Consider the following 72,089-nt stretch of genomic DNA (forward strand, 5'->3'; position numbering starts at 1 on the left):
TTTTTTTAAATCAGCATTTTTCTTATTTTTTGTAAATAAACGCAAACTTAATAGCCAACATTTTCTACTAAAATTAAGTACAGCATGTGGGGAAAAAACAGTCTCAGAATCGCTTTGATAAGTAACAGTGTTCAAAAGTTATAACCATATACAGCGATGCAAGTCAGAATCCAAAAAATGGGGCTGAGCCTTAAGCTATAAAACTTTGAGGGGTTAAACTGCACATATAGTGCAATGCAACTGGGAGAGTGCGTAATGGGTTTGTTATTGATAATGACTATTGAAACCATACTAAATACAGTCAATACAAATGCTCTATCTTCTTTTCCCATTCTTTGAAACATTTGACCACTCCTACCTGTTACATTTGCCTCATCCCTGGGCACTCTCCTAAGTACCAAATCAAATAATGTCTCCATTCACACCCCACCTCCTTATCTTAACCTTTATGTATGCTAGTAGTAGCAGGAGTATAAAAATGCATTTATATTCCAGGGTAGTAGCTGGACTATTGTGAGATCGCTATACTGAACACATCACAAACCCTCTTCTCTGCTCAGCCCCCAGAAGGGTAGGCGTGGCCGGCGAGTCCAGCGCTGCTCCGGCGGCCATGTTTGTTTACATGGCGCCCGGAACGGAGTGACAGCAGCGCGGGACACCAGAGGGCGCCAGAAGGTAAGTAGATCTATATTTTTTTAAGCATCTCCCTCTGGCCAACTTTAGTTTTTTTTTTCCATAACTTTCGGACAACCCGTTTAATATTACATGGAGAGAAGCAAGACACATGGCACACCAACTGACCAACCACTGGAAGCATTTGTGATGCTGCTTCTCTCACACAAGCCAGAGACAATCACATGAATTTGTCCCATGACCTGTATGGGACTCATTCCTTTTCATATGAATATCATGCGGAACCATTGGACTGTGTATAGTTCGAAGACTGCAATGAACTCAGAATATTGCTTTTAGCTCTGATTCAGCTCCTAGGAAATATGGATAGAAACCCCAAAACATACAATGCATCATGTATGGAGTCCACTGTTTTAATTATTGAAATAATAATAAATAATTTAATCATAAATAAATTATATTTTGCAATACTTTACAAGCAAAATAATACATTAGAATTAAAATTGTCAAATGAAACTATAATAAAATGGTAGTTTCAATCTTTTTAATTGATATTTAGATTTTGGGGGTTTCTGGCTGATTGATAGTTTGATTCGCTAGGACATTTGGTATTTTTTGGGTTTAAGATTTGATGTGTTTTTTAGTAACTGACCTTACAAAATATTGTTTAGAGGCAGTGGTCACATTCAGTTACTCCAGAGCCTTGGAGTAACAAAGTAAATTTTACTTGCCTGCAGTGGCTTATTGATGTCAAAATAATAATTAAAAAACCCTCATTAACTATTTCCATATCTAATTGCCCATAGGGCCACATCTGACCTTTCTATTTCTGGTCAGGTTCCCCTGATGATGCCATCTGTATAGTAAAACTTAGCAAATTGTCTCTGGAGTGTAATTTAAAAGTATCTCCTTGTATAAGTGATGGTTGTTGGATGTGCACACAGTGTACACCATTGTAAAGTATAGTTTTATTACTGCTTCTATCTTTTCCTATTAACGCTAAAGTACATAGTGCTGCTTATCAGACTCAGTACAGCTATTGTTTTCTAACCAAAGCTCTTATAGTAATTGGAACTTATTTAAAAAATACAAAAAAATAAGTGGAAATATTTCTGATATAATTATTTCTAGCAGATTCCTCATAAGCTCTTTGTCTACCACTGCCTGGTACTTTCTTCAAAGTTGCAATATCCAAAATGTGCTGAAAAAGACTCTTTGGGGGTCATTTATCTTTATCTTCTAAGAAAAATCTCCCTATTATTACTGACTTTTCCAGGCATTTTTGGTGCTTTGCACTTTTTGTGCCTTTTTGGGGACAGTTTGAAATGTCCACCAGACATTTGTTTATTGTCAGTAAGATACCTAGATATCTTCTATTCCAGATGTGCTTAATGTCGCAAATTACATTTATCATTTCAAATTGTCTTAAATTTGTGAAATTGTTGGCCACAAAAACTCCTGAATAAACCATAAAATGGAAAGTGACTTGAGACATTTGTACAACATTTTTGAGACAAAAGAGATCTGAAAAAAAAAACATTTAACAAAAGGAAAAAGTGAGATAAATTACCAAAGAGATGTAAAACAGGCAAAAAAAATAATGATAGAATCCCAGTATAAAAATAATGGCATACAGTACAATTAGATATACAGGAATACAGTATAAATGTAAACAAAAACCATATGTATGAAACCTACAACAAAATATTGAAAAGAACATACTGTCTCCTTGTATGTAATATTGGTTGTGCTTCAACGTATATTTATTGTTGTTGAGTTTGTTTACAAGATATATATACTATATTCATGGCTCCTTATTAAAAAAATGTCTTCCCCCTCCTAAGTTCACATTACAAAATTTGGGCACATTTTTCTTCCTAGATATTTAAAAGACAACAGATTAAAATAGTTAAATCCAACATATTTTTAAAATGTCAAGCACATCAAATACAATATTTGTAACTGTAGTCTTATGTGTCTGGGATACCACAGGATGAAGAAACAAAGATTGGCTTCAATGAAAGAATCCATGTTCTTTCAGATGGGAACCTTGGGTTAAGCACTCCCAGGAACAGATGTTGCAGAGGATCCTAAATGAACTCTTCTGCAGTACATCATGATAATGAGCTTTGTCAGTCTGAAATAGATGCAGAAAAGATGAAATAATGCTCTCTAAATAGGCTGTTTTAACGTTATAGGCTAGCTATTCAAACAAGGGTTTTTTAAACCTTTGTAATCTCCTAAGAATTAACTTTGTATATGTGTATAATAAAAGCATTGTACACAAAATAACTAATATAATAATATATTTTAATTATTAAAATAAATATCATACATAGGCTACATATACGTTGAATATAACATTATCTGGTTTGAAATTATTTAATATTTTTAAAAAAATATTCAATCTCTCCCATTATATATATATATATATATATATATATATATATATATATACACATATATGATATACATGACTGATGTATATATTTGTTATGCTGCCACTGAAAACATATATATTGGACATATCTATACAATAATCTTTGTTCATTCAAGGACTGAAGTCTTTATTTGCAGACATACAGTAACAAAAATAAAAATATGCAATGCATTAATGTTTTTACTTCTGATTATATTTTGTGTATGTTGGGTGGTCTTTTTGCTTAGAAGAAAGGATTTTCTTCATATGGATTAAGGCAACACAGAAAGAATTGTCAGCATGAAAACAATAGAATTTATCTCCACTGATGTCGTCTGACACATAAAGAAAACTCTGAATAGTTACCATGGCAACAAATGTGTAGGACTTATGCATGCATTTTCTGCTATAGGATTTTGATTAATGGCATTGACTAAACAGTCTGAAGTAGCACAGAATAACCCTAGTACGAAAATGTAGCTTAATATGTCATCTTAATGCATCGTGCCTCCAGCTTTTCTATTACTCAGTGCAAAATGTATGTTTTATAAACATTGTTGTTAAGGAAATTTTCATTTTCTCTTGCTTAAATATTTATACAGATATGGATTGAATGTGTAATAATGCATCAACTTTAATGATTGCGGTACGAATCTAAATAAAAGGAAATTGGCTACAACAATTGGGTAAGAAAGAGAGTGAGTTGTCTAAGGGCAGGTTTAGGCATTTAACTGGCACTAGCAGTACAATGTATTTCAGACCTTTTCTGAAAGCAAGAGAGTTAAAAAGGCATCTTGCTATTGTGTTAAATGCCTAAAGGCTTTGTAAAGAACATGACTTGAATGCTTAACATCACCCTCCCCCAATCTCAGAAAACCATTTGACTGGTTTGAATTTCAAAACCAGCTATTTTTAAGTGACTGTTGCAGATTAACACACAGCAAATATGTTTTCTTTCCCTGGTTTGCTAGATGTGTTTCATAAAAGATCAATTTCAAATGTGTTCTGCATTGTGAGAGAACAGCCCCAGTCAATAATCTTGTTATAGTAACCTAAGCAATTTTTAGAAGGCAGATTTTTGGTTGACTGAGCAATTTATTCTTCTGAAATCACATTACATTTTTCAAATGTAAAATGAAATGCCCCTCCCCCATGATTTCTTGTTAAGTAGGACAATGTTTTGATGGCGAGAAAATGTATATTTCATTTGGTGAGATATTTATGGGGAGATATTTTATATGTATTTTATATGTCGCATAGGAATTCTTTAATTCCACAAATAAATATTTAATGCGTAATAGTTTCAACTTAAGAACGATTCTAATGGTTGAAAATTACATTTATAACAAACATTTTCCTGACAGCAATTTTATTAGTAGGTGCAAATTTCATAAATTAAAATAAATTGCACTTTCTGTATATTTCTGTACAGGAAATGAAAAATAATGAAAAAATATAAATAGACTGCAACAAGAACACAAGCACCAATTGAATTCCACATTTGGTAATTACATTTTGGGGAGCAGTTTGAACATGGATTTGCTGGGCTGGAATCTTTCAAGGCCCTGTCAACAGTTCTAGCTGGAAGACACCTAAGGTTCCCCCTACTGCTTCTCTTGCCTCAGTCTGTTCCACCACCTCCCAACTCATGATGCCACAACTACCACCACCAGCAGCATCGCCATCACCATTACCAAGCCTGTCTACACCATCCGGTAAGCTCTCCATTCCCCAAATCATAGAGAGAAGGTGAAAGTTTAGCCTATCGCACTCACAAGTTCTGGTCCTGAATAGAGATGAGCGAACACACTCGTCCGAGCTTGATGCTCGAGCATTAGCGTACTCATAACTGCTCGTTGCTCAGACGAATACTTCGCCCGCTCGAGAAAATGGCATCTCCCGCCGTTTTGATTTTTGGCGGCCAGAAACAGAGCCAATCACAAGCCAGGAGACTCTGCACTCCACCCAGCATGACTTGGTACCCTTACACGTCGATAGCAGGGGTTGACTGGCCTGATCAGGTGACCCTGGAATAGACTAGCCCCTGCCCGCGCTGCTCGCATCATTCTCTGTCTGGATGCCGTTAGGGAGAGAGCTGCTGCAGGGATAGCGTTAAGCTGTTATATTAGCTTACTGTTAGGCAGGAGTGAGTCTACAAGAACCCAACAGCCCTTGTTAGGGCTAGAATAGCATTATATTTTTTTTTTGTTTGCTTGTGGCTGGGCTTGCTGGCATTAGTAGTGCAGCTAGTACCATATTGTGACGAATTTGCAGGGAGACTTGTGAACGTTATATTTTGCTCTCAGTGACACACATATCCATCTCAAACACCTAAGTGGGACAATTTATTAGGAGTTTGATTGAACAAGGCACGTCCTGACGATTTTTTTTTTTTTTTTCAAAACTTAAAGTGACTTCAAATCCAGTTGTGTGCTGTCAGTGTAGGTTAGAAACTAGGCATACAAGAACCCAACCGGCTTTCTTAGGGCTACAATAGCGTTATATATATATTTTGTTGATTTGCTTGTGGCTGGCCTTGCTGGCACTAGTAGTGCAGCTAGTACCATATTGTGAGGAATTTGCTGGGAGACTTGCGAATGTTCTGTTTAGCTCTTAGTGACACACATATCCATCTCAAACACCTAAGTGGGACATTTTATTAGGGGTTTGATTGAATTAGGCACAGTCAGCTTTTTCTTTTTCTTTTTTTACTTTTATTTTTTTTTATAACTCAAAGTCATCAGGCACAGCACAAAATCCAGTTGTGTGCTGTCAGCGTAGGCTAGAAACTAGCCATAGCAATAGGATAGCATCGTTTTGTTAAAAAAAAACCAAAAACACAAAGAAACACAAAAAAAACACAAAAAAAAACACAAAAAAATGTACAGTTTACACTTTAATTTTGAAAATGTTGAACCCGAAGGCTAGGGATAGAGGACGAGGGCGTGAACATGGGCGTCCAACTACTGCAGGGGTCAGAGACCGTGGTCCTGGGTGGGGTGAGCCACCACACTCCCTAGGTTCATGTCTCAAGTTACTGGAACTCATGGTAGAGCACTGTTGAGGCCAGAACAGTGCGAACAGGTGATGTCGTGGATTCAGGACAATGCTTCTAGCCATTTGTCCACCAGTCAGTCTTCCACTCAGTCCACCCATGTCACCGAAATCAGAACTCCTCCAGCTCCTCCACCTCAGCCTCCTTCCCCCCAGTCTGCCACCTCCCAGGAAAATTTGGCATTTGAACCGGCATATTCTGAGGAACTGTTTTCTGAACCCTTCCCAGAGTCACAAACCACTTGTCCGGTTGCTGCTGAGTTCTTTTCCGATGCCCAGGTTTTCCACAGGTCGCAGTCTGTGGCTGATGATGACATTGTTGACGTAGCTGAAGAAGTGTGTAAAGAGGTGTCGGACGATGAGGAGACACGGTTGTCAGACAGTGGTGAAGTTGTTGTCAGGGCAGGAAGTCCAAGGGGGGAGAAGACTGAGGGATCGGAGGATGATGAGGTGACAGACCCAAGCTGAGTTGATAGGCCGGGTGAACACAGTGCTTCTGAGACGGAGGCGAGTCCTCGACGAGAACAGGTTGGAAGATGCAGTGGTGGGGCCAGACGGAGAGGCAGGGCCAGAGCTGGTGCATCAGCGCCAAATGTTTCACGTAGTGAAGCTCCCGTGGCGAGGGGTAGATTTTCGGAAGTCTGGAGGTTCTTTAAAGAAACACCGGATGACCGACGGACTGTGGTGTGCAACCTGTTCCACACCAGGATCAGCAGGGGATCCACCACTACCAGCTTAACCACCACCAGTATGTGCAGGCATATGAATGCTAAACACCCCACTGAATGGAAAAAAGGCGGTTCACCTCCGGCCGGGCACACCACTGCTCCTTCCCCTGTGTCACCTGCTGCCTCTGCTAGTCAGCCCCCTGCCCAGGACCCCGGCCCAAACACCTCCCATGCGAAAACCACACCTTCGCCTCCACGATCCTCCACAGCATCCACCAATGTCTCCATGCGCAGCGTTCAGCTCTCCATACCCCAGACGCTGGAGCGCAAGAGGAAGTACAGTGTAACCCACCCACACGCCCAAGCCCCCAACGTCCACATCTCCAAAATGCTTAGCCTGGAGATGCTGCCCTATAGGCTGGTAAAGACCGAGGCCTTTCGCAACCTCATGGCGGCGGCCGCCCCTCGGTATTCGGTTCCCAGCCACCACTATTTTTCCCGATTTGCCGTCTCAGCCCTGCAACAGCACGTGTCAGACAACATCATCTGTGCCTTGACCAACGCCGTTTCTGACAAGGTCCACCTGACCACGGAAACGTGGACGAGTGTTGAGGGGCAGGGCCACTATATATATCGCGGACGGCACATTGGGTTAATTTGGTGGAGGCTGGGACCTAGTCTGACCCTGGGGCTGGTCATATACTGCCGAAGCCGAGGATTGCGGGGCCTACCTTGGTCCAGGTCTCTCAGGCCTACTATGCCTCCTCCCACCCCTCCTCCACCTCCTCCTCCGAACTACCATCCGTGGGCATGGCGCCATCAGTCAGTAGCTCTAGGCACAGCAGCAGTGCCATCGCTAAGCGACAGCAGGCGGTGCACAAACTGCTGAGCCTAGGCGATAAAAGGCACACCGCCCAAGAGCTGTTACAGGGCATCACTTGCACAGACTGATCTGTGGCTGGCACCGCTGAACCTGAAGCCAGGCATGGTTGTGTGTGACAACGGCCGTAACCTGGTGGCGGGTCTGCAACTCGGCAGACTGACACATGTGCCATGCCTGGCCCATGTGTTAAATCTCAAAGTTCAGCGGTTCCTCAAGACATACCCCAATCTGTCTGATTTGCTCACGAAGGTGCGCCGCATCTGTGCGCATTTCAGGAAGTCCAGCACAGATGCTACCACTCACCGATAAGCGTACACGCCCGTCGACGTCGACTGACAGCGCTAACAGGCTGACGCTTATCAAGATGAATAAAGCCTGAATTTCTCAGGATTTCCATTCTCCACCAGGTGAAAGAAGCTCAACCTGAATAATGTATGCACTCCTCCTCCTCATTGTCCTCCTTCTCCTCCTCTTTGTACACTAAAGCAGAGGAAACTGGCTATTTTTTGCCAGGGCCAACTGGCTCTAGGTATAGTACTCTATGTATTTAATTTTTCTCGAGGGCCACCTACCTGGTCCTCTGTTTTAAACAATTTTTGGGAGTGCCACATACAGGTACTCTATGTATTTAATTTTTCTGGAGGGCCACCCACCCGGTCCTCTGGTTTGAAAACTTTTTTGGACTGCCACATACAGGCACTATCCAAATTTAATTGTCTCCATAGCAGCCTCCACACGTCGTCTTTATAACTGCCTCCACACTTTGTCTCCATTGCTACCTCCACACATCATCTCCAAAGCTGCCTCCCAAAGTCGTCCATATAGCTGCCTCCATACATCGTCCCCTTATCAAACGAGCTGTGTCAGGCAGAATTTTGGGTTGTTTTCATGGCTTCCACATCAACGTTGTTAACTTTGTCGCCACCCTGCTGTGTAATCCACAAAATATACTGGCAAACTTTTATCATTTACCGATATGATTTCAGCGCTTCTTGCGCATCTGTTTACATTCCCCTCACGCGCCATAACCAAAACTTATAAGAACAGTACTTCACTTGATCTTATCCAAAAGGTTCTTAGAAGTGCTGTTTGTAGCCCCCGCCTGCTTCGAAAATTATACTTTTTTCAAAGGAAACGCTTCTGGCCCCCAGGCCCATTTTGGGTGGGGGGGAGCTAAGAGACAGGGGCTTGGACAGGCGAAAGCTCGCCTGGCAGCGGACCGCCGCTCCATCCCAAGATTAGGCAGACTGTTTCCTGTCCATTTCGCCTCCACGATCCTCCACAGCGTCCACTAATGTCTCTATGCGCAACTTTCAACTGCCAGACGCTGGAGCGCGAGAGGATATACAGCACATCATCCCCTTTGCAAACGAGCTGTGTCAGGCAGAATTTTCAGGTGTTTCTCCAGATACATAATGGAACTCGGCACATCTGTCGCCGCCATGCTGGAGACCTGAAGTTTCAATCATAGCAGCGCAATATGGATGGCGCATACTGTGACTCTTAATCATGGAAGTCGTCTCCATGGCTGCCTCCACATGTCGTCCCCTTATCAAACGAGCTGTGTCAGGCTCATTTTTTGGGTGTTTTACCAGATACGTTATGGAACTTGGTCACTATATCGCCACCATGCTGTGTTATCGACTAAATATACCGTCAACCTTTTGTTCACATAGGAAATCATTTCAACGCTTCTTGCTCACCTCCTTTGGTTCTTCTCTGTTGCCTTAACCAGGCAAAATACTGATACATACAGTGCTACACGTTATCCTCGCCAAAAGGAATTTTTTAAATTGCTTTGAAGCCTGAGTCCATTTGGCGTATGTCGCCATGCCACTCTCTAGCCTGCTGCTGCTGCCGCTGCATGCCATCTTCTATAGTGTCAGGGTCAATTATTGGATGTTTTAGATGCTATCTAGCCTAATTCGGTCACTCTGTCATCGCCATGCTGTTGTTCATAATTTTGGCATAATGGTGCGATTAAGCAGCCTCAGAGGCATCCATGCATGCTGCCCCTGCTGTTTCCTGTCCATTTCCGTGGTGTTTCCATCATTTTCTGAGGTTTCAAGGTGTTTGGCCAAGCTTCCCTGTGCAGACCCTTGGTCCCCTTGAAAAATGCACTAGTCTCCCATTGACTTCAATGGGGTTCGTTATTTGAGACGAGCACTCGAGCATCAGGAAAAGTTTGTCTCGAATAACGAGCACTTGAGCATTTTAATGCTCGCTCATCTCTAGTCCTGAATATTAGCATTTTTAAAACTGGTCTTATTCAGACTGTGGACAGCTTTAAAGATCTGATGGTGGTGGCTGGCCTACAGTATAAAGTTCCCAGCTGACAGTACTTTTACTGTCACATAGTCCCATGCACCAACAGGTTTTGGACAAAATCAGATTTGCACTGCTCATTGCTATTAGTCTTGAGGTGCACCTAACCTAACCAAGTGGACCATTAATTACAGACAGGGACATTATATCTCTTTAATTGCTCCCTGGGTTAATATAGTGGTAAATGGTCCCATGACAGGCACTCTGGCCTCTACCTACCCCACTTCCGCCTCTCCTGCTTCCTCATGCAGTAAGCACAGAGCCTACACTATAACTTTTAGCAAAGTTTTGGGGAAACGGCAGCAAGTTGTGCTAAAACTCATCTGTCTGGGCAATAGACTACACACTGCTTGGTAGCTGTGCATTTGGATCCAGAAGCAGACATATGAGTGGCTGCTGCCGCTGAACCTCAACGTGGTGGCAACGTGGTGTGTGACAATGGCCAAAACCTTGTATTGTGCATGTGCTTAGCTTAACTGGTGCAAAGGATTCTGGCCAACTCCACAGATTTGCTGGAGCTTCTACTTGAGATGTGTGCCATGTTTTCAATAGGTATTGGTACGCATCAGGTGTAGGGATCCAACTCCAAGCTATCTATATACAATGTAAACCAAGCACTCCAATATGAAGAAATTGGAGGGGAATGGGATTGTTTTACCTGGGTTGCTTTATTTTTATCTGAAATAGAAGGTATGCAAAGTCTGAAATAAATCAAGTTAAGACAAGTACAATAGACAACGACATAGTAAGTAGCGATTGTAAGACATATGAGATTAAAGAAAACTCGCCGTATCTTATTCAAGATTAAGTCCATATTATTCCATGCTCTGTAGGGCATGGATCCAGAAAAATTTTCTATCTTCTTAAGAAGTTTTACACGATCACTGCCTCTTCTTGGTCGTGGGATGTGCTTGATCACTTGATATCGCAGTTGGGATAAATTGTGGTTATGTTTATGAAAATGGTAGGGAAATGATAATAGCAGATTTTTAGTGCGAATGGTAGACTTGTGTTGTCCTATCCTGGAGCCCACTGGCTGAGTGGTCTCTCCTACATAAACAAGTCCACGTGGGCAATTGATTTAGTAAACCACAAAAGACGATTGGCGTGTGAATATGTCCTTGATCGGGAAGGCTTTTCCTGTGTGGGGGTGATAAAATGTATCTCCCTTAATTACATTAGTGCATTGGGGGATAATGAAGGCACAGAAGGTGCCCTTTCATGGGGTTTGTAAGAATTGTTGGTGGGGGACATGAATGTTGGAGCCGATGTCTGCTCTGATTAATGAGTCTCTTAAGTTTTTAGGATGACGGGCGCATGCCAGAGGGGGATTTTGGAAAGCTGCCACAGAGGGATGAGCCTTGGAAAATGTATTCCAATGTCCATGTGTAATGTTCTTAATCTTATTGCTAACAGGATGGAATGTATATACAAACGGTACGCGGGGTTGTTTCTCTCGTGGAGTGTGTCGGATCATAGTTGGTAGTAGATTTTTTGGGATGACTTGTTTGGGGTACAAGGAAGCGATCTGTCATTTTGTAGTTTGTGTGTCGGGTTCCTGAAGAGTCGTTTAACCCGAGAAAATTTGTAAGGGCGGATCGAGCTCTTGGTTGAGGGTGGGTGGCAACTGGTATAGTGGAGTAGGCTGTTCCAGTCAGTGTTTTTTCTGTAAATGTCAGGGGATAGTGGATAGATGTGTTGGTCTTTGATAATATGTGTGTCAATCCTTCCTCCTCGATATATCCGCCTTCCTAGCAATCATCAACCAGATCAACAGCTTACCCCCAACAGCATTTTAGTCACCTGGGATGTAACCTCTTTGTACACCTCTATCCAACACACTAAAGGCATAGCAGCAGTGACGGATTTACTAAACACCACCGGCCACCCATTACACATCTCTTTCTACAGCGACCTCCTGCACCCCTGCAAGAGAACTACTTTCTCTTCCAGGACCAATTCTACATTCAAAAACAAGGCACAACCATGGGCTCCAACGTTGCCCCGCTCTACGCCAATTGCTACATGGACTCAGTCGAAAGACACTTCATTTACCTTCACCCACTATTTCAACAATCACACTGGTCTGGAAAAGATACATAGATGACATTTTCTGTATCTGGACAGGTGACATAACTACACTCAATCAATTCCACAACGTCATGAATAACATCTACCCGAAATTAGAATACACATTACATCACGACTCACACCAAATCAGTTTCCTTGACGCACTTATTATCAAAGACCAACAAAACAAACTATCCACCGACATTTACAGAAAAAACACTGACCGGAACAGCCTACTTTACTATACCAGTTGCCACCCACCCTCAACCAAGAATTCGATCCCCTGTTCCCAATTTTCTTGGGTTAAACGACTTGTCTGCAAACCCGACCCACAAACTACTAGAGTCAACGAAATGACAGATCACTTCCTTGTACGCGGGTACCCCAAACAAGTCATCCAAAAAAATTCTACAACTGACACGATCCGACACACTCCACAAGATATATAACCCTGCGTACCATTTGTACAAACGTTCCATCCTGTTAGCAATAAGATTATAAACATAATATATATGGACATTGGAATATCCTTTCCAAGGCTCATCCCTCTGTGGCAGCTTTCCAAAATCCCCCTCTGGCATGCGCCCGTGATCCTAAAAAGAGACTCACTAATCAGAGCAGACATCGGCTCCAACATTTCTGTCCCCCGCCAACAATTTTTACAAACCCCACGAAAGGGCACCTCCCGTGCCTTCAGTGCCTCCAATTCACTAACGTAATTAAGGGATATAGATTTGATCACCCCCACACAGGAAAAGCCTTCCCAATCAAGGACCGGTTCACATGTAAAACGTCTTTTGTGGTTTACTTAATCCAATGCCCATGTGGACTTGTATATGTAGGAGAGGCCACTCAGCAAGTGGGCTCCAGGATAGGACAACACAAGTCCACCATTCGCACAAAAAATCTGCTATTACTGGTTCCCTACCATTTTTATAAATATAACCATAATTTATCCCAACTGCAATATCAAGTAATGGAACACATCCCACGACCAAGGAGAGGCGGTGATCGTGAGAAACTTCTTAAGAAGAGAGAATCCTTCTGGATCCATACCCTACAATGCATGGAACCACATGGACTTAATCGTGACTACCATACGGCAAGTTCTCTTTAATCTCATATGTCTAACAATCACTGCTTACTATGTCGTTGTCCATTGTACTTGTCTTAACTTGATTCAATTTGTTTAAGACTTTGCATACCTTCTCTATTTCAAGTACGCTAAAAATAAGCAACCCTATCTTCACTCCAGAGGCCTTCACACCCACCTCCTCATATTTGATGTACCAACTAGGTGAAATTCTACTTTATATATGCTGAAAAGAGTATGTGAGCAGCAGAAGGCAATTTTGAAAGTCCAGCTCCAAAATGCCCAGGTAAGTCAAAATATTCACTAGCAGCACATTTGTTCTGCATGGCTTTCAATATGCCACCCAGATATTACAGCAATATGGTCAGTGGTGATGATGCTATTGTCAGCTTCACAATCCCCATCTTAAACCTGCTTGAAAATGCTCTTCAGGCTATGATGAAAGATGTAATGGTAGCAGACAAAGAGAGACAAGAAGAGAAAGACGTATGCCAGACCATTCCAGACCATGTTGACTTTTGCTCAACCTCTAACACCATTATATGGGAAGGTAGTACCAGGAGGCTGAATGTGACTCACATGGTGGAGGATTATCTGTCTACATGTCTCCAAATACCAAAGGATTGTTCCCCACCATTCAATTACTGGTTGGAAAAATTGGACACATGGCAAGAGTTTGCCCTCAATTCCTTGCAGTTGCTGTGCAGCACTGAATAAATCTGCCAATATCGTCCCCCAAAAAGGAGACCTGCAAAAAACAAACTTGTAGCTGGTCCTGAATTGGCAAATAACCTGCAACATTTAACCCCTTACTGACCTGAACCTTTTTTTGTTTTTTCATTTACATGTAAAGAGCTCTGTGGGGCTTGTTTTCTGAAAAACAAATTGCACTTCATAGTGACGGTATTTAATATTCCATTCCATGCACTGGGAAGCAGGAAAAAATTCAAAATGCAGTGAAAATGGTGTTGGCTTGGATTTTGCGGCTTTCACTGTGCACCCCAAATGACATGTCTACTTTATTATTTGGGTCGGTGCAATCATGGAGATACCAAATTTGTATAGTTTTTATAATGTTTTTATTTACGAAAATTAAAACTGCCTGTACAAAATTTTTTGGGGGGATTTTGCCATCTTCTGGCGCTAATAACTTTTTTATACTTTGGTGTATGGAGCTGGGGGTGGTGTCCTTTTTATGAATTTTGATTAAGTTTTCAATGCTACCATATTTTGGACTGTACGGCCTTTTGATTTTTATAGATTTTTTTATATTTTTTAAAATGGCAAAAAAGTGCCATTTTCAAATTTGAATGCTATTTTCCGATTCAGGATTAAACACAGTAAAAAAAATGTTATTATATTTTGACAGATCAGGCATTTTTGTATGTGGCAATATGCAATGTGTTTATGATTTTCACTGTTTATTTATATCAGTTTTAGGGAAAAGGGGGTGATTAGAATTTTTAGTTTTTTTATTATAATTTCTTTTAAACTTTTTTTTATTTTTACTATTTTTTAGATCCCCTATGGTACTTTAACCCCAGGTTGGCTAATTGATCCTACTATACTACAGTATGGGGATTTTTCTTCTCATTCATTACAATGTGGAAATTTCACATTGTAATGAAATGGTTAAAACGAGACAGCCTTGGGTCTTCAGAAGGCTGCCAAGGCTGCCATGGCGACCGATCATCACCAGGATGGCAGCGCCCATGCGCCACCATCTTTTTGAAGCTGCCGGCGATCTAAGGGATAACACTGAGATTGGTGCAGCCAAGACTTACCAGCTATGGAGAGGGCTCAGCCCGTGAGCCCTCTTTATGCTACCGCACCAGAGGCCCATCAATTGATGAGATAACACCCGAGATCAGTGCTAGCACCGATCGTGGGTGTTACCGGTAAGTCTTTGCTGCAATTTGCAGCAAACACTTCCCGGCTATGGGGAGCGCTCAGCCCGTGAGCCCTCTCTACGTTCCCGCACCCAAGGCATGTCATACTATTACGGTGTGCGTCGTTAAGGGGGAAACATTTTGACTTTGAGCAACACTAATATTTTTGTATATTGTGTTGAAAAACCATGCTCTGTATCTTCATATTACATTTCTTGGACAGTAGTGTTGACACAGTACACAGAGATTTTCAGCCTTTGTTTTATGAAAAGGTTAATTCTACAATATAATCTATTGGAGTTGTGACAGATAGTGACACTTTAACCCTTAACATAGACCAATGAATCACAGGAACAGAGGTTTAAATAATGTACACATTTTTCTACACTCATAGAAGAGACCCCAGTGGCACTAAAAGCTCACTATGTTATAATGTATGTGTCAGGAAGTCCCATGTTGATTCGTTAAAAAGGCATTACAAGAAATCTCTCCTACAAGAACCTACTATAAATGAAACTTAATCTTCTTTTAATATTGATGAGTCATTGTATAAACAACAAATTATCTTTAAGGAGTGTTAATATTTAAACTTTATTAATTTTTTTATATTGTGTTTCCTATTTTAACTTTGCATTTGAAAAACTAAAATTCTCTGGTGACATTTGCATTAAAAAAAAGCAATCACGTTTTAGGCTTTTTTTACACTATCCCAACTATTCCGACTAAGAGGAATGTCACCCAGAAAGAATCATGGTCTCTGGAAAAGGCTAATGGCCACAAAAAAATAGAGTTCTTGTGCCCCAAAAAAACCAAAGCCTTGAATCCCACAGTTTAGACCAACTAAAAGTAGGTCTAACTAAGTACAACTTGACAACCTTACACCAGAATAAATCTGGTGCAGCAAATGTCTAGTCCAGTCCTGCACTGATGTACCGTACGCTGAAATATAATTAAAAAATCTCTAAAAAGTGATTAAAATATGTTAAGCACTCAGAAATAAGACCACTAAAAAGACCACCTTTTTTAGCAAAAAATAAGCCCTTAGACAGATTTGTCAGCCAAAAATTTAGAAAGATATGCATCTAAAAAGATGGTAATGCTAAAATGAACAAGATTTTCAGAAAATTAGTTTTTGTTCAGTAAAATTTTATAAAATGCACAAAACCCCCACATATATGGTATCACTGCGTCCTTAAAAATATGTTCAATAAAACAGAATCATTACTGGGCTTGCATGGTGAACACTGTAAAAAAAAACCCTCAAAAAACGCTCCAAAGTAATAATTTTTTATTACTTTAAAACATGTTCTAAAAAGTGATAACAAAATGTTACGTGTTCCAAAATAAGACCACTTTAAAGAACAATGCTTCTTGCAAAAAATAAGCTCTGAACCAAATTTGTTAGCCGAAAAAGAAAAAAGTTATGCTTTTGAAAAGACTGATTCAAAAATTAATACATTTTTTTCCAAATTAATTTTTATTCAGTATAATTGGGGAAAAAAAAATAAAAAATCTGTATAAATTAGGTATCTCCATAATCGTGGTGACCCAGGGAATAAAAACAATATATTATTTTTTATGGTGAGCGATCACAAAAAAAAAAAATTCTTCCAAAAAATTGATTTTCATTTCCTCCAATAATAAAGAGTAAATGAAATCTCATCAATTACCTATGGATGCCCCAAAATTATGTACCAGAAAAGTGCATCTTGTTTCTATCTTACCACCACATATGCGATATTGGTACACTCGGGTGAAATTAGGTATCAAACTTTCTGGAGCCTTTTTTCAGTCAATCCATTGCAAATGTTTCATTTTCCACCCAAAATAAATACATTGTCCAAAAATATTACAATTTGTAGACGGCACGTCCATTTTGTTTTAACCCCTATAAAAGGGGTTAACAAACATACTAAAAGTGCTTCTTCATATGATGAGGGGTATATTTTCCATAATGGGGTAATTTAAGAGTCTATTATTTAGGCCTCTCATATTCAATTGAAAGCTGAGCAGGCACCTATAAATAGGTTTTGGTGATTTTCTAAACAATGGCACCCAAATTCTGAGCCTCATAACATTCTAGTAAAATATGTGGAATCTTAAAAAATCATGCCAACATAAAGCAGTCATTTAGGGAAATGTAAGTTATGAATTCATTTGGGTGCTACTACTCTGCTTCAAGTAAATAATTTAGAACTTTGAAAATAAAGAATTTTTTTAAATCTTTATTCTTTTTAAATCTTAAATCTAACTAAACACAAAAGATATCATCCAAATTTTTAAACTAATTTGAAGTTCAATGTGCCACGAGAAAATAATCTCAAAATTCCCTGGATATGTTAAAGCATTCCAAAGCTATAACCACTTACAGGCAGTCCCCGGGTTATGTACAGGATAAGTTCCATAGGTTTGTTCTTAAGTTGAATTTGTATGTAAGTCGAAACTGTATATTTTATACTTATAGTTCCAGACAAATTTTTTGTTTGCCCCAATGATAATTGGAGTTTAAAAATTTTCTGCTGTAATGGGACCAAGGATTATCAAAAAAGCTTCATTACAAACACAGCTAATCGTTGCAGTCTGCAGCATCCAGAGAGCTTCACCAAAGGTCACAGTGGGCAGAGGGGTCCGTCTTTAACTATGGGTTATCTGTAAGTCGGATATCCTTAAGTAGGGGACCGCCTGTATAGTGACAAAGAGCAGATTTGAAAAATGGGGCCGTGTCCTAAAGGCCAAATTGGACTGTGTCCTGAAGGGGTTTACTGCTTCCAGTTATTTCCAGATAGAAAGCTTTATTAATTCCTTTGCAATTGTCCTTAGTAGTGGTTGCAGGCAGACCATTTTAACTTGTAAAGGGAAGAAGGAGATTAAAATATATATCTGCTTGGTTTTGTGTGAAAAGTGCATTATTCAGCCCAGGACCCAGTCCTAAGTCTTATACTTACCTGTCACTGGACCCAACATTGAGATTGCAGGGTTAAGTCTTCTATAAAGGCCTTCATTACATCCTGTGGATTGTCCTTAGCATCAGACTGCTCGATCCTGCAAGATGCTACATGGGTATAGCAGTGTATAAGTGTAAACAAATGGTCATAATGATATGTTGTTTAAGATAAAAAGAAGTAAAAAATTAAATAACAAAATCTGTAATGTGTAAATCCCCCTTTACATATGAAAAGGCATGTAATATGGAAACGTAAAAATCTATTTAAAAACACACAACCGGTATTGCTACCTCCCTAACAACGCATTCAATAAACCACTATTGAATCCGTACAGAAAAACATTGTAAAAATAATAAAAGTCTTCTAGGGAATAATCTGTCACCAGAGACCCTTTTTTGACTTCCCCATGCTCCCACAGACAATTAATAGCATATTGCCAAACTGTTTTTATAACAATTCTATCATTTGTAGATAAAATGATCATTTTTATTAACCCCTTACCGACGTGTGACGTATTAGTAAGTCACATGCCGGGTCCCGGTGCAAGGAGAGGGCTCGCGGCCCGAGCCCTCTCCATAGCCGGTAAGACTTTGCTGCATATTGCAGCAAAGGCTTACCGGTAACACCTGCGATTGGTGCCGGCACCTATCGTGGGTGCCTTCATGCTGATCGCCGCCAGCGGCTTCAAAAAGATGGCGGCGCATGGGCCGTCGCTCCCCGTGACGTCATCGTGGACCGGCGATCTGTCGCCATGGTAGCATCAGGTCTCACGAAGACCCGAAGCTACTTCGGCTTAACCCATGCATTACAATGTGCTATCAGCACTGTAGTATGGCAGTATATGAAAGGATCATACAGACACCCTAGGGTTAAAGTACCCTAGGGAGTCAGAAAAATAGTAAAATAAAAATAAAAAAAAGTTTAAAAAAAAATTATAATAAAAAACCTAAAAATTCTAATCACCCCCCTTTCCCTAGAACTGATATTAATATAAATAAACAGTAAAAATCATAAACACATTAGGTATCGCCGCATCTGAAAATGCCCGATCTATCAAAATATGATAACGGTTTTTCACTGCGTTTAACCCCTTAACGGAAAATCGCGCCAAAAGTCATTTTGAAAAAAATTTAAAATTCTATAAAAAGTTATCAAAAGGTCGCACTGTCCTAAAAATGTTAACATTGTAAACATGATCAAAATATGCAAAAAAGAACACCACCCACAGCTCTGTACACCAAAGTATAAAAAAGTTATTAGCCCCAGAATATGGCAAAATCCCCCAAAAAATTTTTGTACAGGAGGTTTTAATTTTTTTAAATGTATGAAAACATTATAAAACCTGTATAAATTTGTTATCCCTGTAATTTTACTGACCCAAAGAATAAAGCAGACATGTCATTTGGGGCGTACAGTGAAATCTGTAAAATCCAAGCCCACAAGAATACGGCACAAATGCCAATTTCACTGCATTTGGAATTTTTTTCCTGCTTCCCAGTACACGGCAAGGAATATTAAATACCACCATTTTGAAGTGTAATTTGTTATGCAGAAAATAAGCCATCACACAGCTCTGTAGATGGAAAAATAAAAAAGTTACAGATTTTTGAATGTGGGGAGTGAAAAATGAAAACGCAAAAACGAAAAAGAACTGCGGCGGGAAGGGGTTAAGTTTTACCTGGTTCCCTGCCAGCTGTGTACCTTTGTCCCCTGGGCATGTTCACCAAAGTGAAGTGGAATATTTTATATAGGTTGGGTGGGAGCCTCGGCTCCCCTACACACCCAGTGGACACAGGGGGCACAGCTGCCAGGGAGCCAGGTAACATTTGAAAAGTTTTCAAATGACAGAATTTTGATGAAAACTGTTTGGGCATATGCTATTGATTGTCTGTGGGGCCATGGTAGAGGCTAAAAAGGGTATCTAGGGCGTGGGCAGATGATGGAGGAGTAGGATGCATCCTAGAACATCACCAATGGGTGTCCGCAGTCGTCCCATCCTGGCATGGATCACACGAGGAAAGCCCTTGCGACCTCCGAGAAGCCTCCTGGCGGCATTCACCGCTTCCTCCGCTCCACAGACTGTCCAGACTCCCCGGACCACATGGCGACCAAGATGACACCGGCCGCCTCACAACCTCCCGCGTCAGCTGCTCCCACAGACCAGGACCAGGCACCACCAGTGAGTGCATCTCTAATGCACATCAGAGGGGCCCCCGCAAGTTCACTCGCGCTCCCTTGCATCACAAGCCACTAGAGATGCTTCATCTCCTACCTGTGCTGCCCCTGATTATGACTAGGACTGGAAGGCTCACATTAGAGCTATTCCCACCAAGCTTGTAATGAATGGGCTTTTGCTAAGGCTGGAGGAATCACATAAGAGGGACATTGCTTGATTAAAGCAAGAAATTCTTCATATTGGCCACAGGTTGGCAGAGTCTGAAGCAGTCCAGGAGAAAATGCTGGATCAACTAGATTCTCATTCCCAAGTACTGCAAGAACACGTAGCTCATATTACTGACATCCTATCTCATCTGGAAGACATCGAGAATCGGCACCGCCGAAACAATATGAGAATCAGAGGGATGAGCGAGTCGGTGAAACCATCTGAACTGGAGGAGTGGGCCCAGGCATTCTTGACAGAACTGACAGGCAATACGTCCTCTTCTCCGTTTGAAATCGACCACATACACCGCACTTTCGGGCCCAAGCGATCTGACCCAAACCGCTCTCAAGATGTTATTTGTCAAATACATTTCTACAAGGAGAAAGAAACTATCCTCCATCGAGCGGGGGACCACAGGGAAATATCCTTCCGGGACTCCAAACTTGTGGTGATCCCTGACTTGGTGAGAAGAACCCTCCAAATGCGGAAGGCACTGAGACCCCTGCTGGCGGCATTGAAAGCGAAGGACATTCTTTATAGTTGGGGCTACCCCTTCGAGTTTATAGCCAAGAAAAACTGCAAATTGTCCGTCCTCAGATCTCTAGGTGACCTGCCCAAATTCTTATTCAGTCAGAAAACATGGCACACACTTTCTGTATTCTTATTTCTCTTTTTTTATTTTTAACAAAATTTTTCACATGATATAGCCTTCACCATAAACAACAAATCAGTGAGAATTCTTTCAAAATCACATCAATTTACGACGTTTCGGTCCTCACGACCTTTGTCAAGTTAGATCTGACCTAGGAAGTATAGAAATAACGTGAGACCTGCATGGTATATTGTATAAGATAAATCATATAAGATAAATCATATAGTATTAAAAGCACTAGAGAAGTATAAAAAGGTTATTCTTACAATATTGGCTTTATTTTACAGATGGGAGTAGGTCCTATGTAGAAGGTACAGCACTGCATCGTCCACACTCATTTTGTTGTTGTATGAGAATTGTAATGGATCAAATCTGCCCTTCACCGCAGTGGTCTGACACAGAACAGTTTCCAGATTTTAGGTACTGTTTCCTGGTGTAGGCTATAGTTGAATATAACAGTCAGTGCCAGGCTTAGCTCCTTAGCACAGGATTTTAATAGCCGTGAACAGATTCCCTCAGCCTTGTTGGGTTTGAGGCTGGATAGGGCCCTATAAACCTCCTCCACAGTTACCCTCAGCCCCTTAATTCCATAGGTGTTAGCTCCATCGGTTGGTGTAGGCAGGAGTGTTGTGGATGTGTGGCCAGACATAGCGGCACATGAACCATATGAGCACCAGCGTATGCTGAATGTCCCCTGCGGTTTGTAATCATAATTTACCATTGTCATTTATTTAATTATGAGAAGGAACTCGAACTAACTTTCACATAAACAACAGAAAAACATCAAAGTGGTGAATCATTCTCTTTACCTGATTTCAACCTAGCAGGGCTATTTTCGTGTTTAAGCTATAGCTGTTGTAGAGTGTTTGATATAATCTAAAATGTTTTCTTCAACCTTTTCTATATTGTATTTTTACATGCCGTGTGAACTTCTGAAAATTGATATTCTCTGCAGAGCAGAAATCTATTAACATCCAACAGTCTTTGGCAACATTTTTCATGATAACATAGAGCTATGTTCAATATGGATTTTTCGTTTCCATACATAACAAAATAATAGCAAAAACCTGTTACACACTGTAGGAACTACTAATATAATTGAGATCCATACCAACAGAAACCTCAGTATATCATGTTTTTCCCATTGATACCTGGATTAAATAATCAACTGTAGTGTCATATTTGCTGCAGTCTGTTTGATGGGCGGTGATGAATGGGAACTAGCCATGATTATGTAAATAGAGTTTCCTTTATTTTCTTAGTAGAATTTTGAGCTTACTTTATTTGTAACAAAATGGCTAATTTTTGCTTTGTTAATATAAAGAAAATAAAAAAATATTCTTAGCTGATAAATAGTATATGTATTAAAAAATTCCAAATGAAAACCGTTTTAATATTAGTAGACTCTCAACTAGCATCTTGGTGTCACATTCCCATTATTCATTTGTAGAATTGTTATAAGTTTATACTCTCTGCTGGTTAGACTGTGTGTGCCTGGCAAAAGGTATGGTACAAATTGCAGATTTATCAATCTGTTTACGACAGAATCCCAAAAACTGTCAGTGCAATATGTTTCAAGGGTTTTAGACAGTTTCTAATTACTTTTATGACTAGTACAAAAAAGGGGAGGGTGGGAGGTTGTAAAGCTAAAAAGTCTTTGCTAAAAAATGCTAATGTGCCAGAATTTTGGCACAGCTTTTTGGTGTAAACTAAGCCAACTAATATGAGGTGCAAAGTACAGACTCACACTACTCCAGAGTTATCCTCCAGAATCAGACACAGTGATAAACTTTGTGCAGTTTAACACTGTCTAGTATTAGTCTACCTTATTACACTTCTGATAAATCTGTACATTATTTATATATTTACATTTATAATACGTCACTTGTAATCATTTCATATCCTAACCATAGAGGATGAAAGAGTTATGTTTTGCTTTTCCTTACACTTACATACCATTTTAAGTTGTATACTTCATATAAATGGTAGCAAAGTGGCAAAAAGACTTGGCTTGGCCACTACACAGAGAACAGAGCTGTAATTATCTCTCTACTTTCGGTTAGCTCATTTTCCCATAGAAATCATTGAAAAGTCTCCAGAATTTTCTATGGTCAAGTTACTACTGTGAAGCTACCCTGGGTAGTTATATTCATTTATGATAATAGTGGTAAATTACCTTTAACTGGGTCTGCCATCAGGGCAATACTACATTATGGGACCTGGTCAAAGCACTAAGAAAAGGGGGCCTGTTACCAGGCCCACTCTCCTTTGCACTGTGACTATTTGCTTTAGTACTTGATGCAGTCAAATAGTAGTAGTAACAAATAATTGTACTGGTGTTTTTAAAACAGTCACCTGCATGCACTGCTATGTAATGAATGTCGGGCATGTCATGCTGTAATGAGGCATGGGTTGGGATGACAGCAATCCCGCAGGAAGGACACAGGAGCGCAAGGAGCTGAGGTAAGTACATTTAAAAAAATAATAATTTAGATTGCCCATATGTACATTGAAACCCCCCCATAATAATTAAAAAAAATATTCTGCCCCTATTAAATTGAGACTAAATAGTATTTATTATAATTTATGTAGGAGTCACAGTTTATATTCGATATATGTAGGGGCTTAGTTGTGTTGTAACCATTTCTCTGCCCACTCCAAGTTTCCACAAATCTCTCTGTGATGCTAAACTACTGACCTCAGTATTAATTACTTTAAACAGCTTAGTATCATCTGCAAATATTGAAACTTGACTGTGTAAACCAACTACAAGGTCATTAATAAAAATATTAAAAAGAAGTAGCCCCAATACTGACCCCTGTGGCACTCCACTGGCAACGTCAACCCAATCTGAGAATGTGCCATTAATGACGACCCTCTGTTTTCTATCACTTTATTTACCCAAATACACAGATTTTCCCCCTATAATATTTGACACCTGACATTCAGACATCTAGTTTGGGGATTAGAAGGTAGATTCCTGATCATAGGTTTTCTTTAAAACCTTTTGTCCAAAAAGCTAAAAAAAAATCTTAATTTTGACACCAATAACTATTTATACTTTGGCGTATGAAGCTGTTTTAGGTGTCATTTTTTGAAGGACGTTCCTAATCAAATACACTAATTACATTTTAGAATGGTACAACTTTTGATCACTTTTTATTTAAATTTTTATGATTGGGAAATTTATAAAAAGAAGTGGTAATCCAGACATCCAGCACTTTTTTTAATTGTCTGATTTTATATAAAACATGCTACAAAGTTTTACAGTACAGCTTAATATGACATACAAAAGCTTGCTCTCTAAAGTATGATATTATGCTTTTTTAAAGAATGAGCTTTTTGTTTAAACTAATCACTTTATAGGTACAGACATTTGCACACACATACTGTGCAGAATGTAACACAAAAGCTCCCCTTTATAACTAGATCTATACTACATTACAAAGGCATTATATATACATTACTTGTATCACAACTGTTATGCGGATTGAACCAACTTAAAGAGATTTCCTGTGATAGAGATGTGTGCTATAAGTCATTTATGAATGACCTGCCTTTAGCTAAAAGGTCTTTAGAAGCCAGCTTCTGCAAGTGTCACTATTAAACTGGATGATTGGTTCTTTTACCCTCTCCCTGCTCCATGTTTGAGTATTTACCCCATGATCTAGAAGAAGATTTTGATAGGAATATAGGAGGGCAACAGTGGGTAAGTTATGATGTGTGGGGGCATTTCTTTGGAGCCCTTCACCTGCTAGCCAGAGGTACCCTGTCATTAGGAACCTGGATGGAATTATCAATCCCATTGTGAGAACATATACAGGTGTAGTGAGCCCTGGGTTTCTTCTGATGCATGGCAATGCTAAGCCTCATGTGGTTGAAGTGTGTCAGCAGTTTCTGCATGATGAAGACATTGATGTCATGAGCTGGCCTGTCTGTTAACAAAATCTAAATCCAATGCAGCAGATCTGGGACATCATGTCTTTTTCCATCCACCAACACCAGGTTACACCACAGACTGTGCAGGAGTCAACTGATGCTTTAAACAAGGTCTGGGAGAGGATCCCTCAGAAGAACATCCCCTGGCTCAGCATGAGCATGCCCAGGTGTTGTACAGAGGTCATAAAGGCACTTTGAGGCCAAGCACACTACTGGATAGAAAAGGTCTCCAGGCTAGATACGGTGCCAAATGATCCAACTAAAAACCTTTTGTCTTTGTTTAAGGTCTAAAGTATGCAATAACGTCAGTTTGTTGGGCTTATATAGCAAAAAAAATAAAAAATTTTTATTCCCCTTTTAAATAAAGTTGATGATGCATATAAATCAATCAGTAAAAGACAAAGGAAAAACGTAGAGTAAGAGAGGTAAAACAGCTGCAAAAACAACTTATTATCATTAAGAACATATACATACAGTAGATATATTGTGCTTGTGTTAATAGGATAATTCAATGTATCTATTAAAAGTAAATAATTTTTTTTTTTTTAATAAAATTTATTTAAAAGCGGAGTTCTTAGTAAAAGATCTTGTTATATGGGTTAAAAGTCTGCGATCGTGGATAGGGTATATCTCTGTTTATATGTGGCGGTGTTGTGCTGGGTAGGATAAAATAACTGAGCATCATAGGGAGATAGGAATTATATATCTTGTAAGGTGAATAGCCACTCTTATTAACGGTTGGTTAATTCATGTCAGTACAGTCTCTGTCATTTCATTAAGGCCAGAAGGTTTAAGAGTATTAAGTTTATAGATCCAATAGATCTCTTTTTTCTCTAACATCCCGAACCTGTTATTGATTTCGGGGCCAATGTGATCAATTGGCGTTATATTGATTTTCCCTTCACCTTTATGTTTTAGTGTGCAGTGCTTAGAGAGTCCGTGTTTGAGTACTTTATATTTGATGTTATATCTATGCTGATTAACTCTACAGTGTAGGGTTTGGGTTGTTCTTCCCACATATTGCAGGCCACATTGACACTCAATCAGATAGATTACATATTTGCTACAGCAGTTTAGGCTGAATTTCATATTGAATTTTTCGCCAGTGGTATTGGATTTAAAGACGTCTGAGGTCTTTATTATATTGCAGCATAAGCATAGAGAAATGCCACATTTTGAGCTTCCTTTTCGTATGGTTGAAGGTACTGTATTGGTTCTATATTGCCTAGGAATACTTGGAGCTAATATATTTTTCACTGTTAGAGCTCTTCTGTATATGCAGGAGATGTTTTCTGGTACCGCTTTGGATAGTAGTGGATCAGATTTTATAATAGGCCAATGTTTTTTCAGGATGCCCAAAATGTCTTGACTGTCTTTGCTATAAGTAGTGATAAATTTCAATTGGTGGGGACGCGTTTCGTTTTTTTCGCTTGAGGTCTTTTTTGGTTGGAGGCTCTCCATCTGTCTAGACTGGTTTGCTCTCTCTATAGCATTAATGATTAATTTTTTAGCGTACTTCTTCTCTTTGAAACGTTCCTCCAAGATTAGGTACTGTTGTTTAAACACTCGGGTGTCGGAACAATTCCTCCTGAGGTGCCTAAATTGGCTGTATGGGATGTTCCGGAGCCATTTTCTGTGGTGGTCACTGTGGTAATCTAAGTAGCTATTTACGTCTACTTTTTTGAAAAATGTGGCTGTGGTGAAGCTACTATCATTGTGTCCTATTACTAAATCCAGAAATTCTACTTTCTCAGGACTATATTGCGGGGTGATGGTGAGACCCCAATCGTTATTGTTGATTTCAGCAAAAAATTGTTCAAGTGATGCGCTGTCTCCCTGCCAGATTATGAATGTATCTAGTATCATAGTATCATAGTATATAAGACTGGAAAAAGACGCAAGTCCATCAAGTCCAACCTTTAAGAATTAAATAAATGTTTTATCCTATTAGACTCGCCCTATGCTTACTTCACAGATCCACAACAAGGGAGGGACTGTACCAAACACCTTAATTAATTAAATGTAATATCGCAAGGTGAATAAAACTTAACATTTATTTCAAAATATATAAAAACCACTATGATCACAAATAACAATGCACCAGCACCAACTACAATCGGCCACTGTGCTGTGCTTGTCAAAAGGCACAGGGCCCACAAACAAGTGCCGTCTCGGCCGCTGATAACAATGGGATCATATATATACAAGGTAGTACACGCTATGTATCATAACAGACAGCATCAAAGAAAAATAGTTGGCAATCAAACCTAGAAATATTGCAGCCACTCTATATTCGATGCAGTGTAGGAGAAGAATACAGGTGTATGCTGTAACAATGATAACAGTGATAATCAGTATGCGGAAGGTAGAAAATGCAATATTCTTACCAATCCTGGGTATGAGATTCGGACCATCAGGTTCTCACAGGTAATGAAGGACCTAGGTATCCCTTACACACTGCAATAACACCTTAATATCATCCATAGACTCCCGTCCTAACAAGGACGGTCCACAGCTGTCCCTGATGTGTAGCTCGCCCTTACTATTGAAACTCCACGTTATCAAAAGGTCTCGGAACTAAGAAGTTGTCCCGTTGTCCCAACGCGTTTCTTCCGCAATCCCGCGGATTCATCAGGGGATACAAATATCACAGATGTCGGTGATTCTTGAATTTCATGGTGGTGGAGACCAAGCAGTGGCTCCTTTAGTCTCCAGGCCGTCCAGCTTAGTGAAGCCCAGACAAGGCGAATGGCGTGTGCAGCCAGGTTTTTACATTAAATGTTTTATCCCCATAACCCGTGATATTTTTTCTCTGCAGAAAGGCATATAGGCCTCTCTTGAACATGTACATAGAGTCCACCATAACAACCTCCTGTGGCAGAGAGTTCCATAGTCTCACTGCTCTTACAATAAAGAACCTTTGTCTATGGCTATGGTAGAATCGCCTCTCCTCTAGGCGTAGAGGATGCCCCCTTGTAATGGTCACAGGATTAGGTATAAAAAGAGCTTTGGAGAGATCCTTGTACTGTCCGTTCAGGTATTTGTACATTGTAATGAGGTCTCCCCTCAGTTGTCTTTTTTCTAAACTGAACAATCCCAAATTTTGTAATCTGTCATTGTATTCTAATCCAGCCATTCCCCTAATAATCCTGGTTGCTCTCCTCTGCACCCGTTCCAGCTCTTCTATATCCTTTTTATACACTGGTGCCCAAAATTGTACACAATATTCCATGTGTGGTCTGACCAGGGATTTGTATAAGGGCAAAACTATGTCTTTATCATGAGAATCTATTCCTCTCTTGATACATCCCATAATTTTATTTGCTTTAGCAGCAGCCGCCTGGCTCTGGTCACTAAAATTTACCATCCACCAATACTCCCAAGTCCTTTTCCGCTCCAGTTTTACCAAGTAATTGACCGTTTAGAACATAATTATACTTACTTTTTGTTTCCATGGCCCAAGTGCATAACTTTACATTTATCTACATTAAGCCTCATCAACCATTTCTCTGCCCACCACTCAAGCTTCCACAAATCCCTCTGTAATGCTAAACTATCGACCTCAGTATTTATTACTTTACACAGTTTATTATCAACTGCAAATATTGAAACTTGACTGTGTAAACCCACTACAAGGTCATTAATAAAAATATTAAAAAGAAGTGGCCCCAATACTGACCCCTGTGGCACTCCACTGTTAACGTCAACCCAATCAGAGAATGTGCCATTAATGACTACCCTTTGTTTTCTATCACTAAGCCAATTACTTACCCAAATACACAGATTTTCCCCTATTCCCAGCAGTCTCATTTTATATACCAACCTTTTATGTGGCACGGTGTCAAATGCCTTTGAAAAGTCCAGATATACAACATCCACAGCGTCCCCCAGATCCAGTCTTGAACTTACCTCCTCCTAGAAACCAAATCAGATTAGTCTGACAGGACCGATCTCTCATAAACCCATGCTGATGCTGGGTTATAAGGTTGTATACAGTCAGATACTCGAGGATAGCATCTCTAACAAACCCCTCAAATATTTTCCCCACCACAGAAGTTAGACTCACGGGTCTGTAGTTTCCAGGATCGCTATTTGATCCTTTTTTGTATATTGGTACCACATTTGCAATGCGCCAGTCATGTGGAACATAACCAGTCCTCAGTGAATCTTTAAATATTAAAAATAACGGTCTGTCTATCACGGTACATAGTTCATGCAGAACCCGGGGGTGTATGCCATCTGGCCCCGGTGATTTATCTATCTTAGTGGTTGCGAGGCAGCACCGTAGCTCTTTCTGGTTAAACTGTTGACATTCCAAAAAGAATTTACATTATTCCTCATTGTGTCTTCCACCAGGTGATTTTCCTGGGTAAAGACAGTTGAGAAGGTGACATTCAGTAGATTGGCCCTTTCCTCATCTGGAGCAAAACCATTAGAAACCACTTAGTCAGTAGTCAGTTTTCCTCTCCAAAAAGAACGTGGTTAGAATGTAGCATCCCCAATGGGAATTATAGGTGTGGATCTTGCAATTTTTGTAAATTCAATAGCCAGGCAAAACACATCGACTTGGGTGGCATCACATGGAAAGTCAACTCGTTTATCACGTGTAGAACTACACATGTAGTATAGATTACCTGGTGTCCATGCAGACATTTCTATATAGGTAAGACGATTCGGAATTTGTTTGTACGATTCAGGGAACACTGTAGATCTATAGAGACAGGCAATGGCTGCCCTAGGATCATAGAACATATAAGGGAACAACATGGAGGAGATCCGGAGGTACTTCAATTTGCTGGACAGGGAGAGGGAACTGTTACGCCGAGAGGCGAAGCACATTATACGATTTGACGCCATGGGGAGACTGGGCCTAAATGATAGAAATGACCTAAGCGTCTTCTTGGGCAAAGATTGACCATGGGGATAATCCTAATGTGTAATATAATAGAAGAAGACACAAAAACTATGTGTTCCTGCCTGCATAGTCTCAGGATGATTACCAAAAGAATAGGGGAGAGTAATAAGTGTAATATGACAAAAATGTTCCATATACAAGCTGCAGTATATATGTATATTTGATTATTTAGTTATTCACTTCCCGATGCATCCGTTTCTGTGGATAAAAAATTGAAAAAAAGAAAAAGAGATACAATGTCCTGTACACGTATATATTTGTGTGCCAGCATCTGGTATATATTTTTCCTGGGATCGCCAACTTACTACCGAGATCGCTCCATTTGTCTATTTTTATTATTTTTTTATTATTTCTTTGTATTGTTACTCCAAGACACCGCTATAGGCAATTTGCCCTATTGTACAATTATGCGAGGACAATAAAACCAAAATAAGGCATAACATTACTTTATTTCCATTTATAGAGTGTGCCTCAATTGATCCAGACTTATCCAAGTCACGTAGAAGCTACTCTTAGAAAAATAAAAGCATAATTACCGCGATCTCTGTGCTATGCTGGCACCCCTTTGATTACTGTTCTTTTAATGTGTCTTTGTTGTTGTGTTGCCATAGCAATGAGCACGTCACTGGGGGTGTGTACCTCTTCACGGCTCCCGGAAGTGCTGCACCGTGCGATACATGGCCGGCACGTCACCGGAAGTCATGTTTAAAAGGGGCATCCCCAGAGACATGCCTTTGTAGGCTTGAGAAAGCGCCACACAGGCGCGAAACGGCCCATCGCTTGCCGCGGTCTGCAATCTGTCCATGTCATCACTCTGTTGGTTCCAATAAACTTCCGCACATATCTGGTGAGTGCCGCTTCGTTTTTTCTTTGATAAAGTATTATACCTTCCACATTATATCTGCAAGCTGAGCACCACCTGAGTGCAGCCCAGGCTCCATATTGGAGAAGCACGCATGAAGGAGAGCATCCTCAAGGGGTAGTGCAGGGTACTTACTCTACATACTGAAAAGATGTAAAAACAGATCCCATAAGAAAATGGCACAACTGCAGCTTTTGTCAATTTTCTTTTTTAAACTTCTTTATTCAAGTCAGCATGGGTATACAGATTATTCAGTACTTTGCATATATGCAGATATGCTGTTATCCATACAGACTCTATTTTCCACATTTAAGTATAAGTTGTACAAATGGAGTAACATACATTTATTTTATGAGTCTCTTCATAATCGAAAATAACCTGTGGAATTAACCTTTGACAACAAACAACAAACCAGTCGCAGGCAAATCTACATTTTTAAGAGTAAATTTTTCACATACCTAGCATTTACAGTTTTATTTAGGGTATATAGTTAATATGTAACATGTATTTCCAGTTGTTTTGCATATTTTGAGAATATATAAATTTACAATTTTACAATACACTTAACTACTAGCATATTTCAACTATTTTCTGACATAGGAACTTCCTCATTCGTGGCCTTGTAGAAAATAGATTTCCTCCAGGGCTCCCATCTAGCATAATATTTCTTTTGTGTATCATTTGTGTATGCCATTGTCCTTTCAAGATTACATGTCGTATTTACCCTGCTAGTTAGTTCAAAAAAAGTTGGGATTTTGGGGGATTTCCATAATGAGTTTATAATAGTAATCACTGTAGTTGAGATATGGAATATAATGTTTTGTTCTTCTAGTGAGTAGTCTGATAGCCCTATACCCAAGAGGGACAATTCTGGTGTCAATTTAACAGGGGTTAACAGGGGTCTCCATAACCCCTGAATCACAGAGCACTTCCAGAATATATGTAATATGTAGAGATGAGCGAACATGCTCGTCCGAGCTTGATGCTCGTTCGAGCATTAGCGTACTCGAAACTGCTCGTTGCTCGGACGAATACTTCGCCCGCTCGAGAAAATGGCAGCTCCCGCCGTTTTGCTTTTTGGCGGCCAGAAACAGAGCCAATCACAAGCCAGGAGACTCTGCACTCCACCCAGCATGACGTGGTACCCTTACACGTCGATAGCAGTGGTTGGCTGGCCAGATCAGGTGACCCTGGGATAGACTAGCCGCTGCCCGCGCTGCTCGGATCATTCTGTGTCTGGATGCCGCTAGGGAGAGAGCTGCTGCTGGTCAGGGAAAGCGTTAGGGTGTTCTATTAGCTTACTGTTAGGCAGGAGTGATTCTCCAAGAACCCAACAGCCCTTCTTAGGGCTACAATAACGTTCTACTTTTTTTTTTTTTATTTGCATCTAGTACCATTTTGTGAGGAATTAGCAGGCGGACTTGCTACCGTTGTGTTTAGCTCTTAGTGGCACACATATCCACCTCAAACACCAAAGTGGGAAAATTTAGTAGGGGTTGGATTTCAATTAGGCACAGTCTGCCATTTGTCCTTTTTTATTTTACGTTTATTTTGTTTAATAACTCAGCGTCATCTCATCTGGCATAGTAGTGTGCTTTCATACTTGGCTAGAAAATAGCCATAGGAGAATCCAAACGGCTTACGCCTACAGTAGCGTTATATATTTGATTTCTGGTTGATCTGCTGGTGGCTGTACTTGCTGCAGTGCATCTACTAGCCAATTGTGAGCAATTTGTAGTGAGACTTGCGACCGCTGTGTTTTGCGCTTAGTGACGCACATATCCATTGCAAAGACCGAAGTGGGAAAATTTAGTAGGGGTTGGATTTCAATTAGGCACAGTCTGCCATTTGTCCTTTTTTATTTTACGTTTATTTTGTTTAATAACTCAGCGTCATCTCATCTGGCATAGTAGTGTGCTTTCATACTTGGCTAGAAAATAGCCATAGCAATAGGATAGCATTGTTTGGTTTTAAAAACTCAAAAACACAAAAAAAAAAAAAACACAAAAAAAAGTTAAAAAAAAATTAAAGTTATAACTTTCATTTTAAAAATGTTTAACCCGAGGGCTAGGGGTAGAGGACGAGGGCGGGGACGTGGGCGTCCAACTACTGCAGGGGTCAGAAGCCGTGGTCCTGGGCGGGGTGAGACACCACCTGCTTATGAGGGAGCAGGGGAACGCCGCAGAGCTACACTCCCTAGGTTCATGTCTGAAGTTACTGGGACTCGTGGTAGAGCACTGTTGAGGCCAGAACAGTGCGAACAGGTGATGTCGTGGATTGCTGACAATGCTTCGAGCAATTTGTCCACCAGTCAGTCTTCCACGCAGTCCACCCATGTCACCGAAATCGCCACTCCTCCAGCTCCTGCACCTCAGCCTCCTCCCCCCCAGTCTGCCCCCTCCCAGGAAAATTTGGCATTTGAACCGGCATACTCTGAGGAACTGTTTTCTGGACCCTTCCCACAGTCACAAACCACTTGTCCAGTTGCTGCTGAGCAATTTTCCGATGCCCAGGTTTTCCACCAGTCACAGTCTGTGGGTGATGATGACCTTCTTGACGTAGTGGAAGTGTGTAAAGAGGTGTCCGACGATGAGGAGACACGGTTGTCAGACAGTGGGGAAGTTGTTGTCAGGGCAGGAAGTCCGAGGGGGGAGCAGACTGAGGGATCGGAGGATGATGAGGTGACAGACCCAAGCTGGGTTGATAGGCCGGGTGAACACAGTGCTTCTGAGACGGAGGAGAGTCCTCGACCAGAACAGGTTGGAAGAGGCAGTGGTGGGGCCAGACGGAGAGGCAGGGCCAGAGCTGGTGCATCAGCGCCAAATGTGTCAACTAGTGAAGCTCCCGTGGCGAGGGCTCTTGCGGCGAGGGCTAGATCTTCAGAAGTCTGGAGGTTCTTTAAGGAAACACCGGATGACCGACGGACTGTGGTGTGCAACATTTGCCAAACCAGGCTCAGCAGGGGTTCCACCACTACTAGCTTAACTACCACCAGTATGCGCAGGCATATGAATGCTAAACACCCCACTCAGTGGCAACAAGCCCGTTCACCTCCGGCCGTGCACACCACTGCTCCTTCCCCTGTGTCAGCTGATAGTCAGCCCCCTGCCCAGGACCCTGCCACAAAAACCCCATCGTCGCCTCCACGATCCTCCACAGCATCCACCAGCGTTCAGCTCTCCATACCCCAGACGCTGGAGCGGAAACGCAAATATAGTGCAACCCACCCGCACGCCCAAGCCCTTAATGTGCACATCTCCAGATTGCTTAGCCTGGAGATGCTGCCCTATAGGCTAGTAGAGACCGAGGCCTTTCGCAACCTCATGGCGGCGGCCGCCCCTCGGTATTCGGTCCCCAGCCGCCACTACTTTTCCCGATGTGCCGTCCCAGCCCTGCACCAGCACGTGTCAGACAACATCACCCGTGCCCTGACCAACGCCGTTTCTGACAAGGTCCACCTGACCACGGACACGTGGACGAGTGCTGCCGGGCAGGGCCACTATATATCGCTGACGGCACATTGGGTTAACTTGGTGGAGGCTGGGACCGAGTCTGACCCTGGGGCTGGTCATATACTGCCGACGCCGAGGATTGCGGGGCCTACCTCGGTCCAGGTGTTTCAGGCCTACTATGCCTCCTCCTCCTCCCACCCCTCCTCCACCTCCTCCTCTGAACTACCATCCGTGGGCACGGCGCCATCAGTCGGTAGCTCTAGGCACAGCAGCAGTGCCGTTGCTAAGCGACAGCAGGCGGTGCTCAAACTGCTGAGCCTAGGCGATAAAAGGCACACCGCCCAAGAGCTATTACAGGGCATCACGGCGCAGACTGATCTGTGGCTGGCACCGCTGAACCTGAAGCCAGGCATGGTTGTGTGTGACAACGGCCGTAACCTGGTGGCGGCTCTGCAACTCGGCAGACTGACACATGTGCCATGCCTGGCCCATGTGTTAAATCTGATAGTTCAGCGTTTCCTCAAGACATACCCCAATCTGTCAGATTTGCTCACGAAGGTGCACCGCATCTGTGCGCATTTCAGGAAGTCCAGCACAGATGCTGCCACTCTCAGGGCAGCGCAGCGCCGCCTCCAACTGCCCGCTCACCGACTGTTGTGCGACGTGCCCACGAGGTGGAATTCAACACTGACCATGTTATCCAGAGTTTACCAGCAGCGCCGAGCCATTGTAGACTGCCAGATGTCAACTTCCACCAGAACTGGTAGTCAGGTCAGTCAGCTTCCTCAAGTCTACAATGAGGAGTGGACGTGGATGTCTGATATCTGTCAGGTGCTGAGTAACTTTGAGGAGTCAACACAGATGGTCAGTGGCGATGCCGCCATCATCAGCCTCACCATCCCGCTGCTTGGCCTGTTGAAAAACTCTCTGATCAGCATGAAGTCGGAAGCTTTGCGCTCGTCACAAGAGACGGGGGAAGAAGATTCCCTTGTTGATAGCCAAAGCACCCTTAGGTCTGTTTCTCAGCACATATCGGAGGAGGTGGAGGAGGATGAGGAGGAAGAGGAGGAGAATGTTGGCGAGACACAAGAGGGGACCATTGTTGAGTCCTTCACTGTTCAGCGTGTATGGGCAGAAGAAGAGGAGTTGGAGGAGTTGGAGGAGGAGGAAATGGACAGTCAGGCCAGTGAGGGGAGTGAATTCTTACGCGTTGGTACTCTGGCGCATATGGCAGATTTCATGCTAGGCTGCCTATCCCGTGACCCTCGCGTTCAAAGAATTTATTCCAGCACCGATTACTGGGTGTTCACTCTCCTGGACCCACGGTACAAGCAAAATCTTTCCACTCTCATCCCTGCAGAGGAAAGGAGTGTGAGAATGCATGAATACCAGCAGGCCCTGGTTCACAAGCTGAAACAGTATTTCCCTTCTGACAGCGCTAGCGGCAGAGTGCGTAGTTCTGCGGGACAAGTAGCGAGGGAGAGTAGGCGAGCAGGCAGCTTGTCCAGCACTGGCAAGGGTACGCTTTACAAGGCTTTTGCCAGCTTTATGTCACCCCAGCAAGACACTGTCACCTGTCCCCAGTCTCGGCAGAGTAGGGCTGATCTTTACAGAAAGATGGTGAGGGAGTACGTAGCTGACCATACCATCGTCCTAAATGATCACACAGCTCCCTACAACTACTGGGTTTCAAAGCTGGACATGTGGCACGAACTGGCGCTGTACGCCTTGGAGGTTCTTGCCTGCCCTGCCGCTAGCGTGTTGTCCGAGCGGGTTTTCAGTGCAGCTGGTGGCATCATCACCGATAAGCGTACACGCCTGTCGACTGACAACGCTGACAGGCTGACGCTTATTAAGATGAATAAAGCCTGGATTTCTCATAATTTCCAATCTCCACCAGGTGAAGGAAGCTCAACCTGAATAATTGATCCACTCCTCCTCCTCCTCATTTTCCTCCTTCTCCTCCTCTTTGTACAGTAAAGCAGAGGAAACTGGCTATTTTTTGACAGGGCCCACTGGCTCTAGCTATAGTACTTTATGCATTTAATTTTTCTGGAGGGCCACCGACCCGGTCCTCTGTTTTAAACAATTTTTGGGAGTGCCACATACAGGCACTCAATCTATTCAATTTTTCTGGAGGGCCACCTACCTGCTCCTCTGGTTTGAAAACTTTTTGGGACTGCCACATACAGGAACTCAATCTATTCTATTTTTCTGGAGGGCCACCTACCTGCTCCTCTGGTTTGAAAACTTTTTGGGACTGCCACATACAGGCACTCAATCGATTCCATTTTTCTGGAGGGCCACCTACCTGCTCCTCTGGTTTGAAAACTTTTTGGGACTGCCACATACAGGCACTCAATCTATTCTATTTTTCTGGAGGGCCACCTACCTGCTCCTCTGGTTTGAAAAATTTTTGGGACTGCCACATACAGGCACTATCCAAATTAAATTGTCTCCATAGCAGCCTCCACACGTTGTCTCCATTGCTACCTCCAAAAGTCGTCCATATAGCTGCCTCCATACATCGTCCCTTTATCAAACGAGGTGTGTCAGGCAGAAATTTGGGTTGTTTTCATGGATTCCACATCAAAGTTGTTAACTTTGTCGCCACCCAGCTGTGTTATCCACAAAATATACTAATAAACTTTTATCATTTACCAATATTATTTCAGCGCTTCTTGCGCATCTGTTTACATTCCCCTCACCCGCCATATCCCAAACTTATAAGAACGCTACTACACTTGATCTTATACAAAAGGTTCTTAGAAGTGCTGTTTGGGGAGTAGCCTAGAGACAGGGGCTTGGATTGGCGAAAGCTCGCCTGGCAGCGGAGCGCCAGCTCCATGCCAAGATCCAACTAACATAGTTTTAACTGCAGCACCTTTAATCTACTACTAGTTCACTGCCTCCATACATGGTCCCCTTATCAAACGAGCTGTGTCAGGCAGAATTTTGGGTTGTTTTCATGGCTTCCATGTTAACTTTGTCGCCACCCTGCTGTGTAATCCACAAAATATACTGGCAAACTTTTATCATGTACCGATATTATTTGAGCGCTTCTTGCTCACCTCCTTTGGTTCCTCTCTGCCACCCATTGGTTTGAAGCCTGAGTCCATTTAGGGTATGTCGCCATGACACTCTCTAGCCTGCCGCTGCTGCCTCTGCATGCCGTCCCCTATAGTGTCAGGGTCAATTATTGGATGTTTTAGATGCTATCTAGCTTCATTCTGTCACTCTGTCATGGCCATGCTGTTGCCCATAATTTTGGCATAATGGTGCGATTATGCAGCCTCAGAGGCATCCATGCATGCTGCCCCTGCTGTTTCCTGTCCATTTCCGTGGTGTTTCCATCCTTTTCTGAGGTTCCCAGGTGTTTGGCCAAGCTTCCCTGTGCAGAGCCTTGGTCCCACCACGGCAGCTAACTTATCTTGGATGGCCGATCACTGCCCCCCACCCTGTGACTTCATTGAAGGGCAGTGATCAGTTGCCATGGCAGCCTACAGCCTCATTGAGACTCGCAGGCTATTAGAAATCATCAGTAAAATTTTATATACTGCAATACAGTAGTATTGCAGTATATAGTATTAGCAATCGGACCCTGCAGGGTTAAAGTAATGGTAAAATAATGGTAAAAAAAATAATGGTAAAAAAATGTAATTTTTCTTTAAAAAATATGAAAAAATAGTAAAAAAAAGGAAAAGTTTAAATCACCCCACTTTCCCTAGATCACATATAAAAGTAAATAAACATTAAGAATCGTAAACATGTTCGGTTTCATCGCATCCCAAAATATCCATCCTATCAAAATATAATAACAATTATTCCCCATAATGGAAAATAGCACCCAAAGTTGAAAGTGCAACTTTTTTGCCATTTTGAAAATGATAAAAATTTCTAAAAAAAGTGATCAAAATGCCATACAGTTCTCCAAATGGTAGCATTAAAAATCAAAAAATTGCAAAAGTCGCAAAAAATGACACCACCCAATGCTACGTACACTAAAATATGAAAAAAGTTATTAGTGCCAGAACATGTACTAGTTTTTGTATAAAACATTATAAAAGCTATATAAGTTTGGTATCCCCGTGATTGTACTGACCCAAAGAATGAAGGAAACATGTTATTTAGGGTGCACAGTGAAAGCCGTAAAATCCAAGCCCACAACAAAAATGCAAAATGTATTTTTTTCACCATTTTCCCTGCATTCCCTGGATTGTTTTTCCCACTTCCCAGTACACAGAATGGAATATTAAATTCTACACAATGAAGAAAACAAGCCTTCATACAGCTCTTTACATGGAAGTATAAAAAATGTATGGGCTTTTGAATGTGAGGAATGAAAAATGAACGCAAAAAACCCTGGCCGTTAAGGGGTTGGAAAAAAACCCTCACTGACATCATAATTTATGTGATCGCCATATGCACGGACCTGGAGCTGACCTGGAACTGGCATGTCCTTCCCTTCTTGGTAGTTTGGGGAACTTTTCCTAAAAAGTGCTGCCCTGGTACAATACATGTTGTGGCCTCACTTCCAGAAGTGCTGGCACTCCCCCCTTCCTGGTCCCCAAAAATAAAAAAATTATCACCTTTTAAAATTTCAGGAAAGTTACCCTCTGGCCTGGACATTGATATAAAATGTAAGAATTATACAGTGCTATCTGAATGATGTGCTTCTTGTACCACACCCCCGCATGGGGTGTATGGCTGAAGCACCTGGTCCGACGAGCCAACCCGTCCCATAAACTTGTTATAATCCAGTATGCAGTCAGGTTTGGGGGCTTCTGTACTGGTATCTTGTACTGGGACAGGGATGCTAGTGTGCCCATGTATTCTTGTTAATACAAGAACCTCTCTCTTGTCCTTGTACTTAATAAAGAGTCGCTGAATAGTGCCCTGCTCTTGTGCAAGTTTTTGCCCAGGCAGTGACTTAGGGAGACCTCTCTGATTTCTGCTTATAGTGCCGCATGCTGCATTATTTCTGGAAGCAAGCCACTTGAATAGTGTAGTGCTGGTGTAGAAATTGTCCAGGTAGAGGTGGTAGGGTTGCACCAAATCCCACACTATCTTCGCAGTAATACCCAGGAAGAGGGGGAACTCTGGGGGCACTATAGTGGAATCCATATACCCTGAACTTGTATGTATACCCTGAAGTACTTTCGCACAGCTTATATTTCTTCACGCCATACCTTGACCTTTCATTGGGCAGGTACTGGAGGAATTGAAGTCTCCCTTTGAATTGTACCAGGGACTTGTCTATGCTCACATGTTTGGTGGGGGTATATGCCTGGGAAAACTTGGCATTAAAATGGTCTAATATGGGCCTGACCTTTAACAAACAATCATAACTGAGTGTGCATCTCTGGGTGACCACTGTGTGTTGTCGGTGTGATGAAAAAACCTATGGATGGCATCCTGCTCATCACCATGCAGAAAAATTGTGTGTGGTACAGAATGTCTGTGGTCTAGTAGTCCCTGATTGATTGCTTCTTTACAAGCCCCATAAGAATTATCATACCCCAATACTTCTTCATCTCTGCTGCAGTGACAGGGGTCCACCTGTGGGGTTGTGCATAAAATGAAGTGGGGTTTACGGCAGCATAGAGATTTTTCTGGACTACAATTAAATCCAATAGCTCCCCTTCAAAAAATATTTTAAAAAGTCCACAGCTCTGAGCCCTGCCATGTCAAATTTAATTCCAGTTTGGTCTTAGGGCTACCCATGTGGGGTCAGCTGAAGCCCCAGACACTTCTCCCCTAGAAATCCCAGGCACTTCTCCTGCAGAAGTCCCAGGCATTTCTCCAGCATAAACCCTATGGCGTCTTCTTGGGGGTTTTTCCAGGTCACTAGAAGATGAGGAAGAGGAGAAGTAGAAGGGGACATCATCCTCACTAGCTGACTCTGTGTCAGAGGCTAGCATGTTGTATGCTTCCAACAAGGTGTACGTCTTCTGAGACATTGTACACAGATAAATTATTTAACGCACACCATAAAAATTAGATAATGTTCCCCAACTACATGGATAAACTTCCTAGCCGGCACACTATGTGCACCGTGCAAAAAGGTGCTACAAATGCACCTATCTTGCCCTAAGATGCCCTAACTACTGCTATAGATACTGTGCAATGCTATTCACACGGCACACTGAAAAATGTGTCCAGTGCAGAACAACGCTAACACAGCGTACTGAACAGATTGCTTGGGTTCAGAAGGGACAGACAGGAAAAACGGAGGACAAGTGTGATCATGCAAGGTGATCACACACGAAAAATACAGGAAACAGATTGGGATCCAATTGGGATCAGACAGTGTAATAGTGATTTTGGTGTAACAGTAAGGTCCGTTCCACACTTGCGAGTGTGATGCGATGAACTCGCAGCGCATGCTGCCGGGAACGCACGACCCGGACGCTGCACACCGGGAGTGAAGTGACATGCTGAGTTCACTCCCGCGGTGCAGCGTTCGGGCCGTGCGTTCCCGGCAGCATGCGTTGCGAGGGTGATGCGAGTTCATCGCATCACACTCGCAAGTGTGGAACGGGCCTAACACTCAGCTCCTCTCTAAAGTAATACGAAACCAAAATAGTGCCATTGGAGGGAGGAGGAAGGAGCTAAAACCACATTTTTCAGCCCCAAAATACTGACTGGAAAATCACAGCGATCGGCAAGTGGGACCTTTCCCATTGACCAAGTGAAGTCAGTAGGAGGTTCTCCTGCCTTTGTGACATGGTGACAAGTGATGCACCGGGTGTGCTGTGGCCACATAGTAGTACGGCACCGAGCACAAAATGTGGGAGCCTGCGCTGTACTACTCTGTGGTGTTGCCTGGGGTTAAGGTGTTGCTTCTTCCTGATGAGTGTAACAACAAAATATTTAGGGTCTATTTAAGGGAATCTCTGTGTATATGTGCCTCATTCTCTTCAGTTAATTATTACCCATGAAGTAAGATATGACAATTTGAGAATATTTAGTTTCTTCACTACCAAAATAAAATGTAATGCATTGATGAAGAATGTGGCATGTGGTAAGTGTTTTTCTAATATTTTAATTATTCTTTTTTTTTAACAATTGGCTAAAGGGCTGCCATCAGATATTACAGGCGACCCATACAGGTACATTTTGTGCAATCCTTCATCCCTTATCCATATTATATTTGCCACATTACATAGTTAATGGGCTAAAATATTTTGATGGACAGCATTGACTAATTAATGGACTAACCAAAGCCAAAGCCACGGTAAGTTACAATTACACAATTATGTTGTAATGCAAATTCTTAGAGAAAGCAGAAAGGCATTTGAAATGTAGCTGTAATAGACTTCTACACCCTGTCTTTAGTGAAAATGAGGTCCCTGGTTGCAGGTTCTCTTTAAGCTCCATACTAAGTCATTTTATGTTATAAGATAAATTGCACAATATGCAAATCTCTTCCCTCTTGAGTAACTGCTGTAGTATTGAAAAAGAAGCTGTAAAGGGGCTACAGCAATATGTGAGGGTGACTGGGGGTGTTGAGGGCTGTGCTGTATTTGTTGAAGAGTACTGCAGATTTTTATAGTGAAAAAAGAATGATAAAGGTTCTCGTGGTGCCGCACCCTTGAATTGATGGTGAAAGATTTTTTGATAAATTTATACAGGGAGCTGAATGATACATTTGTTGCAGTTTTAGACTGTCTAGGTTAACCTTGTATCTCCTATCAGCTGGCTTAAAATCATTTTTTGAATTTGGCACGTTTGGCATATTGTATAGCAGTTTATGCCACTTTTTTCAAAGACATGCCTCTACACAATAAATGTTCGGCAGCCGCTGTCAGTGCACCCCATCGCATAGAGCTGTCAGCAATTGCGCAATACATGCACTGCTGCCGGCGATTCTTACAAGTCCCTGACTGTCAGGGACATGGAGAGGGTGTGTCGGCCGGCCCTCTCATGAATACCGACGACTGCTAGGGGAACTGTATGACAATCCGACCTCTTATTTGATAAGTTTGTTTAAAACTAAGTATGCACACACACACATTTTAATAAAAAATCAATAAATATAAAGGGGCTGGGGACAAGATTAGGGGGAACTAATTTGGTGGGGGCATTTTTTGGGGGCGACAGATCCTCTTTAAATTTTGCCAGCCAAAAGGCAGCCATTTTGCTTAGTATATCTCTGCCACTGAGTTTAAATACTAAAGAAATATTGTAATCATTTTTGCTACACTTATTAAATATTAGCTTTCTAGAAGTGCACTTAATGGAATAAAAGTGCATTATATCACAAAATAGTTATTCAAAAAAGACAACTCAAATGTGCAAAGTATACTTGCAGCTATAAAAACCTTGAGACAGATGAGGCTGATAAAAAAAATCCAGTATTGTAATAAGTATTGTATTCTACTCTGTGTTTATTTTTAAAGTGTAAGTTTTTTATGTACTTATTGGTATAGAAACTGTAAATAAATATATTTAATTGTAGAACTATATATACTCATTTCCATATATATGGTAAATGTTTAATATAAAATTATAATATTTGTTGATTTGTTGAGTCAGTAGAAAATAAAAAAGCTCCAGAAATGAAATAGGACTGGGAAACTGCATATTTGTGCAATGTATTCTTGTTTGAATGTTTGATTCCGCAACATTGTTCTTTCTTGCAGTCAGAAAGCTGTAAAATCACATGTTGTAAGTGCATATCAGCATTTTTCCCTATGATGCTGCTTGTATTATACAAAAAAAAAGAAAAGCTGCAGTCAAATAACATTGTGAATTATTTATTTCTATTACAAGACTTTAATGTAGTTGTTGGGTCATGTCATTAATTTTTCATGTTTATACTACTTTACTACCATATTTCATATTTTTGTTCAGCGTTGTACCAAGTTCATTATGTTATTCCTTATTTCTTGAAGTATTTAGCTATACATTTTGAATCACATCTACAATTCGCTACTCCTTTGTTTTTTTAATAATTTTTTTAAAGCATAAATACATACATATAAGCTTTCATAACAGAAAAAAAAACATGAAGCATGTTGCCCTTTCACTAGGGCTGGAATACGGCTTACAAAATACGCTGAAAGAAGTAAACAAAGTAATTCAGTAATACTAGAAGTTAGTAAACCACATTTTCTTTTGTAGTGTCCTGATGTATAGATGAGTGATTATAGAGTTAGTCCATGTTAGTTAGTTAGTTCTCTTGAAGAAGGTAAACCAAGGGGACCATTCTTGGCTGAACTTCGGTTGAGCTCTCTTGTCATAAGCACTAAGCTCTTCTAATCTAGCCAGTTGGGGCACCTTATGGATCTAGCGATCAAACTTCTGTTTGTTGCAATTTAAAGCAATATATAAAGCAATTTAACATTTTGAAATTACACTATAAACAAACTACAATGTGTTGAAAAGTTACTGTCACTGGTCAGATTTTTTAAAAAGGTCTGAGCCTTAACGTATAAGCTGGCTGCATCCTGAAGTGGTTAAGAGTCAAGAGTCACCAAGATTTCATAATACAGTGCATCTGAGTCCTTTAAGATTTTGGCTTCTACAATTAAATTATTTCAATGGATACCCATCAAGTGTTTCAAATCGTGCCTGCAGGGATTAGCTTAGGTTCACCTCGCACCAATGCACGTTTTGCATCTACTTCTTCAGGAAGTGTGTCTGAGGTTTTGAGAAGCTGGCTTTATAAGAATAGGGAGGATAATTGGGGGTGAGGGGTATTTAGATTAATAATATCTATTCAGGATGCCTGTGTATACAGCACGTCACATACCCTGTTTCCCCTAAAATAGGACATCCCCCGAAAATAAGACCTAGTAGAATTTTGTTCAAGCTTAGAAATATAAGGCCTCCCCTGAAAATAAGACCTGTTTAGGAGCAAAAATTAATATAAGACACTGTCTTAGTTTTGGGGAAACAGGATAGAAGCATTCATAGCAGGTGTCCCAATATGGTCAGCACATGCTCAGATGTCTCACCTCTCTCAACCAAATAGCGCTCAGCATTGCCCGACCACCAGGACAGATCAGGAAATTACTTATGGAATTCTGATGTCACTGGACAAGCGCCATGGTTATTTTTGTACTTTTCCATAGACAGGCTAGAATTAAATTCATCATGCCCACCCAGGACACCCCTGTTCAGAGAATTAGATGTATAGAGAGGAATGAGAGGAAAAGCCGGGGAAGGTAGGACACAAAAGGACAAAAAACAAAAAACAAAATACCGAGTTATACTACAATCTAAGGTATGTGCTTTAGTAACCAGTGAAAAGGTCAGATATGATACACATTTATAAAATACTATATCTAAGTGCCGAATTAAAGTGCATCCTAAACTTTAATTGAAGTAACAAATTAAATTTTGCTCAACACATACAGAATATCATGTCTAGGTACTAGGGGCAAAAGTATTATATGTTACCTGTAACAATTTGATCAGTGACTAAAGTGCAACCTAATAACTGAAAAGTAAACATACAAAATTTTATTTTGAATGTAACATTACCACAGATTGGTCTTTTCCAGGGTAAAACTGTAGTCACACGCACCACATAGAAGTGGAATCAAAGCACACAGTGGCATGCCATGACCCAATTGCATAGGCGTTTCTATGCAAATGAAAGCAAACGATAACCAGCACCAGGTGTCTTGCATTGTTTGATTGCAACACAGACAAAAAATAATAGAGTTTTTTCACTTAGGCCAATCTGTGACTGGTTTAGGGAGATGGTATGGAAGAAAAAAAGAGTTGTCCAATTGGGGACAGTCTTCACATTAATCACTAAAATTTAACTTTTATTAACTAATTTTAAAAAGATGGATAGTTTTCCATCTGAAATGTTTTTTTTTTAAATAACTGACAGTCAGGTTGACAGTCTTAGGTGGACCTTAATTATTGAAGAGACCAAAGAATTATAGCTCCTGACAATAATTGTATATACGTTGGCTGTATTTTGCAAGGGTTGGAAACTTTTTTTTTTATATTTTATTCATTTGTTTCCATCAGAGCTATATCATGTTCCCACTATAAGTGTGGGTATATAACATTTGTCCCTAATCCTGAGAAATAAACTTTTTTGAGCATGATATGGCGAGAACTGCTGTTGTCATCTAGCGACAGTGTGTTGATAAACAACACAAAGGTTGTCGATTGGCTGACTCAGTCATCCACATGGAACAGATGTGGAGTTATATTCCTGCCGCCGCAGCAACAGCACCTAATGGTACACATGCCATTTCAGCCAGTCAAAGCTCCAGCACCTCTGCCAAAGGGAACTGTTTGTGTAATGAAGGCTCGGGGATTCAGGGGCAACAAACCAGACAGTGAGCCCTAAGTCTGAGCCCCCCAATGCTGTCACCTGCCTACTTGCCTCCGGTATCCTAATGATACGGGACAACCACGAAGACGATCCCTTCCTAGGCCAAAGTGCAGACAAAGAACACGACAAACAAACAATACACACAGGTAGCGAAGTCAGGTAAACCGGGTCACAACGGAGAGAGCAATATATAAGCAGAATCAGAAAGCGAAAGCCGAGGTAAGTAACGAAAGCCAAAGTCAGAATGCCAGAGAAGTCAATATATAAACAAAACGCTGAAAGGACTGGGGAGCTGAAAATACGAGTATTACCAGCGCTGGGGAACCTGTGCTTGGAAGTAATATAGGTGACTGGGGAACCTCCCCTCAAGGTGACTGGAGGAGAGATCTGTCATTCACAGCAGGTTAACTGTTGCTAGACTGCAGGGAAGCGGGTGTGGTGCAACAATCAACCCTGCAGCAATCTCAGTCCCAGTTCACACACAGGAACCCTGAACAACCTCAACGCCTTCTAAGCCGCATACCACGGACAGAAGACGATACAGGCAAAGACGTAACAGTTTGTCTTTGACATCATCTGTATGCATCCAGCCATCCTTAGGTGCAGAAGCTAAACGTGCTTCTGTCCAAGTTGTTAGTACTGCAGTCCCTCCTTTTCCAAGTCTTGGACTCTGCACCCTTCAGAGAACTAATGGCTTGTGCCGAACTGAGGTGGAGAGTTCCAAGCCAAAAAGGCAGTGCCAGCCCTTCACAAATATGTATAATAGAACATGGGTCAATACTGAGCTCATTGGTTTCTTCCAAGGTGCACGGCAGCACGGACTTGTGGAGCTGAAACTACTGTCGGGGCCAGTACTTGTCCTTTACGGCCCACTGGGTGAATGTGCTTCCCTCCCAGCTACACCAACAACTTGAACAAGAGATGTCCACGTTGTCAAACTGCTGTCATGCGCCAATGTCCGCCTCCAACATCACCTCAGCCACAAGTCTAAGTGCTGCTCCATTAGCAATTTCACGCAGTTCTACACCTGGTTTACTTGGGAGGAACTGTTCCGTGTCATGCAACAAAAAAATCAATCTGTGACTTTCTCCACGACAACTGAAAATCGGAACCATGGTGACAGACAATGGGAGGAACATGTTCAATCTGGTAGACAGGTTCCTCAAGTCTTCCACCCTTCTGCAAGACATTCTGAAAATGACCAGGAAACTGTGCATACACTTCAGCAATTCTTACAAAGCCAAGCACACCCTCCTCGAGTAGCAGCATCAGAACGGCCTCCCCTGACATGATATGCGATTTTTCCACCCGTTGGAATTCCAGCCTCCATATGTTAGACTGCCATTATGGACGGAGAAAAGCCATTAATGATATTTTGATGATGCAAGCAGACCGGAATGCTCCCCTGTGTAATTATAATGTCAGCCCCCGCTCATGCGTGACACCTGCCATTTGCTCAGGCCCTTTGAAGAGGCCACGCTATTTGTCAGTCGCCAGGACTGCGTGAGGAATAACATAATTTCACTGCTTAATGTCCTGGAACTCATGCTGCAAAATCTGTCTGGTCAGGGCACTGGAGAAGTGGCAACTACATCTCATGGCCACATGAGTGTGGTGGGGGCTGAACTGGAGGAGGAGGACATTGGAGCACAAGCAGAGTCTGGTGAAATCAGTAGTTTTTCCACTTTGGTGACAATAGAGAAGGAGCAGGAGCATCCAGAGGAGCAAGAAGCTGAGGCAGATGACCTAGAAGCACCGTGGCAGTATACAGAGGAGATGGAGGCCGGGAGTCCCTCAGAGTCACTTGCGAAGGTGGCCGGCAGTATGCTGCTTTGCCTAACTAGTTACAGCAGAATAATTAACATCCAGCATAAGGATGAGTCTCCACAATCTTGGACCATCACTACAGGTCAAAAATGGGTGACTTTGTTCCAGCTGCCGAGAGGGAGGAACAAATGGTGTACAATAGAGAAATACTGTGAAAACAGTTGGACGCTGCCTATGTGCGCCATTGTCCATCCTCAGTCAGGTCTGACTGGGAGATTCCTGGTAGTCATCGCTCACGTACTACTGCCACGGCTGCTGTGGGGAGATGGGGGGTAGAACAGTAGCAGCTCCATCAGCAGCAGCTTATGTTTGGAGTCCTTAATGAGCAGCTTCCTTCACCCTCCTAGTGAGGAGGGTAGCATACACCAGCAGCTGGAAATAGAGCAGTATACACCAGCAAGTGGTGGACTTGGACAGGACTTTACCACCCCAGGTAGAGAATCCCCGGGCCTGCCGGGCAGCCAAACTTGATGCGTGGCCACAACTTACGGAGTTTGCAGTAGAGAAGCTGTCCTGCCTGGCCAGTAGTGTGGCAAGAGAGTGGGTGTTCAGCGCGGCGGGGGCCTCGTTACCCCTAGGAGAACCCGTAATGTGGAAAGACTGACCTTTGTCAAGATGAATCAGGCCAGGACTTCAACACAACAATGCCTTATGCATCAGATTAGATCAGCCATGACGCCTCCCCCAAAGGTTGAGAAATGAGTCTGGATTCTAACTACCTGCCTCCGCCACTATTCTGATGCTGCCACCTGCCTGATGCCAGTTGCTCCATCTGCCTCCCACCATCTTTGTGCCGTCATTGTGCCACTCTGTGGCCTACCATGTTTCTGCCACCTCCAGACTTTTCATTGTGACACTGTAGGCTTCTGCTGCTGACACCACCTCCACACTCTATTATTGTGCCATTATGTGGCTTTAAATGTTGCTGCCACCTCCACAATCTGTCATTCTGCCACTCCGTGGGCTCATGCTGCTGCTGACGACGCCACCACCACACTCTATCATTAGGCCACTCTGTGGCTTACCATGTTGCTGCCACCTCCATACACTGTCACTGCGCTACTCTGTGGCCTATCATGTTTCTGCCACCTAAAGAATTTGTCATTGTGCCACTCTATGACCTCATGTTGCTGCTGCCATCTCTACACTTTGTCATTGTGCCATTCTGTGGCCTACCCGGTTGCTGCTACCTCCACACTTAATCATTGTGCCACAATGTGACCTCCACTGTTGCTGCAAGCTAAAGAATTGATCATCTTGCCACTCTCTGACCTTATGCTGCTGGTACCACCTTTGCAGTTCCTTTTTGGCAAGGACATGATATTTTCAGGAAAATTGTAATGAAGGAAGCATATGGTCTCTGCAATCTTCAAATTGAAATTGAAAATTTCAACTTCAAATTCATTGTCAAAGTCATTGTGCCACTCTGTGGCCTACCAGGTTGCTGCCACCTCCATACTGCCATTGTGCCACTTTGTGGCCTACCAGGTTGCTGCCACCTCCATACTGTCATTGTGCAACTTTGTGGCCTACCAGGTTGCTGCCACCTCCGCAATCTGTCATTGCGCCACTCTGTGGCCTCTTGCTGCTGCTGCTGCCACCACATGCACACTCGGTCATTATGCCACTCTATGGCCTACCAGGTTGCTGACACCTCCACACTATTTCATTGTGCCACTCTGTGGCCTACCATCTTTCCGCCACCTCCATAAATTGTCATTGTGCCACTCTGCGGCCTACTCTTGCTGCTGCCAACTAACCGCTGTCTCCCTCGAACATCCTGTGATTTCCCTAATGATGTTTTCACCCTCCTCCACTCTATGATGTTGCCATTATGTTTGTTTTTCCCCTTCATTTCATCTGTCAGAAGGAATGAAAACCTTAGGATTGACAGCCAAAAGCAGGAGTGGATACAGAACACAGAGGACATGCAAATATCCCATTTACTGGTCATCTCTGTTTTGGATCAACTCCTGTTTGTTTTTGGCTTTAGCAATACTGATGATGGATTATTGACCGATTGAAATCTGACACTGACTGATGAAAAGAAGGGCAAAATGATCAATGACGTCAATGCAAAATTATGTATACGCGTCTAACAGAACAGGTTCTTTTGTAATCTATGGAATCATCTTATGTCAGTGTAAAAAGAGTGAACTCTTTGATGTTATAGTGAGATCTTGGCTCTCAGCGCCGTCTTTCGAGCTGGCACAGACGTTACTTTATATATTATATGGGGCCAGAATCATTTTATACTGGGTGGGCAGTATATATAATAATAATAATAATAATAATAATAATAATAATAATAATAATCTTTATTTATATAGCGCCATCATATTCCGTAGCGCTTTACAAATCGTAGGGGACAAATACAAATACAATAAAATAAAACATGACAGAGCACAAACATTCGTATGGAACAAGAGGAGTGAGGTCCCTGCTCGCAAGAGCTTACAGTTTATGAGGAGGAGTGGGGAGACACAAGAGGTAAAAGAATATATAATGGTCAAGCCATTCTTCTTAAGGGAATAGAACAAAATATAATAAATGGGATTACTGTCGCTTGAACCAATCATCAGCCGTCATCTTATATACAAGGTCCAGGGTGAATGGGACCGCAGAGAAGTCTGGTGCCTGCTGGTTGCTGGATGACAGATGGGAGGACGACACAGGACAGGTTAGTAGAAGAGTTAAAACTTCATGCAGTTAATGAGTGTTATAGGCTTGCCTAAAGAAATGGGTTTTAAGAGCACGTTTGAAACTTTGGAGGTTAGGTATTAGTCTGATAGTCCGGGGCAGAGCATTCCATAGAATTGGTGCAGCTCTAGAGAAGTCTTGGAGACGCGAGTGGGAGGTCCGCACTAGGGTAGAGGTTAATCTAAGATCACTGGCGGATCTAAGAGCACGAGTTGGGCGGTAGACAGAGATAAGAAAGGAGAGGTAGGGGGGTGCAGCATTATACAGAGCTTTGTGGATGAGGGTTATTATTTTAAACTGTATTCGAAAGGAGACTGGCAGCCAGTGCAGTGACTGGCATGAACTGGAGGCATCCGTGTAACCTGAAAGACGAGCCTGGCTGCTGCATTAAGAATCGATTGGAGAGGAGAAAGTTTGGCGAGTGGAAGACAGGTTACTAGAGAGTTACAATAGTCTAGATGAGAGTGAATCAGAGCAACACTTAGCATTTTACAGGTTTCAAATGTGAGAAACGGTCGGATTCTGGAGATGTTTCTGAGATGCATCCGGCAAGAGCGAGCAAGAGATTGATTGTGTGGCTCAAAGGAGAGGTCGGAGTCCAGCACAACCCTTAGACAGCGGGCCTGCTGCCTTGGGGTTATGGTGACACCACAGACGGATATGGAGAGGTTAGGAAAGGCTCTGTTAGTGGATGGTGGAAAGACAAGAAGTTCGGTCTTAGAAAGATTAAGTTTCAGGAAGAGAGAAGACATGATGTTAGAGACAGCAGAGAGACAGTCACTAGTGTTCTGGATTAAGGCAGGAGTGATGTTACGTGCTGAGGTATATAGCTGGGTGTCATCAGCATAAAGATGATATTGAAAACCAAATCTGCTGATGGTTTGTCCAATGGGGGCAGTATAGAGGGAGAAGAGAAGAGGACCTAGGACTGAGCCCTGAGGAACCCTGACAGAGAGAGGAACAGAAGAAGAGAGAGATCCAGAAAAGGAGACACTGAAAGTGCGGTTAGAGAGATAGGAAGAAAACCAAGAGAGTGCAGTGTCCTTCAGGCCAATGGAGCAAAGCATCCTGAGGAGGAGCTGGAGGTCCACAGTATCGAACGCTGCTGATAGATCCAGAAGAATGAGGAGAGAATAATCCCCTTTGGATTTTGCAGTGAGGAGATCATTGGAGACTTTAGTAAGAGCAGTTTCAGTAGAATGCATAGAGCGGAAACCAGATTGCAGGGGATCAAGGAGCGAGTTAGCTGAGAGAAAACGGGAAAGTCGAGAATAGACCAGGCTTTCCAGGAGTTTGGAGATGAAAGGGAGGTTAGAAACTGGTCTGTAGTTAGGGTGAGTCCAGTGAAGGTTTCTTTAGTAAAGGGGTAACAACAGCATGCTTGAAAGATGAGGGAAAGACACCAGAAGAGAGAGAGAGGTTTAAGATTTTAGTGAAGTGAGAAGTGACTGCTGGGGAGAGAGACTGTACAAGATGTGAGGGGTCACTGATGCAGGTAGTGGGGCGAGCAGAGGAGAGAAGCCTGGACACTTCTTCCTCTGTGACTGGTTCAAAGGAAGAGAGTGAACAGGGTGCGGTACCAGAGTAAAGGGGATTTATGGAGTTAGTGGGATAGAAATTATTTCCTGGCAAATGCAGTCGATTTTATCTTTGAAGTAGGTGGCCAGATCTTCAGCCCCCAGGTCTGTGACCGGTGGCTGCACCTTTGGTGTTAGTAGGGAGTGAAGAGTATTGAAGAGCCTTTTGGGGTTGTTAGAAAGAGAAGATATTAGATTAGTAAAATATACCTGTTTAGCAAGATGGAGAGTGGAGTTATAGGATTTGAGCATAAATTTAAAGTGAAGAAAGTCAGAGGAAGTGCCCGATTTTCTCCACAGACGTTCAGCACTCTTGGAGCACTTACGAATATATTATATGGGGCTAGAATAATTTTATACTGGGGGGCTGTATATATTATATGGGGACAGAAACATTTTAGCCTGGGGGCTGTGTATATTATATGGGGACAGAATCCTTTTATACTGGGGGTGGGCTGTATATATTATATAGGGCCAGAATTCAGCTGGGGGGCTGTATATGGGATATAGTATATTACTATGCTGGAAGGGCTGTTAATGAGATACAGTATATTACTAAGCTGGAGGGCTGTATATGGGATACAGTATATTACTAAGCTGGGGGCTGTATATGTGGAGCCAGATTATTACTAAACTGGGGGCTGTATATGTGGAGCCAGATTATATTTAAGATGGAGGGGATCTCTATATAATTTAATTGGAGTGTTAATAACGAGGCCTTTAAATATATGAGAGCAGGGCTTTATAAAAATGAAAAAATTATTATATATATATATACACAGTATATATTCATTAGGGGGTGCTATATATTTACATTCGGCAGGGTAACACTGTATATAAAATCATATGTAACATAATAACATGGTGGGATATATTAGTTTTAGGATAAAATAAAATACTATGCATCATGTAAACCAAATGTTGGGGGGTCTGTATTAATAAATAAGGGGTTGTATATTGATTGGTCTGCTGTGCAGGCTATAATTCCAGTAGAATATATTTATAATGAAGGGATTTTTTATAAGTGCGGAGAGTGTGGTCAGTTGTGTTGTGAGGGTATATATCATTTAGGAGCACAGTGTTGCTATCCAGGAGACTTTATACCGTAGGATACTGTGGTATTTTTAGGGACACCGGGTGGACATGTGCTGCACGGAGCTGAAGATATCTGCCCGAGAATTCAGCATAAGGTAGCAAAAGGAGGTATTGTTTTCCATTTAACACTTTGGAAAACTTATTTGCATTCCTCCCTGAATTCCCAGAATCTATGGCTTTAAGTCTCCACACACCTTTAAGGTGGCCTTAATTGGCAATCTCTCCTTAAGGAGAACACCTAATGTCTGTCCCTATATGTTTTGCTAGTAGTGTAGATTTGTACCGTATTAGCCATGGAGAGCAGAAGAAGAGTGAAGAAATCAGGCAATACCTTTTTGAGGCTGAGTATGTTTGATGGTGAGCTTTCGAGAATACTAGTTCTCTTCGTCAGACATGATGTTATGCATGAAACAGAAAATTCACAGCATTTTATACACACTAAACAGTGATCATCAAAGGATATCAAAAAACCTCTAAAACAACAGATTGATAAAAACAGGGACATCTTATTTACAACAGGATGGCAATAAAAATATTAAAAGCCTGTGAGGCAAGACACAAGAGCCCTGGCTCTTATCTGCTTGTGGCCTCCAGGTCAGAGGTAGGAGGTCATGAAGCTGGCGTGAATGTTAAGACCACTTTGCAAGGTGTTGAATCTCCTCATTAATTTATACTCCTATTCTTTCCTTTCCCTCTGTGTCTTAAAATGTCCCATTAAAATAGTAATCTGCAAATCTTCCATAGTGTGGTCCTCTCTGGAGAAATGTGCAGCCACTGGGAGATCTTTCCTTTCATTTTTAATATCAGATCTGTGTGAGTTCATACGTTGATGGAGTTTCTGACCTGTTTCCCCAACATAAAGGCCTGTGGTTGGACACTGCTGACACATAATAAGGTAGACCACATTAGAGGACCTGCAAGAAAAGTTTCCCTTGATATGATGTACCTGCTGTGATTGAAGTACAGGTACCTGGTCACCTGTGTGAATGTGCTGGCATGTTTTACACCTCTGATGGAGGTCTCAGGGCACCAGTTGTTTCAGGTTTGGCGGTTTCCAGAAGGACAGGAGAGGAGGGACTGGAAATATTTCTTTTAATCTTGTGTCTTTATGCAGAATCGGTTGGAGTTCCTTGGCAATGTGATGTAGGATCTCCACTTGTGGGCTGTAAGTGGCTACTAGGGGTACTCTGGCCTCCTGTTGGGTCTCCTTATATTTGAGTAAATCATCTCTGTTGATGGCTGCTGCTTTAACTATTTGGTTACCAGTCACTTTTGGTCTATAGCACAACTGGAGAAATTCAGACCTGAGCTCCAATATACACTCACCGGCCACTTTATTAGGTACACCATGCTAGTAACGGGTTGGACTCCCTTTTGCCTTCAGAACTGCCTCAATTCTTCGTGGCATAGATTCAACAAGGTGCTGGAAGCATTCCTCAGAAATTTTGGTCCATATTGACATGATGGCATCACACAGTTACCGATTTGTCGGCTGCACATCCATGATGCGAATCTCCCGTTCCACCACATCCCAAAGATGCTCTATTGGATTGAGATCTGGTGACTGTGGAGGCCATTTGAGTACAGTGAACTCATTGTCATGTTCAAGAAACCAGTCTGAGATGATTCCAGCTTTATGACATGGCGCATTATCCTGCTGAAAGTAGCCATCAGATGTTGGGTACATTGTGGTCATAAAGGGATGGACATGGTCAGCAACAATATTCAGGTAGGCTGTGGCGTTGCAACAATGCTCAATTGGTACCAAGGGGCCCAAAGAGTGCCAAGAAAATATTCCCCACACCATGACACCACCGTTGATACAAGGCAGGATGGATCCATGCTTTCATGTTGTTGACGCCAAATTCTGACCCTACCATCCGAATGTCGCAGCAGAAATCGAGACTCATCAGACCAGGCAACGTTATTCCAATCTTCTACTGTCCAATTTCGATGAGCTTGTGCAAATTGTAGCCTCAGTTTCCTGTTCTTAGCTGAAAGGAGTGGCACCTGGTGTGGTCTTCTGCTGCTGTAGCCCATCTGCCTCAAAGTTTGATGTACTGTGCATTCAGAGATGCTCTTCTGCCTACTTTGGTTGTAACGGGTGGCGATTTGAGTCACTGTTGCCTTTCTATCAGCACGAACCAGTCTGCCCATTCTCCTCTGACCTCTGGCACCAACAAGGCATTTACGCCCACAGAACTGCCGCTCACTGGATGTTTTTTCTTTCTCGGACCATTCTCTGTAAACCCTAGAGATGGTTGTGCGTGAAAATCCCAGTACATCAGCAGTTTCTGAAATACTCAGACCAGCCCTTCTGGCACCAACAACCATGCCACGTTCAAAGGCACTCAAATCACCTTTCTTATACTGATGCTCGGTTTGAACTGCAGGAGATTGTCTTGACCATGTCTACATGCCTAAAAGCCCTGAGTTGCCGCCATGTGATTGGCTGATTAGAAACTAAGTGTTAACAAGCAGTTGGACAGGTGTATCTAATAAAGTGGCCGGTGAGTGTATGTTTTGTAAATCCCACTTTGATTTACACTGGCCCTTAACCCCTTATCACCGACACTAGTTTTCAGCTCAATGACCAGACTCGATTTTTCAAATCTGACAAGTCTCACGATAATTGGTTATAACTTTGGAACGCTTTAACATATCCCGGTGATTTTGAGAATGTTTTCTCGTGACACATTGTACTTCATGTTAGTTATAAAATTTAAGTGATACGTTTTGCGTTTCGTTCTGAAAAAAAGTGAAAATTTGGCAAAAGTTTGTAAAAATTCTTCATTTTCCAAGTTTGAAATGTTCTGGTTTCCAGACAAGATGTAAAACTACCCAAAAAGTTTGATAATTAACATTTACAGAATATCTTCTTTATGTTGGGATGATATTTTATGCATCCTCTCACTTTTCTAGGATGTTATGAGGTGCAGAACTTTAGGTGCGATTTTTCTTATTTTCATGAAAATTGCCAAAACTCACATTTTGAGGGAAAACTCAGCTTTCAGGTGACTTTGAGAGGCCTTAATAATAGTAAAACCCCATAAATTACCCCACTATAGAAAGTTCACCCCTCAACATATGTAAAACAACTTCTATTAAGTCCATTAACCCTTTAAGTGTTTCACATGGGTTAAAAAATATGGACCTGCGATCTAGAAACTATAGAATTTTTTTTGGAAAATACATTAATTTAGGCCAAACTGACAGTTTCAGAATAAATTAAATGATGAAACGCACTGAAACGTTTGATGCCCAATTCCTCCAGAGTGTACTGATACCACATATGTGGTGGTAAACTGCTGTACGGGCGCAAGGCCGGGCATAGAATGAATGGAGGCGCCATGTACAGCAGATTTGTATTGTCACATTGTACGACCTATACATTTTTTTCTTTTTGGTAATGCGAACATATGAGGGCTCATTATGTACGGGATGAGATACAATGTATAGATAATTTATTTTGGGAGTCTAAAGGTAATTCATGAGATTTTATTAACTATTTCAAGGGGGACACGAACAAAATCATCAATTTTTATTTTGGATTGTTAGCATTTTTTTCCCCCCGCTCATTGTAACGTAAAAATAATATTTTATCTTTATTTTCTGGTTCACTACGATTGCGGTGATACCTCATTTATATAGTTTTTCTTATTTTTGCTCAATTTTCCTGAGCAAAACCAATATTGGAGAAAATCGCTTTGTTTTTACTATTGACAACTTTTCAGGGCCATAACTTCTGTATTTTTCTGTTGTCAGATCTGTTTGAGGGCTTATTTTTTGCAAAAACAGTTGTTCTTTTCAGTCGTATCATATTAGGGAACGTAACTTTTTTTGATAACTTTTTAGAACATTTTTTGTGATGGTGTTTGATGGAAAATTGTATATCAAGGGAAGTTTTTCAAGTTTTTTTTTTACGTAGTTCACCGAGCGGGTTCAATATTGATTTAGATTTATTGTACAGATTAATACGGACGCGGTGATACCAAATATGTACGTGTTTTTTTGTTTTATTTACTTTATTTGAATTTTATGTGATACTGGGGAGATTATGGGACTTTTATTTTATTTATTTATTTAATTATATTATAAAAAGATTTAATTTTTTTTTAAAACTTTTTTTTACACTTTCTACTTCTTGGCTTGAATAAGCGATCATCCGATCGCTTATTCAAGCCTTTACACTGCAATACACTTGTATTGCAGTGTATACTGTAAGTAACTGAGCATGCTGAGCATGCTCAGTTACACACAGCCGGGTCCTGCCAGGAGGCGGAACCCGGCACAGAGAGGAGCCGACAGCCCCGGGTCACTCGTCGGAACCCGGGGCTGAGGCAGGAGGGATCGGATCCCCCGGTAAGCACACCGGGGGGGTCCGATCCACAGGGGACAAACTTGCACGCCGCGGTCATGCTTGACCGCGGCGTGTAAGGGGTTAAACACCCGGGATCGGAGTTTTTCCGATCCCGGGTGTTAGTGCCGGGTCTGGGCTGTGATATCACAGCCCGACACCGGCACTATAATAACCCGGTGTCCCGAAAACTTCTTCTGACGCGGCGCCGTAGAAAGGCGTCGCGTCAGAAGAAGTACCCTTAATGACCGCCGTAAAAAGCCGATAGGGTGGTCATTAAGGGGTTAAAGCCAGAAGTACCTCTGTTTTATTAAAAAAAAACACCCTAAATATAGTTAAGGGGTTTAGTAAGTATGCTTGTGGAGGAGATATGGAAAATATAAGGGGTTCAGAGTATTCAAATAAATAAATAAATAAAATGGAAAAAAGAAATATAGAGGGACAAGTGGGAGGGATAAGTGTTGTACTGATATGTTGTGTCTTTGTATATACCATTTTTGAAGCAGACAAAACATCTTTTCAGGGGGTGGCTTTATTTTGCAGTGAGGGACACTACTGATGCCCAGGAACAATTCTGCAGACAGCAGTCACAGAGGTAGCATTTCGCCTCCCTCTGCCTAATCGTCACCAAAGAGAAGAGATTTAATTATATTCTCCTGGTATGTTCCCTGATGATCAGTTCTCCCAAAGATGACAAATGAGTTGTACAATGCCATTTTGATGAAATATACTGCCAGTTTTTTGTACCAGATTTTACATTTCCGCATGGCATTGTACGGTTTGAGCATCTTATCTGACATCTCCGCTCCTCCCATAAAATTATTATAATAATGAATGCATACTGGAGGTGAAATAGAGGCTGCTGTTTCATGTACAGGGAGCTGGTATTATGGATGGTTGATAGCATCAACACATCTTTTTGTACCTACATTTACCTACTTCTACATTTACCTACTTTATTGTACTGTATTAGGGTCTTGGGAAGGTGCCTTTGATTTCTGCGGTCAGTCAGTCAGTCTGTGTGAGTGTAGCCTCTTTCTGACTTTGACATTTTGTATTTTTTTATGCCATATATGGCAAATATTGTCTTTACTATCTTAACTTTACTCTCCTTGAAATGCACCGGGGACTTGTTTGCTGCAATATCTTTTTGTGGGATGTATAAGAAGAGAATTTTTGGCTTAAAAATGTAATCAGGGGCTGAATTTTATACAGTCTGTCAAAATTGGGGTAATTTGGTGGGGGGGGTCATTGGGAATTATCAGCGAAATGGAGACATTTTAGGATGGCCTTACAGCCAACCTTAGGCATTGTTGATCCATACAAGGGTGTGTGATAAAGAGATTTATAGCCCAATAGTCCCTTATTGATGTTTTTTGTAAGGCCCATATTCAGGACCAAAACCCAATATTTTTACATTTTTGCTCTAGTGGTTGGATACAACTAGTGAGTTACTTTTTGTCACGTCAACGGGGTTACATCAAATTGTATTGTGATGAGTGTGATTGTACCTATATACCAGATCCGGTAAAATATCTATATACCTATGTATCACATTGCCTGAGGTAGCAGCACATTTTTGTTTTCAATGTACGATTAAAGTGCTCCATTATGCATGCTTTCACTGTTTGTAGTAAAGAAATTATGTATATTGTGCAACTTACAAACGCGCTTCATAGCGTTATTCATAAATGAACGTCCACAGTCAATCTGTAATATTTTGAAAGGACATCAATTACAGCTAAAAAATATATTTCAGGCCATCATTTCCTTGTGAATATTTGATCATGCTAACAAGATCAGTTTGCCATTGTGCGGCTGTATCTGAAACAATAACCTTGTTTCTTGCAAAGTTTTTTCTTACAGGTTTATACAGCGTATAGGCTCCTTGGTGTTTGCCTTGCACAAAGTTATTTTCTGTTTATTCCATAGTTCTTAATGTCCCTAATAAAAACCGCAGCTTTAGGGTTAAAATAATGTTCATGCAGTATATTTTCATAGCGCCTGTTTAACATATTTGCAGTGAAAGCAATAGATCATCTGCTATATGGCTGTATATCACAGCCATATCACTGCCATATATCACTGATACTCCTTCTATATAAGATTTTACACTATATGAAATAATTCAGCTTAGATATATATAGATTTATATCAAACTGTCATTATGACATGATATCACTATCATCTGGTGAAAACTAATTCTTCCCACTTTAGATTTAAAATCTGAATTGAAATTGTACTGTAAGCAAGACATTGATGTGTTGAGAAAAGCATGTGTGGGCTACAGAGATCGTGTGATAGAGATGACAGGGAAAAAAGTTTTCAAAATACTGTAAGCGCAAAAAGAAAACTGTTGTGGTGGCACAGTATGTTGATCCTTTTCAGCTTGTCACTGTGGCTTTTGTATGCATGGCCATGTATAAATTTAAATTTATGCCAAAAAACACCATCGCTATTTTACCAAAATTACCAGAAAACATAAAAACTTTTTCAACACCTGCTATTCAGTGTCTCATGTATGTACCCCACACAGGGAACATTGACATTCAACACACTTTGAAAGGGGGCAAAAGAGAGGGTGTTTTTTTTTATAGCTATACATGTGTTGATGGGCAACAACACAGCATTTGAGTTTCAGGGTTGTTTTTATCACGGTTGTCCCATTTGTATTAATAATTCCTTTATTTTCACAGCGCACACACAGATTATACAGCTCTACACAGAGTTTGCCGAATCAGTTGCTGCCCCCAATGGGACTCACAATCTAATCAACCTACCAGTATGTTTTGGAGTTAGGGAGGAAACCCATGCAAACATATAAACTTTTTGCAGATGTTGACCAGTATGGGACTTGAACCCAAAACCCCTGTGCTGCAAAGCTGTAGTGTTAACCACTAAGCCACCTTGATGACCTGATAAGTGAGGCAGACACAAACAAGGTCACAAACACCAGCTACGGTCAACTATATCATTATTTTGTGAATAAGAAACACTTTCTTCAGGGCTATGGTTACATTGTGCGAGGAATGTGGAAATATGAATTGAAAGAAATGGTTAAAACTGATTCCAAATTTCAAACATTTTACTCAAAATGCAATTCCAAATTCCATTAGATCCCTCTTATGCTCTTTACGGTAGGAGGACTAATGCCATCAAACTATCACAAGCTGTTAGAAGGAGAAATTATACTTTACTATGATTTTACTAGTCTTTATCCCTTTGTGAACAAAAAAAGAGATCTATCCTGTATCATTTATGGCAATTTTAGTTACATCAAAAGCTACTTTGGTATTGCTGAAGTTAAGGTTTACTCACCAAGAAACTTGTTTTTCCTGGTACTGCCTTTGTAAATTAACAAAAAATTGATGTTACACTTGTGCTTCTAATTCACAGAATGATCTCTGCAAATATGACGACAAACAACATTCACTGACGGGTACTTGGAGCACTATAGAGCTAAAGATGGCTTTGGAAGAAGAGTATAGAATCTCACAAATCTATTAAGTATGGCATTTTAGCGAGGTTACAGAAGACCTGTTTGCGTGTTCATTTTAGGAATAAACAGGAAGCATCCGTAACCCAAACTGGTGTACAGATGACATAAAAAACACAATACATTGGCTCCTTTCTTGAAAAAGAACAATTAGATGCTGCAAATATTACAGTGAACCCTGCTGAAAGACAGATTTCCAAACTTTTCTTAAATTCCTTATGGGGAAAGTTTGCACAGAAATCAAATTTACCCTGCACCAGCTTTTTAAGTGACACTAATGAAATGTTAATGTACAAAGACGTACTAGGTTTCTGAGTTAAATTTTATTGATAAAGACACAAAAACTCAAACATTTTTTAGCGTGCTTTACAACTGCCTACGCCAGACTAGAACTGAACAAGCTTCTGGATAGACTGCAGGAAAGATGTCTCTATAATGAACACATATTTGATAATTTTTGTGCATCAAAGCATGTTTGGAATTCACCTTTACGATATAAACCGAACATAGGCAAAACAGTCTTACTGGTTAAGGGCATACCACTTAATGTTGCTAACACAAAGGTTATTCATTTTGATAGCCTAAAGGACTTGGTTGTGGACTACGAAAAAATGTGACACAACCAGGTATTGTACGAAAAAAGAATCACTGAAATATTGAAACAAGACCACTGCAAAAGAGACACAGGTGTCTTTATACAAAGAGACATCTGTTAGACGATTTTACAACATTGCTGTTAAGATTGGTACACAAAAGACAGGGGATAGTGTGCCCTGAGCTTGCCCCAACCTCTGTCCCTTCCTATAGCCCCCCCACGCTAAACCGTGGGGCGACTACTTGAAGACTCGAGATACGCTAGATAAAAGTGAGGGAAGGGAAACACAAACAGACTGACAAACATAAAACACAAAAGAATCGTAAACAAGCCGGAGTCACAACGAGAGGGTACGTCAATAGCAAAATCAGTAGGCAAAGAGTCAAAGTCAAAAACTAGCCGAGGTAACAACAATACAGATACAGATACTGAGCAATACAACCTAGTAGCAGCGAGTGGAGAAAGGGATTTTCAAACACTGGCACAGGTGACTAGTGAAGCTGCAATTTATGCAGCCAGAACTCCACCTCCAGAACCTGATAGGAGCTGGACAGCATCTGGGAATTAACCCCTCATGGAGCAGAACAACCAGGCACCAAGCAGAGGTTCAAAGTCCCAGCCACTCCTAGACAGCGCGAGATCTTAGCAGCCGCTGCCCAGGACGAGAGGTGGAGTTTGCGCGGATACGCGCCGGGGTTCGGAGAACGCTGCTGGTACCACCAGAAGAACCAGAAGTCCCAGCAATCTCCCTAGCGAACCTGACAGTACCCCCCCCCTGACGGGGGGCCTTCGGACCCCTAGATCTTAAAGACGGCTTCTGAGGGTAGGTCTGATGAAATAACCTGAGTAACCGTGGAGCATGAACATCTCTAGCCGGAACCCAAGACCTATCCTCAGGACCAAAACCTTTCCAATGGACCAGGTACTGCAGGGAGTTACCTACCCATCTGGAATTCACCACCTTTTCCACCTCAAATTCCAGATTCCCCTCCACAATAGATGGAGAAGGAGGGTCAGAAAGAGGCAAAACAGGCTCAACATAGCGCTTAAGAAGACTCTTATGGAAGGTGTTATGGACCCGCCACCCTGCTGGAAGTGTAATCTTGAAGGAAACCGGGTTAACAATATGAGTAACAACAAACGGACCCACAAACCTTGGCGCAAACTTCAAAGAGGGGACCTTCAATTTAAGGTTTTTCGTGGATAACCACACTTTATCCCCCACCTCAAACGTATCGGATTTAGTGTGCCTTCTTTCAGTTTGTTGGACCATAGAATTTTGTGCCCTCTGAATATTCTCCCGAACTTGTGACCAGAGCGAGCGCAACTTGGATGTAATAGCTTCTGCTCGAGGAATATTAGAGACAGGCACAGATTAAAAAGAGAAACGAGGATGAAAACCATAATTGCAGAAAAACGGAGATACCTGTGTGGACGAACTACAGTGGTTATTAATAGCAAATTCTGCCAATGGAAGGAATTTCACCCACTGGTCCTGACTGTCCGAGACAAAGAGTCGCAGATATTGAATCATCTCCTGATTCATTCTCTCGGACTGACCATTAGACTCAGGGTGAAACGCCGACGAGAACGACAAATTAACTTCCAGTCTAGAACAAAGTGCTCGCCAAAATTTGGAAACAAATTGTACGCCCCTATCTGACACAATATCATCTGGTATACCATGGAGGCGTACAATATTCTGTATAAACAATTCAGCTAATTCTTCAGCTGAAGGCAACTTTTTTAATGGAACAAAGTGTCCCATTTTAGAGAAGCGGTCCACTACCACCCAAACCACTGAACAGCCTTGAGATGCTGGCAGATCAGTGACGAAGTCCATAGATACTTTAGACCACGGCCTGGTGGGAACTGGAAGTGGAAGAAGAGGCCCCTTAGGACGTCTCCTGGGAGTCTTTCCTCGCGCACAGACCTGACATTCTTGGACAAATGCGTGCACATCCTTAGTCATGTGAGGCCACCAGTAACTTCTCTTTAAGAGATCCAAGGTACTCCGCATTCCCGGATGACCTGCCAATACCGAGCAATGCGTCTCCTCCAACACTCTCAAACGACAAGAAAGAGGAACAAATAATTTGCCTTCCGGAAGGTCTTTAGGTGCAGATCTTTGTCCTGCTAAAATTTGAGAGGAGAGGTGGGAGGAGACAGCTGCCAGCACAACCCCTGGAGACAAAATATTACTGTCAGCAGCCTCTGGAAGCTCAGGAGTCCCGAAGCTACGGGACAAGGCATCAGCCTTCACATTTTTTGACCCAGGTCGGTAGGTGGCCACAAAATTGAAGCGAGAGAAAAACAAGGCCCACCTAGCCTGACGTGAGTTCAAGCGTTTAGCCGTATCCAAATATACTAAATTCTTATGATCCGTGAGCACAGTTATCGGATGAAGAGCTCCCTCCAAAAAGTGTCGCCAGACTTCAAATGCCCACTTAATGGCAAGGAGCTCTCGATTACCAATTTCATAATTCCTCTCACAAGAAGAAAATTTTCTAGAGAAATATGCACAGGGCCTAAGTCTGGTGACAGTGGAAGACCCCTGAGACAACACTGCACCTACTCCTACCTCGGAGGCATCAACCTCCACAACAAACGGTAGAGAGAGGTCAGGTTGAACCAAAACCGGGGCTGACGAGAATGCCGCTTTTAAAGTTTCAAACGCTGTGCAAGCGGCAGGGGACCAATTGTTTGGATCAGCACCCTTACGGGTCAGATCCATGAGGGGTTTGGCGATCACGGAAAAGTTCTTTATAAAGTTCCGATAATAGTTAGCGAAACCTAAAAAACGTTGTAGGGCCTTAAGATTGGTAGGCCGAACCCAGTCCGTGAGCGCCTGAACCTTACTCGGATCCATCTGTACATCAGAGGGAGTCACAACATAACCTAAAAAGGAAACCTTCTGGACGCAAAAAAACACACTTTTCCAGCTTAGCGAAGAGGTGGTTTTTGCGCAACCTGGTAAGTACTTGGCGGAGATGTTGCTGGTGAGAAACCATATCAGGAGAGAAAATCAAAATATCGTCTAGATACACCACCATAAACACACCGATGTAATCATGAAAGATGGAGTTCATAAACCCTTGAAAAACCGCTGGGGCATTACTCAAACCAAAGGGCATAACCAGGTATTCAAAGTGCCCCAAATGTGTATTAAATGCGGTTTTCCACTCATCCCCTTCTCGGATCCGAATCAGGTTATAAGCCCCTCTGAGATCTAATTTAGAGAAAACTTGGGCCCCAAAAACCTGATTTAAGAGATCCGGGATCAAGGGCAGAGGACCTGAGTTTTTTACCGTTATCTTATTTAATTCTCGATAATCAATACACGGCCGTAAACCACCATCTTTTTTCTCAACAAAAAAGAACCCGGCCCCAGTGGGCGACTCAATATGTCCGATTGCCAAACTCTCATCAATATAACTCTTCAGTGCCTCCCGTTCTGGTACTGACAGGTTATATATACGACCCTTAGGCAATCTAGCATCAGGAAGAAGGTCAATTTTACAATCAAACTCCCTGTGAGGAGGAAGGACTTGGGACAAGGGTTTTGAAAACACATCTGAGTAATCCGAGAGAAAACCTGGAAGACTCTGATCTTCCGCCACTACTGTACATAATGAAACTTTGGACAGGTGATCCTTACAGTGAGGACCCCAATGAACCAGCTCCAGAGTTTCCCAATTAATTACCGGATTATGGATCCGGAGCCAGGGTAGACCAAGAATGACATTTTCAGACAAGTTTTCCATAACTAGGAAAGAACACCATTCTTCATGCATAGCTCCTACCATAAGCTTTATCTGCGGGGTTCGGAATTTGATCAACCCTGCCTGTAGAGGGGTCAAATCCGCACCTGGATAGGAGTGGACAATGGAATCAATGACATGCAAAATTGAGAGACAAAATTATAATCGATTAAATTAGACGCAGCACCTGAATCCAAAAAGGCGCGACCAGTGCAGGAAACAGACTGAAACTTAACTGTACAAGGTAAATACATTCTAGACACAATTGGGAGTACCTGAGCTCCTAAGCAGTCCCCCCGACTACTGCTTAGGAGCGGAAGTTTTCCTGCTGCTGCCTCTTGGAACAGGTGTTGACCAGGATCAGGACTTCCACAGTAGAAACAAAGATGACGTCTCAGTCGATGTTGCTTCCGCTGTGCAGGAGAGATGTTATCCAGCTCCATGGATTCCAATTCTGGACTACCTGGAGACAGACTGGCCGCTGGCTGACAGTCAGAGGACACCCGAGGTGACCGCCTGGATCTTAGGCGACGATCAACTTGGATGACCAGAGTCATAGCATCATCTAATGTCTAAGCTCGGCATAAGCTAAGACTAAGTCCTGTACTCGGTCTGACAGTCCCGACATAAATTGGTCTTTTAGGGCGCAGTCATTCCATTGCAAGTCAGTCACATACTGTCTGAACTGGGCACAATAATCTTCTGCTGTCCGTTTTCCCTGACACAGAGATCTAAGGTGGGAAACTGCAAGTGCTCGGCGGTCAGGTTCGTCATAAATCTGGCCTAAAGCAGAAAAAAAAGCGTCAAGAGAAGAACGGGATGGAGAGTCAGGTGGGAGAGAAAAGGCCCAATTTTGCGGATCCCCACGCAACATGGAAATTACCACGCCCACTCTTTGAATCTCTGTGCCCGATGAACGAGGAAGTAAAGAAAAATAAAGTTTACAGCCCTCCCGAAATGAAAAAACACTTCAGGGAGAGGAACCTTAGGTTCAGGTGTGGGTGGCAGTGGATCCTGCGGTGATGTCTGCCGTGGAACCTGCATAGATTCCTGAATTTGGAGACGGGAGGCTAGATCCTGAACAAGCTGAGTTAGGGTCTGGACCTGAGCGACCACAGCTGACAAAGGCTCCATGGGAGGAGAGAATGTAGCAGGTCGGATACAGGATGCAGACCTATGTGTGGCCAGTGTTTCTGTTAAGATTGGTACACAAAAGACAGGGGATAGTGTGCCCTGAGCTTGCCCCAACCTCTGTCCCTTCCTATAGCCCCCCCACGCTAAACCGTGGGGCGACTACTTGAAGACTCGAGATACGCTAGATAAAAGTGAGGGAAGGGAAACACAAACAGACTGACAAACATAAAACACAAAAGAATCGTAAACAAGCCGGAGTCACAACGAGAGGGTACGTCAATAGCAAAATCAGTAGGCAAAGAGTCAAAGTCAAAAACTAGCCGAGGTAACAACAATACAGATACAGATACTGAGCAATACAACCTAGTAGCAGCGAGTGGAGAAAGGGATTTTCAAACACTGGCACAGGTGACTAGTGAAGCTGCAATTTATGCAGCCAAAACTCCACCTCCAGAACCTGATAGGAGCTGGACAGCATCTGGGAATTAACCCCTCATGGTGCAGAACAACCAGGCACCAAGCAGAGGTTCAAAGTCCCAGCCACTCCTAGACAGCGCGAGATCTTAGCAGCCGCTGCCCAGGACGAGAGGTGGAGTTTGCGCGGATACGCGCCGGGGTTTGGAGAACGCTGCTGGTACCACCAGAAGAACCAGAAGTCCCAGCAATCTCCCTAGCGAACCTGACATTTGCCTTAAGGATTCTAATATTATGGACGCTCGCCTACAACACCCTTTTTCCTGCAATTTAGCAGCTCCATCCAACTCTGGAAAAGGTTATTTTGTAAAACAACTGTTACAGAATACTGCTACTCATTTATCACACAAACCCAAAAATATTGTTTGTTTTTATGCGCGTTGGCAAAAATTATATGATGACCTCTCTCATTCTTTTCCTAATATCAGGTTTATTGAGGGACCACCACATACATTTATAGATGATGAATTAATTCCACCCGACAATGTAGATTTGACTCTTGTTGATGACCTTATAGAGAGGGCTAGTGATAATAGCGACATAAAAAAAACATTTACCAAGTACGTTCATCAACCAAGGGCAAATAACTCTAAAAGAAAGGCAGAAAAACAAACTAAAGAAGTTGCGTAAAGCTATAAGGCAACTAAGATATGAAACACTGGGGATAAAGAAGAAGAAGCCCTTACTGAATCAATCCGGGGGGTTCATTGCTCCCCCTATTAGGATTTGTAATTCTATTAATATTGAGTCTTTTTAACAAGTAATGGACAACATGACTAAAATGTACTTGGTGTCCAAATATGAGCTCACCAAGATAAGTCAATCATTTACACCCGCAACTAACATTCGGCAAAGTGTAATTCAACGTCTGGAAGATGAAATTGCTAGTATGCTAGTATTTTACACAAGACTGACTTGCAGGATGCTGTGAAAATGAACAAGTATAGTAATTTACTACAAAGATACTTGGTACATTTAAGCAAAATACACAAGAACTAGCGACTTTAAACTTCATTGTGCCTACTACTCCTGGTCATCAACATATGCCAAATACAGCATCTGATAAAAGCGCTGATATCCTTGAAATTGCTAGTCATGTCATTCCACATTTTAAGAAAAATACCTACCTTTTGCTAAACAAACTGGCCCCAAACCATGACAAAGTAAAGTTGTTTACTTTAATCAGATTTCAGCAAATAATTGATATTGTTTGTGTAATTAAAAATTGTACAATTTTACCAATATACTTCCTAATATAGATCTCTGCTTGCTATCTTGGAACAGGAAACTTTATGTAAGTACAGGTCCATGGTCATGGTCACACAGGTGCATCACTGTTTAAAGTGTACCTAAAATGGACAACCCCTTTAAGTATTGTTAAGAAAAGTCTCATAACATCAAATATCACATAGAATGATGAAAACAAACTCATAAAACTTATTAAATCAATCTGGATTCTAGGTCCAGAATTACCCATTTCATTGTAGAAATTAAATGATATGATAAGTGAGTATTGCCCTACATAAAGAAATAATTTGCCTGCAGTTCTTCTATTTACACCTAGTATAGCTCCCAATCTGTTATCACATGTGTTCATAAATGAACTGTGCCATTTGAGAAATAAATACTTCACCTCCTAATTCTCTCATCATTTTACTTGGTTTGCTATTGTGCTCTGCACAGACAGTGAAATGGTCTATGACCGTTTCTCCAATATGAATGGTAATGTCGATCCTCCTTTTTGCTGCCTGGAATTTGATTCATGTTTTACATTATAATGGCTTTCAATTTTGTCAAAGTCACACATTGGATTTTGCATTTGTTCCACCAATTTAATTAATCTTTGAGCTTGACAGGCAGAGAAAATGAAAAATCCAGATTGTAGACTGATAAAATGATAAGCAACGGAAAAGTGTATTTTTCTTAAACATGATTCTGCTAAATATGAATGGATTGATTTTATTTTGTTATTATAGTCTTCCCTATCTTTTTGGTAACAGGTCTACAGTAAGTGTAAATACATGTACGGAGCAGACATCGCATTCTGTAGCTTAGGAGCCTGTAGAAGATTAAACTGCAGTGTTTTCCCCTTCCAGGAAGCAGAATCATGACAGACAAAAAACAAGGATATCATTTTGAATAAATGAATTACACCACACCTAAAGGGGCTGCCAGGAATAAAGCTGTGCCTCTGTAAGTTAAAGTAACATTAAGGATACAGTAATGTGATAAATCTAGAGAAATCCAAACCCCCAGATGCTTAAATTGTGATACAACCTGAAGAGGGGCAGGAGATCTAGATGAGGTTAAATGTAAAAAGTGCTAACAAGTGAACCAAAGAAATTGTGCGTGTCTCTCTTTGGGGGTAGATCAGACCTGAAGTAGTACTGTGCATATGAATTCCTATTTACAGCATTTTTGTAATTTTTTCACATTTCATAAGGTTTAACAATGCTTTGAAAACATCACACCTGGTTTTTTAGCCTCATCAGTGAAAAAAAAACAAAAAACGTATGTTTCATAAGTTTTATTTTCGGACCTATAAACTGTTAATTGCCTTCAGTGATCCACATCCATTAAAAAAATAGGACACGTTGACAGAAGATCAGTGAAAATACAAGCCAATGTGAAAACACCCATAGAAAGCAATGGCTTTGTGAGGTATCGGTGGAAATCCCTGAACCAGACGTGAAAAACAAAACCAAATGTGAAAGAGCCCTAAGACTTGGTGAGTTGTACTTTGCACCTTATATTATTTAGTCTAATTTTCTGCACCCCAGTGTTGAATTTTCTGGAGCACAGGCTATTTCATGTGAGGCCATGCTTCCTTTTTAAAGAGCACACATCAATTTTTTTCGGACAAGTTGGAAAACTGCCTAAAAACGATCTAATACCCTTAATTATGTCATTTTAGATGCAAAATGGTCCAGAATTCTATTGCAGGCAGAATGATACATCTCTGCATTATTGTGAAATTTTATTGGCATCTGTATCTAGCCATAGTGGACTCCATAGGCTCCAAAATGAGTTTCTTGATTACATAAATTTATATGGCAACATTAAATAGGTCTTAACCATCAAAGTTTGACTGATTTAGAGATTTTTGTAATTGTATAGATAGTGTGGTAAGCAATTTAAAATCCTGTAAAAAATATTACATACATTATTATGGTCTTAAAGTGTTCAATTCCACTACTTTAATAAGCACACCCAAACAAAAAAATATTATCTGCCCTCTTAAAAAGGTACATGGGGTTAATTGCAGTGATGGTAATCTTCCTTCTGGTAACATAGTTAATAAAGTTGATATCAAGTGTTGGCTGTAGTTGTGTGATCTATTCTCTTCTAGTCCTCAGCTGTGTCATGTGATCAGCAATCACACTCTTTATTGACATAGCTGGATAGGAAGCTTGTCCTGCATCTTCATTCCCATGAGAATCATGTCAAGACTCTCAGGGAAAGGCGTAGAAAACAGTTTTCCTATCCTCATATATTATGATTTGTCAGTTAAAGGGAACCTGTCATTAAGGAGGTCATTTTTCCATGATGACAGGTTCCAGTAGGCTATAGTTTGTTCATAAAAATGTTTATAAAAATGACTTTCAGTTAAAAATTCAGGAACCCCTGCCCTAGCTTTCTGTCATGCACAATGAGAAGTGTGGGCAGACCGACTCATCTTCATTTCTCATTGTGCATGCATAGGAGGAAGAATTAATAATTAAGAATAAGAATTTTTAACTGCCCCTTTCCTCATGGGACTCACTAGAAGCTACTGGCAGGGAGCCAGGTAAGGTAAAACAAATTATTAAAAACTACCAAAATTAATCTGGATTTTGAGAAAGCAATCTTTTATAATGAACAAACAATAGTTTATTGGAACCTGTCATTGTTAAAACATGACCTTCTTGAGGAGAGGATCACATGTTCAGTTTTTTCAGATGCAGTTTTCAAAGTTAAAAGCAGGTAGGGATCATAATGGGTGAGAATGTATTGTTAAGAGGTGCTAATCATCCTATTTTCTCTTTCCATTCCAGGTTTGTACATTGAAAACTGCATCTGAAAAAATAAACGTGTGAACGTACCTGGAGGATCCTGCTTGCTGATCAATTAACAAAGTGAATGGTCAAAAGAGTGGTGGCTCACAAGAACATCATCCAATGCATAGTGATTACTTTTAATTGACATCTTGAAACCAGGGAGTAAAATTTTTTGTAGGAATGTTTTACAAAATCATTATTTTCCCCTAATGTTACAGTGTAACTCACAAGTATGTGCGTCACAAGTATTACGCAATGTTCTCTAATACTCTTGTAAACCTATAATAGGCCCTGGGTAGTGTGCAATAAAAGACAATGAAGTGTTTTTTTTTTTTTGTTTTTTTTTATGACTTTATTTTTATTTGGTTTTTTAAAATTTAATACAAAGAACAACACATATGTGTATCATCTTGAGTTTCATGACATTAAGTGCCTGTTGTTTAATGTACATTAAAGGTATTTGTTTCGGATTTATACAACATATATAACAAAAAAAAGGAATCAGATTGTGTTAAGGTCTGTGCCCGGAGACATAGACTGTCCAGTCCTCCCACTTTTTTGCAAAGGATTTTTCGTTTCCTTTATGGTATGCTAGTAGGGATTCTAAATTGTAGTTGCTTTGTACCACAGATAAAATCTGATGAATAGAGGGTACTGTTATTGAGTTCCAGTTTTTGGCTATTAGGTTCCTTGTGGAATTAAGCGTATGTATGATAGTGGTGAGATGAGAAGGGGGTAATTCTTCTAATCTTAATGATAGGAGGGCTACTTCTGGGCCCCAGGGTATGTGATATGGAATGATTTCTGTCAGTTTTTTATAGATTAAGTTCCAAAGGTCTTGAATCGGGTCGCATGACCACCATACGTGTAATAAAGAGCCTATGTCTCTGTTGCATCTCCAACATATGTTTGTCCTGTGCGGGTACATTAGAGCCAGTCTGTATGGCGTGAGATACCATCTATATATCAGTTTTCTAGATGTTTCTAAGTGATTAGTGCAGTTAGAAGTTTGGGAAGTGGCGGACAGGGCATGTCTCCAAGCACTTTCATCAAATTCTTTGTTGAGTTCATTTTCCCATTTTGTTTGGAATGGCAGTTTCCCATTATGAGATAGTGTTAAAATTTCTTTGTAACCCTTACTTATGCCTTTTTTTCCGTAGTTCTGTATTTGTGAAGAAATTGCTATATAGAGTCGTTGATGCATTTTTGTTTAGGTCTAGTTTATTGATGATTTCTCTCAATCTTAGATATTTAAAGAAATCTTCTCTGGGTATTTTAAATAAATCTGTGATTGTTCTGAAAGTGTTTAATGTATTGTTTGTGCTTAAATGGCCTAGGTTTTGAATACCTTGTGAGATCCAGTTGGAAAAATCAATCTTAGGGATTATTTTCTGAATGGTTTCCATTGGGAGGTCAGAAAATGCTAGTGGGATTAGAACTCTTGTGGGATGTTGTTTGCTCCATAATTGCATAGCTGCTTTAATTGTGGGTGAAGGGCATTTGGGTATCTTATGTGTAATGGCCACTTGCCAAAGAAGAGGTTTCATGT

At 41.5% G+C, this 72,089-nt stretch overlaps 1 long non-coding RNA gene across 3 annotated transcripts; it reads left to right on the plus strand.

Moving 5' to 3' along the window:
- The first annotated feature begins 3,475 nt into the window (after positions 1-3,475).
- On the plus strand, positions 3,476-60,635 carry LOC140068948 (uncharacterized). 3 transcript variants are annotated; one of them, XR_011848647.1, is made up of 5 exons: positions 3,476-3,590; positions 4,485-4,767; positions 13,350-13,431; positions 21,302-21,434; positions 60,440-60,635. It is a non-coding gene; the product is annotated as an uncharacterized lncRNA (long non-coding RNA). The 3 variants fall into 3 exon arrangements; XR_011848648.1 differs by lacking the exon at positions 13,350-13,431; XR_011848649.1 differs by lacking the exons at positions 13,350-13,431; positions 21,302-21,434.
- Positions 60,636-72,089: the final 11,454 nt, after the last annotated feature.

Source organism: Engystomops pustulosus, chromosome 7 (genome assembly GCF_040894005.1).
Source record: "Engystomops pustulosus chromosome 7, aEngPut4.maternal, whole genome shotgun sequence".
Lineage (NCBI taxonomy): Eukaryota > Metazoa > Chordata > Amphibia > Anura > Leptodactylidae > Engystomops > Engystomops pustulosus.